This window comes from Periplaneta americana, chromosome 11, assembly GCF_040183065.1.
Source record: "Periplaneta americana isolate PAMFEO1 chromosome 11, P.americana_PAMFEO1_priV1, whole genome shotgun sequence".
NCBI lineage: Eukaryota > Metazoa > Arthropoda > Insecta > Blattodea > Blattidae > Periplaneta > Periplaneta americana.
In genome coordinates, this window is record NC_091127.1 from 156,995,466 (window position 1) to 157,047,560 (window position 52,095).

General features: G+C 35.9%; 3 protein-coding genes across 14 annotated transcripts; 1 reads left to right on the plus strand and 2 right to left on the minus strand.

Annotated features, from left to right (window-relative positions):
* Positions 1–325: 325 nt before the first annotated feature.
* LOC138709478 (mitochondrial import inner membrane translocase subunit Tim8-like) lies at positions 326–11,068 on the minus strand. The gene is made up of 2 exons (XM_069840271.1): positions 10,803–11,068; positions 326–558 (listed from the first exon to the last, which is right to left on the minus strand). Exons 1-2 carry the CDS (start codon positions 10,905–10,907, stop codon positions 391–393), a joined length of 273 nt encoding a protein of 90 aa, XP_069696372.1. The 5' UTR covers positions 10,908–11,068; the 3' UTR covers positions 326–390.
* Positions 11,069–12,092: 1,024 nt separating this feature from the next.
* On the plus strand, positions 12,093–17,599 carry LOC138709485 (protein AMN1 homolog). Its single transcript, XM_069840277.1, has 5 exons — positions 12,093–12,313; positions 13,453–13,730; positions 15,734–15,948; positions 16,423–16,588; positions 17,417–17,599. The coding sequence occupies exons 1-5, from the start codon at positions 12,273–12,275 to the stop codon at positions 17,488–17,490; spliced, it is 774 nt and encodes a 257-aa protein (XP_069696378.1). The 5' UTR covers positions 12,093–12,272; the 3' UTR covers positions 17,491–17,599.
* On the minus strand, positions 17,521–46,238 carry LOC138709486 (clathrin light chain-like). Of its 12 annotated transcripts, none has more exons than XM_069840280.1 (8): positions 46,088–46,238; positions 45,860–45,997; positions 42,691–42,840; positions 26,061–26,102; positions 25,922–25,957; positions 21,163–21,264; positions 19,229–19,340; positions 17,521–17,836 (listed from the first exon to the last, which is right to left on the minus strand). In XM_069840280.1, the coding sequence occupies exons 2-8, from the start codon at positions 45,993–45,995 to the stop codon at positions 17,656–17,658; spliced, it is 759 nt and encodes a 252-aa protein (XP_069696381.1). In that variant the 5' UTR covers positions 45,996–45,997; positions 46,088–46,238; the 3' UTR covers positions 17,521–17,655. The 12 variants fall into 12 exon arrangements, with proteins under 12 accessions (XP_069696381.1, XP_069696379.1, XP_069696384.1 ...); XM_069840278.1 differs by having other exon boundaries at positions 26,061–26,105; XM_069840283.1 differs by having other exon boundaries at positions 42,691–42,807; positions 46,088–46,237.
* Between the last annotated feature and the right edge of the window lie 5,857 nt (positions 46,239–52,095).

Consider the following 52,095-nt stretch of genomic DNA (forward strand, 5'->3'; position numbering starts at 1 on the left):
CGAACATGAAAACTTCAACATACCGCTCTTGTAACGCATATTACTATTCTGCAGCGAAGAAACAAAGAAAAGAGAGAGAGAAAGACAGTCGGATAACCCACTGATTGGTTAATAGGTTGACAGATAATCGGGGTTCTGCTGTACTGTATAAGTGAGCAAAATAAAATAAACAGGGTGTCGAGATTACCATTCCTCTGCTGCACTGATGATGTTTATAACAACCATGTGACTACTGTTACAAAGAAGACACATACTGAGAAGCACTTCAGCTGTAAATAGACTTTATATCATTTTCAAAAGTACAGGTTAAATTAAATTCGGTGTATGAGATACAAAACATATATTTTCTTTACGATTTTTCAGTAGGTATACAAAACAACAAACAAGTAATTACATGGCGCTCTTCTGAAGCAGCTGGGCGAATCTGTTCGTGATGAGCAGCGACACGTCAATGAAGCGATCAACGCAGTTGTTCAGGCACGTCTCGGTGCGGCTGTCCAGCTTGCTGCCAGGCTTGTCCATACATTTCTCCCAGCATATATCATTGAATTCGTGAATCTGAAACAATGGAACAAGAAAAGGCAGCTATTTTAATACTACATTTACAATCAGTGTAATTTTTTAGTGTTAGATGGTAGCCACATGTGTCCATCTCCCATTGATCACAAACTGGAATCGAGTGCAACATGCTACGATGGGTCTAACTCAATGCTTCTGTGCAATGCCTTCCAAAAGGTCCCACATTAAGCACTACATTTCATCATCTATATCGGACGTCTAAATAGGACCTTCTCGGAGCACTTCCTCCTCTCACTCTTTTTTAATGTAAGAGCGGAACAAGATGCGGGAACAGTTTGTGTATCTCCGGATGACGTCATTGACCGCGACGTTTGATTAGACATCTGCAACCGCTACAGTGTTGGCTCCATCTCTAAGGAAAGAATGTCGTTATTACCGCATATGTGTGAAGAAATAAAAGCTTTCATAGGGAAAGTAAAATTGTGGGAGTCGTAAGTTTCAGTGGGTAACTGTTACCACTTTATTAATTTAAATTTTTTTACCTAATTTGAATCCAGACCAGTGTAACAAATATAGTGAAGAACTGCTGGAGTTGAGAAAAGCATTTGAGACCAGATTTAAGATTTAAATAGTTATAATTTAAAATAATTGTTTGTGAATTCCTAACATGTTTTGGCTGTTTTTAGTTACTGAAAACATTACGAAACATATTATTTAACTATTATTATAATGAATATATTAATATTGAAGTATAATAAGAATACGTACCTTAATAACCAACAAGTTTAATTATAATTTTATTATTATTGTTAATTTTATTTTATTTTATTAAACTCCCAGGTGGTGACAGGATTTTTTCTGGTCACCAAACTTTCAGAACGGCCCCGAGGTTCACTCAGCCTCCTATAAAATTGAGTACCGGGTCTTTCCCGGGGGTAAAAGGCGGTCAGAGCGTGGTGCCGACCACACCACCTCATTCTAGTGCCGAGGTCATGGAAAGCATGGGGCTCTACCTCCATGCCCCCCCAAGTGCCTTCATAGCATGTTACGGGGATACCTTTTTACCTTTTAAATATAGTATAAACTTAAAAAAAAAAAAAAGATACCAGAAACCATTTACTAAAAATTAAGTATTGTTGTTTAGTCAACTGTCCGAAGACAGGTCTGAACCTCACAAGTGATACCAATAAGGCACCACTTATTAGGCAACTGGCCAGGAGATAATAGAGTAGGGTACCCAGTTCCTTGTGCTTAAATAATTACATAAATGTATGGTTCTTCATGCTTCAGATGTCTTCTTTTTACTCATTAATATATAATTAGAAAATAAATTTGTTATTATTATTATTATTATTATTATTATTATTATTATTATTATTACTGCAAACTACTTAAGAAATGTTATTCCTTTCGAAACAACCGTCTATTGTGACAGTACAACTCAAAAGTGCACCTTTGTGGCATTTCTCCCGCAACAGTTACAATTTAGTTCGCTCATGCTTGTGAAAGGAATCAGCGATCGGCTATCTTCGGGTATTGCGCTTATCTCTTCAGCTGACTACGCTATCTACACTTGCTCTCTATAACAACTTTTATGCGTTGGCCTTGAGACGCCTAATCTATATTATTAATTTCGCCTATTTATTTACATAAATCTTTAGAAACACCAAAACTGAAAACAGCTCTCTTTGCAGATGACCTTGCTGAACCGAAACAAAATGCAGTAGAGTCTCTATTATCCATGGCAATGAAGGAGTTGAACTGAATGGTTAATCGAAAAAATCAGATAATCCATACCATAAAAAAATCTTCGTAAATTTTGTGAATACTTTGGTAATTTTCTCCATGGTCTTGTATTTAACACGCTGGGTAGTGGATCACAAGTTCACTAATTTAAGTCTCGTTGTCAAAGACGGGTTTTTAAGGGGCAAGGAAATTCCTTGTAATGGCTGCCTGTGGGAAGATAGGAATAGTAGAGGTGTTGTGTTGTAGATTTACATACTTTATACACTCCAGTCTCATAGACTATTCTGTTGCATGATGAGCCACAGTTTCTCTTTCCCCAAACCACTCAATTATTTACACTTTTTTTCCCCGATACTTAGCACAATAAGATTTCTTTTTGAAGACTTTTATACAGAAGTTACACAGTACGACAATTCGAACATTAGACCATACTGTGTAAGGGAAAAGGCACACTCTCAAGAAAAAATAACGTGCTAATACAATGTACAGTACTTCATACATTTCTGCAAAAAAAAAAAAAAAAAAAAGCGAGAGAAAGACAGATGGATAATCCACCAATTGGTTAATAGGGTGGAGGATAATCGAGGTTCTACTGTATAGCAGACTCAAAGATCCTACGCAAAAAAAAAAAACACTAAACTGCACAACTGGAATATAGATAATATTTTGTTGTTAGTCAACTGTCCAAAGGCAGGTCTGAACCTCACAAGTGATACAACAAGGCATCACTTATGAAGCAACTAAGCCAGGAGATAATGAGGGTTCCTTCCCACCTCCATTGCATACATCGTCAGCTATTGTGCTCCAACCACGAGAAAGTCTCTGCCGGATGAGACGAAGCGGGGTGATGCTGTGAATGAATGTTGATGTCATAAGATGTCATAAGGTCACACACGTGGGTACTCGTAACTCTATTGGCTAGCTCTCACAGCACAAACAATAACATTGATGCACACATATTGATACTACCCTAGTTACAAAATTAGATCACTGTTAATCTCCTGGTCTTTTAATCTCTCCATACAGGAAATAACAAATGCAGGAGAGCGCATGGTTTTTAAACTGGCGTTATAACGATAATATTATCTATCTACTTTGCTCCAATAGATGACGCAATAGTAAGCACATTCCTTTCACAGTTTATCTCCTGGTTGGAGAACAGTAGCTACATATTACACTAATCTGACTACAGATGTACCTATACAGTCTTCTTCAACCAATTACCATTATAGCCTAGTAAAGATCCATGTCCCTTTTCTTATCTATTTAGCTAATGATTATGAAACAGAAGAAAAAAAAAGCTAACTTCCAACTCTTTGATGAAGGATGGAAAAGGGACATGAATCTTTACTATAATCCAGGGTGTAGTTGTGTCAGGGCAGGCAAGGTACTTTCTTCTGCAACCTGGAAGAGCTCTGCTTCTTTATTTTTACTTTTTTTAAATACTGTAACAACTGTCTTACATCGGGACTGAAATATTGTTACGAACGACCTTCCAACTTTCGTATCATAACTTGAAACGACTAGTTAACCACTCATTTAAGAATGAGTTTCTCTCAGATCTTCAAATAAAGAGTGATGCCAAGAAATGGGCTGGTCTGGTTGACAAGTCAGAGATGCTTCCTGATCACCCCTGTAAACAGACTGTAGCTGCCATAAGGATTGCCACAGGACACGACTGTCTGGCGGAGTATTTATATAAACTGGGTATTTTACCATCACCTCAGTGCGTCGTTTGTAATGAGGAAAATACTATTATGAATTGGGAAAATTTAAATGTTTGTAAAAAACTTTTAAATTTTAAATCTTGTATGGAGACTTTGTACTGGTCTACCAGAAACCAAATGATGTTGAATCAATCTGGTTGAACATTAAGTACACACATATGGTACAATTCTCTTACTTGTTTTTTACTCAACTTTGTATTTTATAAGTATAGATTAGTAGGCCTAGTAAACAGCAGTGTCATTACTAATAAATAACAACAACAAAACTTTTCGCACTATATTATTTACGACTACACTCCTGACTATAACAGTACTTGGTTGAAGAAGACAGACGATTCAAAATATTTAGATGTGATTTTCAAAAATAAACTGTCAATGTAATAAACATACAGGAATGGAGTGCACAAAAGTAACTAATCATATTAATATTCTCTTTACTGGAAGCAAGTAAAGAGATAGGTTTGGAATTAAATCCCGAAAAGACAAAGTATATGATTATGTCTCGTGACGAGAATATTGTACGAAATGGAAATATAAAAATTGGAAATTTATCTTTTGAAGAGGTGGACAAGTTCAAATATCTTGGAGCAACAGTAACAAATATAAATTATACTCGGGAGGAAATTAAACACAGAATAAATATGGGAAATGCCTGTTATTATTCGGTTGAGAAGCTTTTATCGTCCAGTCTGCTGTCAAAAAATCTGAAACTTAGAATTTATAAAACAGTTATATTACCGGTTGTTCTTTATGGTTGTGAAACTTGGACTCTCACTTTGAGAGAGGAACATAGGTTAAGGGTGTTTGAGAATAAGGTGCTTAGGAAAATATTTGGGGCTAAAAGGGATGAAGTTACAGGAGAATGGAGAAAGTTACACAACGCAGAGCTGCACACATTATATTCTTCACCTGACATAATTAGGAACATTAAATCCAGACGTTTGAGATGGGCAGGGCATGTAGCACGTATGGGCGAATCCAGAAATGCATATAGTGTTAGTTGGGAGGCCGGAGGGAAAAAAACCTTTAGGGAGGCTGAGACGTAGATGGGAAGACAATATTAAAATGGATTTGAGGGAGGTGGGATATGACGATAGAGAATGGATTAATCTTGCTCAGGATAGGGACCAATGGCGGGCTTATGTGAGGGCGGCAATGAACCTCTGGGTTCCTTAAAAAGCCAGTACGTAAGTAAGTATTAACATTCTCAAGAGGCTCTCTAAAACAAAATGGAGCTGTTCAATAAAAACTCTATCAACTGCAATATGTACGTGAAACCTTTAATGTAGTGCAGTGAAGAAGTTCTCATCATATCTCCTTACAACTGAGGAATATTAGGGAAGATACAAAATCAAGCACCGAGAACTGTTACAGAAGAAGTAATAACTACTTCACTTGAAACCACGCATAAAGTAAAATAAACTAATTCCATAGGCGTAAACCTGAAGTTGCGAGAATAAAGCATTTTACAATAATTGAAAGACTCCCTGAAACCAAGTGGACACATAGGAGTGTCATGTCTAGCAAGTTACACCCAAATAAGCTCCACTGAAGAAGTAGCTTAACTAATGAACAAGGAGCGGATTCCTATGTAATTAAATATTCTTTTTGCGTGTGATAAAACACAACTAACTAAGTTAAAAATTCCGAACATGAAGTTTAAAGTTTAAAACCCGAATTTTATTTCACATAAAAACACATATTTTCACCAAAAAAATATGTAAATACATATTTTCAGGAAATTTATTATAAACATATAAATCTTGGAGTTTTTTTACTTAAATAATTTTTTACAAGACCTTTTAAATATTTTAAAACTAAATCAATTATATCACTCAGACATAAGTTATCTTTTTTAAGAATTCTTGGTTTCTTCGTGTTTCTAAGCGCTGTGTGGTGTATCCGTGATCCATTTTCGTAATAGTATTGCCTCAAGTTCTGAGAACTGCTAGGCAGCATATCATTGTTATTATTAGAGAATAAATTAACATGGACAAGGAGGAGAGATCTTGCAACACATAATTAGCAATGTTTATTCTTGCTGAAGATGATTTCATTCCACGCTTTGTTTATGAAACACAACAGATAAGAGCTTGGGTATAAACGTTATTTAATTTAAATAAATCTCTCGCCTCTCTCTCATGTCTATCAAGTAAGGCAATACATCTTGTTGTGATTCCCTGTTATAGGGCTTCGTCAATCGATATCCTTCAAGATATACTGAAAGATAGTTGTTTAAAAAATGATTTGGCTTTCGTATTAGCAAAACTAAGGTTTTTGAGTGACACCATAAAAAAACTCGAAACATCCAAAAACCTGTTGTCTGAAACAAGGAGTTGCATGCCGTGAAAATTAAACTAGACTTGCTACCAGGTTCAGAAGTACAAGTACTAAGGGACAAATTCCAGAATGTGTTTGGGAAAAACAGTGGATATAAAAAATGTGTAAAGTTGCTCAAGTATTGGAGGGTGTGCCTGTAGATGAAATTGACGGGTATGTGTTTGTGACATTCCTCTCTTTAAATATGCACATCTGACGTCTTGTGATGTGGAAAGATCGTTTTCACAGTGTAAGTCGTTCAGAGATAATCGGCATGAATTTGTGATGGGAGAATTTGGAGATAACCTTTGTTGTTCACTGCAGTTCTCGGCCAATTACAAGCACTCAACTGTGGTTGGTGACTAGCTACCTAATAACACTTTTTTTTAAAGCTAAGTAAGGTATTTTTGTCATATTTAAAAAATATATTTTTTATTTTTAGCAAATATTTTCGTACTTTTTAGCACAAAAAATAAATATATTTAAATTTTTTAGCACACAAAAATCCGCTCCCTACTAATGAAACTATGAAACAATCATAACAGAGAAAACAGTAACTTCCCAAAGGGAAGCCATTGAACATGGCCAACATCAACTTAAATTTGGAACTGAATTAGAGCATCAATAAAAAGTCTGAAACTAATTCTATACCCTATTTCTTAATTCATGTACGTACTTTAGAAACATCACACAACAGAAAGCTTGCAAGATGTTGCGCATATGATATTAAGCATAGGCTTAGTTGTAAATCAATAGTTACAAGAACATAACATAATGAATAGCAGTACTTTAACATATGTTATTAAGATACAGTTACGTCACATGTAACGAGCATATTATAGTATGGTCGAGCAAAAAAGCAGATTTAAAGAACAGGAGATTCCTTCAATTGACCTGAAGGATGTGCTTGTTATTCCATTGGGAGAGTTCAGTTTGAAATCTAACAGTGTGTTGGTAGAAGAACAGCACTTATGTGTATGGGCAGCAATTTAATGTAATAATTCACAACATTTTTCTATGTTTGCCAAATTTTGAACAATTATACTGTGTGTAAATGACACAGCAGAACAATCGAAACCATTAGGAATTATTATTATTATTATTATTATTATTATTATTATTATTAATCACAAGATGATGATGCATCTGATGATGAAATGATGATGCACAAAGAAACCATGACTTCATGTCTGTAACTTGCCACTACAACAGCTAAGAACTTTGTAGCTCTTCTATAAGAGATTGAGTTGCGAGATAAGAAGTGTCAAGTTTATGCACTTGTTTCAACTTTTCTGCTTGTTGCAAACACTGTGAAGGCCTTGTTCTGCTAGAAAAAGTAGAAATAAAACAGTTGAGCAGGCATACTCAAGGTCTAAACTTAACATAAAAACCTACAGATGGAGGAAAGAAGACTTTTAATCACTTAAGAGAATAAAGACCTTTCTTCATAATACGAGCATTGGCTTAGTGTACTAGCGATGCTATCGATTTAGAAGAGTATGGCTTCCAACTCAGAAGATTCAACTTGAGTGAATGATAAATTCTGTAGCAGAAAGTAGCAATGTATGCATGCATTTCATTTTTCTACAATGAGTTAACATCATATTATAATAGCCAATTTTCTGTAGCTATACTTGTTTTCTTCCTTTTTACCCCTTGCGTTGGTTATTTAAAAAACAGTGCAGCTCTGAACTGATTTCTTGCATGAGCCGCCACTGATGAATCTCCTGCTTTAAGTAAGAAATCCAGTCTAATTGCATTCGGTGAAAAGATAAAGATGCTCCAATTAATTTAGTTTTAGATCTGGTCGAGTTGAATGAGTGTGTTTGATTCCATAATTGACTGCTTTGATTCTTATTTTTAACAAATTATAAGTTTAATGTGTAATGGTGCAGCATTGATGGTAAGGAGAAATGCTCGTCAATTATTATTTGGAAATGTGCTAATCACAGACTCGAACTTTCAGTTTCCAATGCAGTGAAGTCAATTTCATGAGCTAATATGTTTAAAGCTTTTATTGATAAGTTGTAATATGTTTCAAACCATGCTTTCCACAAAAACAGCAGGGAATTACAGATTTCTGCAAATTTTCTGGAGGAAGATCTATTGAAAGTTGAATGGATTGCATCTAGCTTCAGGTCTGTTCCAGCTGTATGGACGTTCTATGAAACATCAGTAATACATGTTAAGGCAGCAAAAGAAGATTCAAGAAAAGAAAACAATGAAAAATGCGTTTTAAGTGGCCTTCTGAATAAAATATCCAACACAAACTTCATTTTGAATCCCAGATTGATGTGCGATGCATTGTAGGAACTGAGTTGATCCAGACTTTGAAGAATCGAAATCTTGACCTAGGCTTTACCAACTACTGTACATTAATATTGCACAAAAAGCAATTCAGAAGCAAAATGTAAAAATTATGAGTAGTAGTTCGAACGATTCGCCATGTTGGAGGTCAAGGCATGCTTCTCGCTTCATTCACACGACTCCCAACGCAGCAGAGCAGGGGCGGCAACATTGCAAATAAAATATAGATTAGTATTATGGGAGAGGTTGGGTTCATATCACATCCCCGCATGCCATTCTCCACAGTGCACACTGGTGACACTGAAAATCCCATCATTCCCTTCCTCACATTACGTCACATTAAGGAAATATGGCGGTATTCTTCATTCACATACAATGAATTTCGTGTATAATTAGAGTAAGTATTTGGGACAGTTTGGGTGGACATACAGCTTTTCTAGTGACTACATCCAATTTCCACTACTCCGCACTATAAATCTTAGCGATTTTAAAGATATTTTAGGAATGTTTTCTAGTGGCGCATATATATTGAAGCTTTATCCTGGTCTGTAACAAAGTAGTGGGGTTTTCTATAGCACGCGACACTGGAGGTTTTTGGCAAAAAAAAAAAAACTGAAAAAATGGTCTAATTTTCTTAGGGAAGGTAGTTTGGAATGTGAAGAATTCGTATAGAACGTCAGTTGACTTGAAAACATATTTAAAAAAAAGGGTAAAAATTGGAAAGAATTGATCGGTGTATATAAGTTAACCTAAAAGTGTTTATTGAACACGTGAAATAAAGATGCAGCTATAATACTTCAAAATACAACGAGAAACGCATATTTCACTTCACTCAGTACATGCAAAGCATACAAAGAGCCTAAACTAACGTAACCTAACCTGTCACAGATTCGTATATGAACGGCATACCAAAAACCTAAACTAGTCTAAGCTAATCTAACCTAATCTGTCACAGATCCCCGCACCGGAGAACTTAGAAAAATTCAAGTTGGAAGTTTCAGTACCAGTATAGAAAAGCCAAGTGGTGTAATGACGGATTGTCACTTCCGAACTAACTGTGCGGTTGCTTCGCCAAATCTTTACCAGTGGTTCCCAAGTAGCTAGGCCTGCAAACTCGCTGTTTTTAAATAACCAAACCATTGAATGCAAGAAAGTGAAATCACGTGCTAAGTACTCTATATTATTCGTAGTACAAAACTTAAAACAAATGGTGAAACTACGATATTTCCCCACACTACACAGGGAGAGAAAACGTACCGGTACTTCAATCATTAAAAACTTTTCAGATTCATCGGCCTCATGTCACACATATCCCCTCAACTAACCCACTAACCTTGTCACATAACTCGGCATCGTATCACTTAGCTGTCTCATCATTTCACCTCAAACGAAACACAAATTAGATGTCAATCCCGTGTGTGGTGCGGGGAGACATCGAAGAAATTCTCTCTCCTTTGTTCTGGTTCTTCTGTGGCCCCTGTGATGGCTGAGCGGTTAGATCTCCGGTCTGTCACGCACACGTCCCTGGTTCGAGTCCCGGTCAGGGCTGGGATTTTCCAAAATCCATAGTGCACTTGTGGTGGATTTCATTTTTTCACTTTATTGGGTTATTTTACGACGCTGTATCAACATCTCAGGTTATTTAGCGTCTGAATGAAATGAAGGTGATAATGCCGGTGAAATGAGTCCAGGGTCCAGCACCGAAAGTTACCCAGCATTTGCTCGTATTGGGTTGAGGGAAAACCCTGGAAAAACCTCAACCAGGTAATTTGCCCCGAACAGGATTCGAACCCGGACCACCTGGTTTCGCGGCCACACGCGCTGATCACTACTCCACAGGTGTGGACACTTGTGGTGGACAAGATCGCGGATCCCAGTTGGGGTTTTTCTCCGGGTTCTCCCATTTTTCCCATATCTACATAATTTCGTCATTCCATAGCATTCCCCGATCGCCGGTTGGCAACTCACGAAAGGGGCTAGCCTAGGGACGAGGGGTTGCTTGCTCGAAACCTTGGTACGAAGTGAACCCTAGTGGAGTGTGGGTTTGGGAATGCGCCTAGATTGAGGATTAGCGCAAGAGATTATACAGGTCGCAGTCCTGGGCCATAGTGCCTCCCTTCCTAAATTCAATTCCATTATAGTTCTTCTATAGATTTACTTTTCTACCTATATCTTTGTACATACCTGTGCATTAAGTTGTGCTTTCTGTTTTTCGAGCATTAAAAAATCCTGCAATTCATGATCACCATCTTTAGCTCCCGAGGAACTGTCATCACTAGAATATGACATTTTTATCTTATTCCTAACACTTTAAATTTAAAATGGGGCAAAGCATACACACTATAGTCATACAACACAACTTATTTCCAAATTTAGTACAAATATAACTAGACCCACAAGCAATTACGGCAATTTTCGATTTTTCGAAGACTAGTAGACAGAGTAGCCAATATTATTCAATCCTTTTTGTAAAATAAGTATAGAGAATTTTTAATAATAATAGAAGTGAATTGTGCCCACTGCACAATGTGCATTGAATTATGTGTATTTTACAAATTCACTGATGGACATCAGCTGAATTTTTAAAACAAATCCTAATTTTGGGAAAAATTCTGGAGGTGATAGAGATAAATTTTTTTCTACCAATTGGCGACACTGTTGGAAACGCAAATGACTCAGTGTTGCCATTTGGTACGAACAGTACCATAGATGGCTCTGATAGTACAGTTGATTTCTTTTTTAAACACTTTGTCATAACTTGGTACACAATCTTTACCTTGTAAATAATAATAATCCGTCGCACTACAGCCCACGAGGGGCCAAGACCGACCAGCCGGCTGCTGGCCTCACGGTCACATGCCGAAGCAGAGGTGGACGATCATCCAACCAGAATGGAGGTATCGTGTGGTTAGCACGATGAGTCCCCCCCCCCCCAGCCGTTATAGCTGGTTTGCGTAACCGGATTTCGCTACCTATCGTAGCTCCTCAAGTGCATCACGATCCTGAGTGGGCATCGGTCCCATACACTGGCCGAAATTTCATAAGAAAATTTCTTCCCCCATTTGGACTCGAACCAGCGCGAATTCCGTAACGCGAGTCCCAGGCAGGAATATGTATACTCCTGCCATCCATTGAGATGTTTGAAAACACTAACTACTGATATACTTCTGCCATCCATTGAGATGTTTGAAAAAACATGCCCTAGAATCGGGTGTGTCAGTTGGTAGGTGCAACATTTCTTTAAGGGTGCTTTTAATAATTTTATTAGCGTTATCTAAAATAGTATTGGGTAAAATTTATGAAATTTGTATTGCTGATATAGGGATTTAGCAGGGTTTTTTTTTTTTTTTTTTTTTTTTAAACAGCAACAGCAGTAAAGTAAATCTAGTTTACATTGACAATATAGTAATTTAGCGGTTTCTGCACTATGTATCTTAGCGGATTTTTAAAAATCCGGTTGGCGACACTGCACCGTCTATAATGTCTAAAAAGAAAATAAATAAAAAAAACTTTATGTTCAGGTTACTGGTTCAGGCAAAGTTTTCCGACTCCAAATGTCTCGGCTTTTACAAATAATAAATACATATAGGGATTCTACGCTAGAGGTTGAACCAAATTTGAAGAAGAACGAGTGTGTCTTTTCACATTTTAAGAATGATGTCGAACTTGGGTAGAGTGCGAAGTTTGCTGTCCTTGTAAGTTTCAGAACATGATCTGTAGGCCTATTATGTTTTTCGTTCATTCAAAACTTTTACCAGTTATAATGTACTTTAATTTATTAAGGGAATAGCTGCATGGTTTGAGTGAGAGATACAGATATTACCCAGGCCCTAACCTTTGAACACGTTAAAATTACAGCTTGTTTAATGAATCAAGAATTAGGTACCATGTATACATATACTGTATGATCAACCTCACTGACAAATGCAAATGCCGGGTAATCTTTTGGCGAATCCTCGGACCTCACCTCATCTCACTACATCTTGCCAAAATATTGTAAAAAATTGCACAAAATTGTAAAATTGTAGAAAATTGTAATTATAAAATTTTGACTTGTTCCACATCTTAAAGCTTCATTGCTCATGTTTTCTATGGAAGAAAATAAATGAATGACAACAATTATCTTAAAATACTAAAAAGGGCAGTTTTGCCTACGTTCGTGGATTGCGCATCATCATGCTTACTAAAAGGCACTTTTCAGTGTCACTCATTTATTTTGTGTGCACAAGGTTGGAATTTTGGAGTAAGAGGAAAAGGAAGGAATTCGTGTTCTGAAATTTATCATTGTAATTTTGTTTCAACATTTAGTCGAAATTTCGTCGAATCTTTGGTCCTGCTGCGCACAGCACACGACAGAAAAAACTTAAATAATTGAAAATAACCTCAAAATTGTAGCATCTAAGAGACATAAGGTAAACACAACGAAAGGTGTAAATTCACCCAACCTGCCCCCAAATACCTTCGTTTCTTATATATCTGACGAATCATTTTCACAGGCAATAATCCAATGAAATTTCATTTACAATTTCAAATAATCTTCGACTTCTGATATATAATCATGACTGCAGATTAAAGCGCTTTAGGTTGTATTATTGGTCAAAGGAGGGGGGGGGGCCTTTAGCAGTTTGCTGATAGTCATAATTATTTAGGCCTCTCTGAAGTCGATATGGTAATTCTATACAATGCATCAACCAAGCAACAACAGATGCTAATGGTGCCCGGAACCTTTATTGTGAGAAGATGGCAGCCTGATTGATGCATCATGCAGAATTACCATCGAAGTTTTACTCAATATTCACTAATCCTTGTTACGACTGACTGCTTCATTTCATAGGTGTGTAGATGAAGCTGTGCAGTGCTTGGAGCATAATATTGACACACTAGAAATGCTTCCTCCAAACCTCAAAAGCAGACTTCTTGCGGTTGCCTGCAAGCGAGGCAGTGTGAGCAGCGATGTTCTGGAGTGTTTACTGCATAAGAACGTGAAGATACTGGATTTGAGCGAGTGCAATGTCAGTGACGACTCAATACGTTTAATACATAAGTGCAGATATTTAGAGAAGCTGGATCTGAACCCAGGACGAAACCAAACAAGAGACATTACTTCTGCAGGTAATACAATTCGTGCTGCGGAGTAGGTAGGCTAGTATCCCTTGAAGATGACTAAGCATAGTTGAATTTTAACGCAGGCGAGAAGTCGTAATTTTTCTTCTTCGAAAAAACCCAAACAGGAATGGAACCCAGGCCCGAGTGCAGTTCTGCTGACTGGCTACACTGGTGGCACTGCTGTTGCTCGTGCACAGCATGCTGGTCACATGAGTAACGTTCACCTCTTATACTGCTTAAATGTTTCTGTCTTGTGCATCATTCTCAGTACAAATGACAGCCTTCTAAAACATTGCCATAAATGAAATGCATGGCTGCTAGTTCGTCATTTGAGACACCGCCTCAACACTTAATAACATAAAGTCAGTGAACAACTGAAAAACTCCAATGTGCTTATTTGTGTGAGTTACTTACTTCTTACTACATGCATCAAGAGTAGAGCCATAGCACAGTGTCCGTTGCCATTCTTTTACACATAGTAGCCATCTTCTATTTATATCTGGTAGCTTAACCGAACAGTCAAAGAGAATGTGTTGTAGAGTTCATCCTGGCTGTAGGTGGAGTTAAATTGAGTTTAACATCATGACCTATACACTTTCAAGGAGAAGACACGCTCTGTATATCACCGAATAGAATAAGATTGTGTGACATGAAAGTACAAGACGTACTGTTTAAAGTCATACCTGGTATGGGTGGCCAATGACCCCTCGTTTTGGAAATATTGGCTATTGTTTGTGACATACTTCCGTTAGGTGTCTAATAGAAAAACATTAGAGTGTGTAAAGGTGTAGCTCATATGGTTGGATGCTGAGTTGTCATCCAGGCAACCTGAGTTCGAATCCTAATGCCTTCTCATTTTTTGAAGCTTGATAGGCCTATTATTATTATTTCTTTTTTTTTATTCACTTTCAGTTGTCAGCTCCTATATTCAAAGCCATGTTGAAATATGCGTGGTATGCATCAAAATTAATAAACGAATGAGAAGTGTTTGTGAATGTGAAGGATATCTGTTTCGCAGTAGAAATGCGGAAAAATGTGTGTGACTGTGGACAACCTTCTTTCATTTGCTGTGCATGGTGCAGGAAATATGTATGTTTTGTGTGTTTTTATAACATTTATCATAATGAATCGGGTACAAAATGAAGTGGAATAGCTGCTACAGAAACAGAACAGACACCAGTGACACATCTTACCTGCCTACATGAGCAATATTTCTTTGTTTATCATTTACAATACAATGTTAATTATAATTTGTTTGAAACATGATGAAGCATTCAATACATTGAGAAATATGATATATGTAAATAGATAACTGTGATCACAATATTTATCATTATTAAAAGAAAAAAATATATAGGACCAGTTAAGATTCGAACTTAGGTTGTCTGGATAACAACTCAGCAGCCAACCATATGGGCTACGCTTTTACATAGTCTAATGCTTCCCTATTAAGCACCTAACGGAAGTATGTAGTCACAAACAATAGCCAATATTTTCAAAACGAGGGGTCATTGGCCACCCATACCAAGTATGACTTTAAACAGTACGTCTTGTACTTTCATGTCACACAATCTTATTCCATTCCGTGATATACAGAGCGTGTCCTCTCCTTGTTAGTTATATATTTTAACACATTTGTGCATTAGTGTCAGATGTAATTACAACAAATAGCCTATTGATTAGCTCTTGAGATCTTGCTGGACAACCTGTCAATTAAAAAATTATGCATTTCCGTACTTGTATTTTGTACTTTTTCTTTCAACTTATTAGGAATCTGTTCCTGAAGTTTTTTCCTCAGTTTTTAAACACACTGTGTGTGCACATGCTGATACTGTTCAGAATTCCATTGCTGTGGAAGTATTGTTATCTTCGTGTGTAAATTTACTTGCAACTTTCTCAGGTAGTGATAGGTATAGAGAATCCGTGAGCAGAATTAAAATTAATGTTGACTAGGCTCTATGGCTTAAAAGAATATTGTTAAACCAGTGCTTGTTTCTGTTCATTTGCAGCCCTCCTGGATCTCTTCCCCGCAATTCCCTACCTATCAAACCTGTACCTGCGTCGCTGCACAGCTGTGACAGACCAAGTAACGGCTTCCATCGCCAGCAGCTGCCCTGCCCTCACAGAGCTCGATGTCGGTGGGTGTGTGGCACTTACTGACGAATCCCTCAAGATGCTAAGCAATCTCAAGAACCTTTGTTCGCTAAATATATCGCACTCTCAGGTAAACAGAAACCTCTTTGATGATAAATGGTTTAAATGTTGGTGAAACCAGAAATAGTCTAAAGATAAAACCCCAGCCATTGCTAAGACCACGGCATCGATTCAAAGAGAACAGTTCTATTCTTGATAGTTCTCTGAGATTTTGTGGTTGGTGTGCACATTGGGCTTTTTCAAACATTTCAGTACCTCTGCAATTCTCATTCCATCATGGCTACCAACTGCACATTAAGTAGAGAATGACATTTTATGTTCAGTACTGTACATTTGTCTTGGATGCTTTTGTCAACCAATTGCAGGCATTTGGCTTCATGAGGGATGTGATGAATAGGCCTCCCAATGCAATGTAGGCTGTCACTGCAGTTTACCATGTTATCAGAGTGGATAACACGTGACAGAAAAGAAATTTTACATACACAGCTGATTAAGATGGATGTGTTGGGAATGGTAATTCCACTTTCTTTTCAAACATCAACAGGCAAGTGACGAGGGTATCCTGGCCCTAGTGCAGGGAGACTGTGGGAAGTCCTTGGAAGAGCTGCATCTCGAGAACTGCTTGCATGTGACAGACTTCGCGATAGAGGCCATTGTTCTCCACTGCAACAACTTGAAGATCCTCATCTTTGATGGATGTCCTGTCTCAGGTAACTGTTTCAAATACAAGAAACCTGGATTTTACGTCTACTTAAAATGAATGAATCACCAAGGAAATATAACATTACATAGGTTTTGATGTTACACACATTCAGTATATTAACACGATATAGAAATATAAACATTTTAACTTAGTAAAATACTGATTTACTAACTAAGTAAAAAGAGGAGGGAGGGATTATATTTACTCAAGCTTGGTAAATAATACTTACAATCTAATTTACTTCATCCACATGTCCATTAAGCTATGTTGTATTTTTGCTTCCTGATAAACCTGTACAGAGTTCCTATGCAGACCGGTCCCACTCGACCTAACAAAACCTATTGGCATACAGACACGCACTCCTCACTACCGCCATTAAGCCAACAGAACACTGCATAGGAACTCTCTGTATACCACATCAAATCTCGTGAGGTATATCGTTGCATTGTTGATGATTCACCATTCCTTCCTTCCTCCTCCCCTTCTTCAGATGCTGCCTTTTCTTCTAAGATTTGTTCTATGGGCTGAACTTCACATGTTACAATTACATCATCACATTACTGCAATATACCTCTGAGAGAACAGAGCAGTGCAAGAAATGCTAGAGCCATTAAAGTCCTGAACATTAGCTGCACTCTCTACTCTGACTAAGTTTGGCAAGGAGATTATTCTATTGTGATGAAGCTGAAGTGAGAGGATCTCTAAGATGGAATTCGCTGCCCTGACAGTAAAAGGTCAGGGGTTCAGTCTGCAGACAGTTGACAGTATTAGTGTTACATCATGATTCTTTTTTTTTTTTCCCCCCAGTTGTTTTATATCCAATGTATGTTCACAGATGCAAGCAGAATTGCATTGGAAACTCTATTGGCCAAGTCGAAAGTGAAACATCTGTCTTGGAGCATCTACTGAACAAATTGGAAAACAAAATTGTTGGTGGTGTACGATTCAATTATTTATCCACTTCTTTGTATTACATAATACTTTTGTAAATAAAGGCTCTACATACAGTAATATAACAATCTCACAAAGCATTTACTTAATATAAATCCACATTAACATACTAGGAATGCACATTCAAGCACGCTTGGCTGCAGGTGGCGTCTGCTTCAGCTGCAGGATGATGGACCGCATCCTGGACACGTCCTTGCTAGTCTTGCTGGACTTGGGGTTGAAGTCGCACAGCTTTGCAATCCGTTCCCATTCAGTTCCGGGTTCGATTTCATCAGCCTCTGCCACGAACTGTTTCTCAGCATTTCTGACATAAGAAAACATAATAAGGAAATTCATGAAAATATAAATGTCCCATACAAATGAGGTGATGTTAACAAGGACTGCATACCTACTCATAGTTACCAATGGGAATGGCCTATTTCGCTGTAGGTATTCCTATTGGACTACAGATCATATTAGTGTGCTGCATAGGTTCAGATATAACATGGGCTAGTTGCCTCACAAGTAGTGTCTTGTTGTTATCACTTGTGAGGTTCAGACCTGTCTTCGAACAGTTGACTAAACAAATCCATAATATTGCTTCAATATCTTTGTATTCCTGCACAAGACTGGCTTGCTTTGTAAGAGCATCTGAGTTGGTATTATATGATAAAGAAATTTCCCACCACAACTTCCATGAAGTTCAAATTATTGTGTAGTTGATGAAAAATAATTTACCCTAATGAAGCAAGATATGAACTATAAACCTTCATTAGCTTCTATGCATATAAACTCAGGAATATATAAAAAAAAAAAAGTCCAATAAAAATTTGCGTTTTTGCTCCCTCTTCAAGATAAAAATTGTTTTATATTAAACATTTCAGAGCGTGTTTTGGGAAAGCTATTCATTTACTTCTCAATATTCACAGTCAATTTAAGAGAACAGTGTATCATGAAAATAAATTATTGAAACAATTTTAGTTTTCTCCTTTAGGTGTGCAGAAATTTGATTCGAACAAATGTAACTTTGTAAAATTTCTTTGCAGAACGAAAAGTTACATTTGTTCAGCAACTTACTGGAACCTTTCCTAAAACCCATTTTAGAGGTTTCTTTACTTGCAATGATCTTTAGAATAGCTGTCACTCATCTTAATCCACCTATTGTGGCAAGCTACAATAGCCCGAGCTGAAGTTCCGAATTTTAACATAGGGAATTTATATACATGTGAATACGAAAATGCTAAAATAATGTAATTTTATGTAACATCACAAACAATATCTAAAACACCTACAAATATGTAAAATGGAAGTCGGTTGTAATAACCCTAATATAGTGTTTTGTGGACAGTTATATTTTCCTAGCATCTAAATGGCAAGGAACAGAATATGTAAATACATAGAAATTCCAAGTCTACTGATTAGTAAAGCAATATACTATACACAAGTTACAAATTATAACAGAATTTTAAAAAGGTACTATTTTTTCCATGCTTCTTGTTGAAATTTATTTATCCATAAACTTGGAGAGAAAAAAAATATCTATACCACCTTATTGTTCATTTACAATTAAAAAACCTAAAACCCATAATGCAATGCTGTCAATCATACTCACTTTGCAGCTTCTCTGCGGTCGCAAGAAAGAAGGAAACAAAATTCAATAGTTCATTTTCCAAATTTTACAACAAATTTTAAGGTGTGAAAATATAACAAGTCATACCTGTTCGCAGTTTTTGTTTTGGCAATCTGTTCTTCATGATGACGGTACCATTCGTCCAGCTCCTTCTTGGCTCCTTCACGCAGCTCATCTTTCCTTTTCTCCTCATTTGCATCTGAAACCGATGAAGACCAGACAGTTCATGACTCGATTGTTCCTCATTCAGCCATACGAAGCCAGTTGTATAGACCAACTTACTGATAACAGTCGTGCAACAGGAGGCTGGTCTACGCTACACCCGCGACGAGATAAGCTAAGCCACTAGACTACCATGGTAGCTAATTTTATGACATTAGAAGAGCAAAAAATTTGGAATAAAACATTATGTAATTCCATGGATGTTACAATTTCAGCATTAAACATCTCTGAAAACAAAGCAGATGGTGTAGGCAAGAGAATGAAAGGAACCTCACACCAGTCTCCTTCCATCAGGGAGGAAGAATTATCCTCCGAGTCCTATATTATAAAAAGTATGTGCAGAGACCCGAAGTATACTATAATAATAATACTAAACTGCCCCCCATTGAGGGTAGCCCTTACAGACTCAATATATCCTCAAAAAATTATTATACATATGTAAACATAGATATTAAATTTTAAAGAAGGGAAACAAAGAAAAGGGCGTGAAAAGTTACTATAAGAAGTATATGCAGACCCCCGAAGTATAATATAATATACCTGCATTTGTACCCTAACTAACTTGCAGCATTGTTCCTCATGTCAGTGACTTTTTTTTTTTTTGAAGTGCAGAATTATATTGAACTTTGAAAATAAAACAACAAATGTCTTAGCACTCAGGAGGTTATGAATAAGACACGTTTATAAAAAGAAACATGGAGACATACCAGTTCAATTGAGGACCGTTTTTGCAAAACTTGCTAACTGAAAAAACTAAATTTTATAGGAGAGACAAAACACTATATAAGCAAGTTTTGAAAAAACGATCACACTTTGATAGACTACAATGAAGAGAAATAACCCAATTTTACTAAGACGCTTTGAACATCATGTAGAGGCCTGCCTTATGTTAACGAATCCATCAAAATCTCAATTTTGCAAGTTTTGCAAAAATGGTCCTCAATTACAATTATTTATGAGGGTCACAGGTACCAACCTTTCAAGTGAGAAATAAACCACAAATAAATGTAAACATAAGTACTCTAATACAGAATACGAAGGAACTAGGAGATGAAGTGTGATGGTCAGTTAAGTATTATCTCCTTGCCTCCATGTTAATTTGGAATCATTAGACCCAGGTAACCAGCTCTGAAGCCGTCAGTCCTATGACCTTGTAGTTTATTGATAATATGAATGTATATTCCAGCAAACATGTGCAGAGCAATTCACAATTTTGATGTTAATATGAATTACTTACTATGATGTTTACAATATTACATTTTCATTTACATTGGAAGCACATGTAAGAGCACAGGGAGTTGGCCAGCCAGCAAACAAGATTGAGCGCGTCTGGCCGCGAAACCAGGTGGCCCGGGTTCGAATCCCAGTCGGGGCAAGTTACTTGGTTGAGGTTTTTTCCGAGGTTTTCCCTCAACCCAATACGAGCAAATGCTGGGTAACTTTCGGTGCTGGACTCCGGACTCATTTCACCGGCATTATCACCTTCATATCATTCAGATGCTAAATAACCTAGATGTTGATACAGCGTCGTAAAATAACCTAATAAAAAAAAAAACAAGATTGACTGGAGAGATAGGATGGCAAAGCCAGTGACCACAAAAATAAGAGATCACCGAAGAAAATTAATGACGATAATTTAGAGAAAGTTATTGAGTAATGTGAAGGAAAAATTTTGAAGAAAGGGATTCGATCATAAGTATCATAAACAAAGAGATGTGGCAAAAATATTTTGTATTTATATACGTACATAGTTAAGCTTAACATAAATGAATGGGGGTATGAATCTGTGTGTTCCTTACCTTTCTCTTCTAGTCGCTTCTTCTGTTCCTCTCGCCATTTCTTAATCTTTTCGGGTTCCTCTCTAGTGACAGGCCTTGTTGGAGCAGATGATGCAAACAACTCTACAACGAAGTACAACATACGTAACCAGACATGAAAGGAAGACTTAAATCTAATGTGCTGGATCTCAGAAAAGTTAGTTATCCCAGAAAGGCAAGTTCAAAGAAACTGTATTGATTTAATGAGATACATTTCTACAGCATTTGTATATAATATCCGATAAATTACAAATACAGTAAAATTTAGACTGCTTTAGATAATAACATATTTGGAGTCCGTTACTTTAATTCTACTGTATGAATCTTATTTTCTCGTACATAACGAACATTTTCAATCAAATTTGGTACAGTAAATTGTCCAATTTCTTTTATTTTAATAATAACTGTAACCAGGAGTGAATGAGTTTCACAACTGAGGGGCTCAGTGAAATATAACCCATCCAACTGGGTATGTTTGGACACAAATAGAGTTTATTAAATTTAATATTGCCTAAAATATATTTAGGATTGAATAATTTCGAGGAAAAATTGTTCCGGGGCGGGTATCGAACCCGGGACCTTTGGTTAAACATACCAACGCTCTACCAACTGAGCTACCCGGGAACTCTACTAGACACAGATCCAATTTTTCCCTCTATGTCCACAGACCTCAATGTGGGCTGACAACCATCTAGCAACCAACATTGAGTGCACACTAACTCTGTGTGACTTAAATTGTGGTTTTCTGTTAACGAACGGCCCCAGAACAATTTTTCCCTCGAAATTATTGAAATCAACTTTACAGGGAGTTATACCTGAAAGCTTGATTTGCATATTTAGGATTATTTTAATATATATCACAAACTTTATTCCTGCAAATGTATACTACTCTGCATATTATAATTACTGTGTTTCAATCAATTAAAGTTATTAAATAAATATAATTAAATGACGCTAGAATAAAATTAAATGACACTAAAATCAAAATGAAATTTCATACTATACTGTAATACATATTTTTGCAGTAATAACATAATAATATAATCTATATCTTCAACATTTACATCACTGTTTTCAGCAATAACATTTGATTTAAGATCATTATAAAACGCTTGGTACACAGGAAGTACAAACTTCGTAATGTCCTCATATTTTTCTTTCTTTATAATAATATCTATTTATTTATTCTGGCGAAGTTAAGGCCATCAGGCCTTCTCTTTATCTCCCTACCACAGGATATTTTGTAGGCAGTAGCATAGGACACTTTGCCTTTCCTTTTGCAAGCTTATCTCTTCCTCCCCAGCTACGTCATCATGGGATCAATTTTTCTATCCTTGTGTCGTAGAAGTCAGCCGCCTGGGATCAGAACCAGCATTTGACAGCCGTCTGCGCCTCTCTGTCGATCCCATGATATGACAAATGTCTCAGTTCCAGTGGGGAGTATGTTGACAAATAGCGCAACAATTCCTGCATCTGTTTCAATAAATCTTTCTATGTAACTGTATTTTTTTCTATAAACGGCCCCAGAGAAAATCACTTTCTGGACGGCCTCGTAATTGCGGTTGACTGGCCAAAATTTATATAAGCACTTCTTTTGACATTATTAACATGGTGCCCCCATCAGAATGTTTGCTTGTGAGCTTAAATTAATTCTGAAACTTAGGACGAAATCCAAAGTTCATGTAGAAATACCACCTGTACTTTGGATTGGTACTAAAGTTTCAGAATTAATTTAAGCGTAGTATTTTGCTTCCCTTGTAAAATTTCCTTTTTGGTAGTTAGCAGGTTTAAGCCAACGATATGATCCAGAAAAGACTCAATAAAACATATTTATGCTGATAAAGTGAAAGATAACAAATTGAAACACATAATATATGAACAAACATCAAGAAGAAGTGAATTAAAGTCACGGCTGATATGTACAATGCCTGAAAATAGCTACAGATCTTTTGAAAGTTGCAATTGTGACATCTCTTAGGGTCGAATTCATAGTCGTCACTTATAAAATGAGGAAACACTTAAGTAATGAGCATTTCCTTAGCACTTATGTCAGATCGTATTGCAGAGACGCTACTCATTCATATGCACTGAGCATTCCCTTGACATCGAAAGGAATATGGCAACATGGCCAAACATGAGCGCTTTCCTACATTCAATAAAATTGTTTTCCAGCACCTTCAAATTGTTAAATCAGCATTATTGTCATACACAAATACAGAAGTAAATATTATAGAGCTAAAAATTATACAAGATGTCCAGAAAGAATTTTACAGAAAAGAAAGAAGTGAGCTAAGAGAACTAGTTATGAAATAAGAAGATATCGTCGAAAATAAAAAAAAAAATGATAATTGTTCTCTCCAAAAGAAGAAATTGACATGGAACAAAATTACAGTTGAGTTTAATGCAAACTCCGGAAATATTCGTGTAAGTAAATCATTTTAATTTATTTTTCAGTTATTTTTATGCTAAACAAAGTGGAAATGATATAATTATGCAAATTTTAACAGCTTATTCCTTGGGTAGAATACAAACAAAAATGCAAATAACACTTTGTTGGGACGTGAATACTTTTCGGAAAAAAATGCCACTCAAATCTACCTGAAATGCTGCTGTAGCATAAAATCTCAAAGCAACCAGTACTTTCAGCAGTGGCGAAATCGGTAAGCCTCATGGCTGTATTGTGAATTGAAATGAGAGACACCAGAATATCCACAAGTGTTCTTGTAGAAACGGTATCTCCTCTTAAATTGTTGATCATTATACATCTCTAAAGGGCTTTCCATATCTCTGATATATCTTCTGTTTTTCCGAAACACATTTTCATTCTGATTACAGAACTCAATAAATTCAATAAAATCATAATCATCATCCACTGTATAGATTAGATTAGATTAGATTTATTTATTTAACCTGGTAGAGATAAGGCCGTCAGGCCTTCTCTGCCCCTCTACCAGGGGATTACAACTATAACATGAACAATAAGATTACAATTAATATTAAATTTACAATTACAATTACAATAAAAATTAAAGTACGACAAGAATACCTGATTAATGAAAGCTAGACATTTTATCATAGAAGTTAAGAACAAAGAATATTTTTGTATTTACTAAATTACAAATTAAACCTACAATAACAAAATTCTATAGTGATGAAATTACCGGATATTGAGATATTTTGTGGTAGATTAAAAGAACTATTTACAAGAAACCATGTCTGAACGAGTCTCAATTACTGACCAAGTGCCTAGTAAGTTTGCGTATACCGAATCAGCTGATTACAATGCATATGAGGAAACTCTTGAGTAAGCTGATAAGCTGCCTTATTTGAATAAGTGTTCACTTCAGTGAGATTTATGAATTGGAAATGATTATAAGCAACTGCTTAAGTGTTTCCTTACGATAAGTGTCGACTATGAATTCGGCCCTTAAAATATTTTTATACAGGCCAAAAGATTTACAGAAGTCAACTAAAAACTGTAATGACGATGGATTCTAGATCATATTTTGTCCTTATAAAACATAATTGTCTGTTCACATATAGTCCTTTTTCCTCGTGTACTTCTTCTGGTTAATGTTCACGTGATTCGAATCTCACCATAGAATCTATGATGTAATCTATCTTCAATTATGTAGATTCTTCCATTACTGCCCTCACTGGATATACCATTCTATGCAATTCTTCGTAAACAGAATAACCTTTGTTCCTTAAGGCAGTTGCTATTATAGATATTACTGTATGATGCTGTGAATTCACCATGTGGACAGGCCCTACAGCAACATCGACACAGGTTACCGAACAGCTGATATGTTCGCAGTCATCTGGATCACTTCCCTCCACTCATTACAAAAGACCCTTGTGATTCCAGATCCACTTATTTGCCAGGGTATATGGTATAAGAGAATGCCCTTCTCTTTATGTTGTTTCTGGCTCATAATTTAATATTAATTTTTTTGTTAGACTAGATGTAATTTCTTGAGATAATTGTCTTTTAGCATGTAGAAAGAAATTATTGGATTAAAGTAATATTTTACATGCATTTATATGTTATAAGTATATTTCCCATGCTGAACAAAATAAACCTAATCCCTTGATTGTTACGCAGTTGCTATATTTATCTCAGCACATACCTTATCATAATGTCTGCATCTGCTAGAAATGTCAGTCTGAAACTAGACTTAGACAGACTGAGGTTTTAGTGATGTTATATTTTTGTTTCACTTGTTTTCTAATGCCAGGCATTTGATAAAGTCATTTGACCTCTTGCACTCCAATATTTTTCAAAGATATTATCATGGTTTGTGGTTAAATGACAAGTTGTAGCCGATTTAAATGAACACCATTTTTTAACGTTTTGGTGGCTACTTCATTCACACACAACCCCCAGAGTGTCTGGAGGACCACTTCACTTGTAAATGTGGTGAAGAAATAAGCAGTTCTAAATTTGATCTTAGTTTAGTCAATATGTGAAAGTTTTCTTCTGACAGTTGACCCTTTTTCATAGATATGCCTTCACACTTTGTTGATATTAATATCTAGTCCGATTTCATGGAATTGTTGAATTGCGTGATTAAGGAGTGTTAAAGCGGAATTTTTGTCTTTACCAATCCTAACATCATCTGCAAAGCGTATTACAGTTAATTGATCTTCTGAAAATCCACTTAAAGTTTGTCAGTGGAGTTCGGAAACACACTGTACAAAATAACAATGAATTAAATACAAGCAACAGCACTTGACTTACTTGGCTGGGCTTCTGTTGTATCCTCCTCAGATACAGCTGCACAAACAATTTGATGTAATTTGAGTTTTATAGTAAAGTATGAAATGTTTCTGACAACACAAAACAATTACACATAACAACTGCAAGCATAAAGACTTACCACTTTCAGATTCTGTCACTCCCCTGTCTTCAGGGGTGCCTCCTTCTGGATAAAAATGCAACAATAAGCAAACAAATATGTAACATTGCATGCGAGACTTCAAAAACTTACATTTAACATAGGCTTCGTTTTTATTTAATTGCAAAAGAAGCTTGCTTACTGTTACCAACACCTGACAACATGCACATTTTAAGCAGAACTCATTAAAATATGCTTTGGTAACTTTCAACATACAAAAAAAGGAGTAAAGTTACAACAGCTGAACTTCATTATTATTAAGACAACTGGCAAATCTTAAGAACGATAATTCACATCAATCCATTACAAGCCACAATGATACACATCTTTAAGAGCAGAACATATCTGGATGCACAAGTCAAAGTTTTGTGTCTTCTGAAGAGTTCAGTGATCTCATTTTGGGTTTGTTTTTGAAAAGATCAATTTTAGAAGGTGTTCTTCCATATAGGTATATGTGTAATACCTTCCTAAAAATATGATTTTATCTCTGAGGTTCTGGCCGATATGTACATCTATTATCGCACCTGACAATTGTATTGTATTTATTAACATTCCATGGTATTCATACATGCTTACAGCTAGAATATGGAAAAAGTCAAAAAACTTAATACTATTATAAAATCTTAATTTATAGTCACAGTCTAGATGAAATATATACAGACGAGATTTACAATATAGTCTACTAGTTTTAGTATCAATTTCATGAAGTGTTATTGAATGTCATAAATTCACCTACAGAATAGAAGGCGTGAGAAATTAGATACATCTTTAATTTGGCCCTAAATAATTTTATGTTTTGAGTTTCATTTTTTATATCGATAGGGAGTCTATTAAATTTTTACTGCCATATAACGCACTCCTTTTTGATAGCACGATAGACTTGCCGATGGAGTATGAAAGCCATTTTTTGACGTGTATTTATGCTATGAACTGTTGAATTAGTTACAAAGTTTTCACGATTACATACGAGGAAGATTATTAATGAAAAGATATACTGACAAGCCATGGGCATTATTTGTAGTTTTTCGAAAATAGTCCTACACAATTCCCTAGATTTGGCACCTACTATTATTCTAATTACTCTTTTTTGTAATAGAAATATATTGTTACTATCTGTGGAATTTCCCCAGAATATTATTCCAAAACTCATTACCGAGTGGAAGTATGCAAAGTATATTGTTTTTAAGGTATTGATATTTACTATCTTTTGCATAGATCTAATAGCAAAACAAGCTGAATTTAGTTTGGGGGTGTGTGTCAGAGAAATAACTTATTGTTTGTATGCATCTGAAGTCTGACTAGTGTAACATATAGCTACTGCTAGGAGCTGACGAGAAGAAGAGCGGGGCACGAGGAGAGGGACACGGTTATCGCTGTTAATCCCCGCTGCACGTGGTATTAAGCATTGAACTGTACTAATCATTCACAAAACTTGCGCTCTAGCTCTTGCACAGTCGTGTTATGAATCCATGCGTTGCGGTTACTAATATTGTTTCATTTTCATTACAGTGTTTATAAACATCGTGTTTTATTCGTCAAAATAACTAAGTTAATGGTAATATTAGTAGACATATAGGTAATTTTGCATAGATATACAGTATTTTATGATGGAACCACAGAGGAAAAAAGGAAAAACAATACACAGTGAGGCCCGAGATATTTTTTGAAGGGTTATAGTTGGTTGTGATGAGGAAGCACGGCATGGGAAACTTAGCCACAGTGAAACAAGCAAATTTACGAATATCTCATTACACTGGTATTCCAGTCAGTTCAATAACAGGAATTCGTAGAGAAGCTGCTGATGCTGGTGAGACTTCCCTTTCTACTCCAGGGAAACACAGAAATCGCCAAGAGGAAAGAAATGTTCATTTGGACGATTTTGATAAGAGGGCAATTCCAGATATTAGTGAATTTTATTCAGTGAGAAAACAGGTGCCCACATGTCCAAAACTGTTCTCTGCATTGAAAGAAAAAATAAAGTTTCCATGGGGGGGGGGGGGGGACATTCTTTGAGAAGGGTTTTGAAAAATATGGGTTATAAATGGAAAAAATGTTACAATGCGAGGAAAATATTAGTTGAACGTCCACATATTATTGATTGGCGTTGTGTGCATCTGAGGACAATACGGCGATTCAGGGAGCAACATCGCCGAAAGTGATACTAGTGATTCGAGTGACTCACAATCAGATGAAGAAAGTGACGACACCGAGCTTGCCCGTCCACTGTCGGACAGCGAATATGGAGCTCAACTTTCATCTTATCACTTGAGTTAAATTAAATAATTATTTTTTTTTGTATACCAGAATTATAAGTACCCTAGCGTTTATTGTTGGTGAAAATCGTTACAATATAATATTAGTTTAATAACACTTTGCTCTTTTGTTTTCACAGATTACGTATTCATGGTTTGCATCTATTATAAAGTCGACATTAATTCATTAATATTTATTTTATTTCATTTTATTAATATTCTTTTATAATTCTGTTGTATAAACAATAAGGTATGAAACTCGTACAATATAAACTTATTGATTATATACTATTATTACATAAATGTACACAATTTTTTTAGATTAAATTATTCTTAAATTGTCGAATTCTTGAATAAAGTAACGTAAGAAAATTAAATGTAAGTACTTAAATGCTTTGAGAATAACTCATAACTTAATGTATTGTTAACGGTTAAAAAAAAATTCTTTCGCATTAAAATGTTAAATTAGAAACGTGACTAATATTTTCAGGATACGTAGTACTAAGATGCATGCGACAGAAATGTTATGACTCTAGTATTACGTCACACATTCCTTCCGCTCTTTTTCTCGTCAGCTCCTAGCAGTAGTCAGCGATGTATACAATGGAGGGGGAAAGGAACTGGCTTAGTTGTCTCATAGTAATGCCATATGAGGTTCCACCCTGTCTTCAGACAGCTGACTAAACAACAAATATGGTCTGTATGCATGTAACACTATTTAAAGACCTAATACTAGAAGTTTGATACCTTGAATCCAATATGTGGGCTAGTCTAAAAATTCTTAAATCTGAATATCTGACTGACAGTTCTGTGGACCATGGGCAGGGAGATTATTAACTTCCAAGGCATGAAAAGTAATAACGTACGTGAAAATCAGTTGCTTTCAATCCCATAAGTGTATTTTTGAATACAACATCTATACTGACGGCTCTCGGTTGCAAAAGGAGAATGACGTCACCTTGGTGGGCTGTGCTTTTGTTACCTACTACAACACTACTGAAGTCTACTCTGCCACGTTCCGCCTGGCGCCCATGTGCTCCGTGTTCCAAGCAGAACTCTTTGCCATCTTGCAAGCAGTGAAATGGAGCATTACCAACGGGACTGACTCATGTATTCACAGCGACTCTCAATCTGCCTTACAAACCATTGACGATAAATACAACTTGCATTCCATAGCCGTCGAAATTAGATCCCTAATACTTAAATTTGAAGGTCGTATTTGCTTAATGTGGGTGCGCAGCCACACAGGTACTGAAGGAAACGAAAGAGCGGATACATTAGCGAAGCAAGCGGCCTCAACCAGCGCAGAATATAAATATTCCACCTGTCCTATTTCGTACATTAAGCAGAAGATCAAGCACACAACTACACTCAAGTGGAATACATACTGGAACTCTAGTGTTAAAGGCTCTGTGACCAAGAAATTATTCTTTCCCAATGTACAAGACAGACTATGTTGCAGTCAGTTCTCAACCGACTTCTTTTACACCCAATTTCTGACCGGCCATGGAAAATTCGGTTCCTACTTTGAAAGATTTAGGATCAAAAGTGCAGAAGAATCTCTGTGCATATGCAAAGAGAATCAGACTGTTGAACATTTGATTTTTCACTGTCCAGTGTTCGAAAGGAAAAGACACTTTTTAAGATATCATATCTCGGACTGCAATTTAAATTACTCCACACCCCTTTACCATTTTCTTAGAAAAAAATGTTGTTACAAACAATTCACAGAGTTTATACACCACATCCACGCAAGACTGTAGCTGTTAATTGTATATAAATTAATGATGTTATAAAATCCTAATGCACTATGTAAAACAAGGTGTCTATCTTTGGGACATAATAATAGTAATGACAACAATAACTATGTTTGTATTATAGATTTTACTATTGTTGAGTATTTGATGACAGGTATATAGTTTGCAACCATAAGTAATTTTGTTTTTATTTTTTCTTTACTATCGCAAACCAACTATATAATAGGTATTTTATTTGTAACTACGCCAATTCTGTGCATTATCTCATTAATATTGCTTAAAATTATGTATAAGATCACAAATTAATGTAATAATCTTGCAATTTCTCTACACCTTCGATTATAATTTCTAATTTTATTTCATTTTGATTAACTGAAAGTAATTATTGCATAACGTATTTAGTATTGTTTACTGTCTCTTAATTAGTGTATTTATATTGTAACTATGATTCACACCTACTATTAATTCTTTAAAATTGTGTATTATCACTACATAATGTATTTCACATGTAACAAACTACAACCCTAATATACCAAAGGTAAAATAGGGTTTCAATATTTGGATAACAATAATAATAATTGTATTTTTGTAACATAAATACAGTGACACCATTTGTTACTGACATGTGAATTTCCACTTGCTACCAACTGTATCAAATTAAATATATGCATGTACACAAGGGTCACTGAACGTGTATTGAATTCCCATCTTCATGTGTACGTGGACCAACAAATACCAGCAAGTTTCATTAACATGTCAGACATTAATAAATATGTTAATATTTGGGTCCATATTAAAATCTACATATTACCACAGTCTAGTATATACAGTCACGAAGCTTGAGTTTTGAGGGTGCTAGGAACAATAGACTGTGCCGGTATTATTTTGCATTGCCTGTAATGAGGCGATATTTGCGATCCTAGTGGTGAGCAACTACCTAATGTATGCATATTTACTACGTATTGAGCTTCGTGACTGTATATACTAGACTGTGATATTACTCTGTGAAAAGATTTATTAAATTTACATACTTAGACTTCAACAAACAAAATGTGATAACACAATCTCAAGGGAAAAAATGGAACTCTCTGCATCATAATCCACAGTTAATTCCCGATTTACCACGAAAATCGTCTGTAGCTGCATTTAGATTGGCAACAGGCCATGATTGTTTGGCCAAACACCTGCATAGAATTGGAATATATCAGTCCCCTAACTGCCCATTGTGCAATCAAACCAAGAAATGGATTCAGAACGCCTCAAAATCTGTGCTTCAGTGGCTGATCATGATAATATCTTTGAAAAATATTGGAGTGCAAGAGGTCAAATGACTTTATTGTCAAACGCCTGGCATTAGAAAACAAACAACAACATATTTGGGTCCATATTAAAATCTAGGCAAACAAGGATGTCACTGTAGTATTCCTAGACACAAGGAAGGCCCTCGGTAGCCATTTGACGAGAACTCTTCAGTCAGGAAGAATGCCTTCTGAACTGTCAGAATTATAAATATACAATTTGGCAATGCCACTCAAACAAACACCTGAGGGTAAAACTGAAACAGTCCAAGAGACAATCTAGCAACAAGTCTTATATTAGATGATTTGACTGAAGAAACACTTCACAGATATTACGGAACACTCCATGGGACTCTGCACAGGCAAGGCTAAAGAAGCAGCTCTACAACTTACACATACAGCAATTCAGCAGTTTCAAGAAATACTCTGTCAGTGCATAAGATGCATCCAAAAATTGAAACATTTTTCCTTCGCGGGGGGGGGGGGGGGGGATACTTTTTTTACTAATGCCACTAGGTTGTCTTTAGACATTTCTGAGCTTCTCTCCTGGTAACGGCTTACATGTAACTCACTTCTAAGGTTGGAGCACCTGCAAGGTGAAATTACATTACTCTGATATGGTACAATGACTGAATAAGATTATGTGGCACCAGAAAAGGACGAAGACAGTAGCAATTCCCTTTGAGGAAAAATTCCTCTGCTCTAACCGAGAATCGAACCAAGAATTTCATGAACTGTAGTAGCTAGCTCTGACCACTAGACTATGAGGCTGGTAATGAAGAAATAATAATAATAATAATAATAATAATAATAATAATAATAATAATAATAATATAGTGATCTTTGAAAAGCCTGTAATTTCACTTCGGAAAGATCTTCAAAGGGGATAAAGGGAATTTGCATGGCTGTACCTTCGTTGTATAACATATACTCTAATTGTAAAGGGCTATTTTGATGGATACAACGACAAATACAGTAGGACTGGTAAGCTTGGAATTCAATCTGAGTAAATATGTGCGACTTTGTGTCAAGGAAGACAAATTCAGAAAAAAAACCCTTGATGAGGATTGCATGATTGAGACAATGAAGGGAGGGCATTCATTCAAATATCTTGGTATATCGCTTAAAAGTTTAAAACACGTTAAATTTTTATGTAGACAGCAAAATTCAGAACCTGTACAAAAAGTTAGATTTATTAGTATCTTCCTTTTACTTATTTTATATTTATTAGTTCTGAATTCTTCCATCAATGCATCATTACATACCATTCAAATAGCTGACCTATCCAAAATCCCCAATACATTTCTAATTCATAGTGACAAAACTATTAAAAATGTCTTAAAAGAAAATAACAGTTACCTATCGACACTCCAGACAATAGGAACCTGGACTTTTCAAAGCCAGATGGGAACCTATTTGCAACACAAATACCTGCAATCACTCAATCCTTACAGCTTGGGTTCTAGAAATCTAGCTAAATGGGTCAAAGCTCTACAATTAACAGATGCCAATGAGGAAATCAAAGATCCTAGAACTGGACTATACAATTCTTGATGAACAAGAATATTAAGAAAGAACGAAGTGGATGCTTGGGTTAACTGCTATGTAGGAAGGGCTTTGCAGTGATTTTAAATGAGGGGGTCAGAAGCAAAGGGGTACAAGTGACATTTCTAAGAATACGAGTTAAGTGTATCCAGGGCAAGCTAAACATTTAAAATTTTAGTGGCTGAGGGATACATCTTTTAACCACACCACACACTGAAATTGAAATAAACAATTTCACGGAATTTACGAAAGTTTAAGTACTTTCAAGCACATTTTCTCACAAATAACTTAAGTGCACTTATACCCCTTTGCTTCTGAACCCCTCAAATGAGAATACACTGGATGAGACATCGTGAATCAGAAGTTCTTAATCTCTACCAGCCAGGACCGAGGACAAGTCTCTGGCATCCTAGGTTCCTGTCCTTTCGGAGAAATACTGCACATCTCCTGCCATCACAGGATTTGCTCTTTGAATGCAGACAAACTTCGATGCAACTACTTCACTGTTTGTCAACTGATGACAACTTGTCATCCCAGCAAACAATGTGAAATATATAATCGAGCCTACTGTTAGATTCGAGAAATGTACACTCTTAGACAAAAAAAAATGACCGGGCTCCAGATTCTATGTCCGATTCGGAAGACTTCGGGTGCATTCGTCAGAGCATGATACACATGCGGGCGAATTTCTTCTGTCGTAACTGTTTCCAACATCCACTGCCACCACTGTATCATGATTATATAAAATGCTTCTTAAAGAGTCATCGTCTCTCTCGCATAGCGCAGTCGGTAGCATTGTGGTCTTGTATCCGAAAGGTTTCCAGTTCGAATCTCAGTCTATGCTTTGTTTTTTCATTCTCATTTTTTACTTCTTGTATACTGATAATAACCAGTATTGTGAAATATTTAACAGGAAGTTAATATTTACAAAGGACAAGTTAGATACATAATAGCAATCTTTTCCCTTGTATCTTGTATTTAAAGAGACTAAACGAAATCTTCTCGGATAGAAATAAACAAAAATAAACCTTAAGTAAAAGAAATCCTTCTCGGATAGGAATAAACAAACATCATCCTTTTCTTTGTATTAAACAAAATAAAGAAATACATCTCGGAGACTAATAAACAAAAATCAAAATAGACAAAAAATTCAATACCGGGTATGTAATCCCTTTGCATCTATAACCGCCTGCATTCTACGGGGTACATGATCTTGAATCGCCTACACAAGAAGCTAGACTGTTACCATGGAGCTGTTACAAAGCAGATATGTAACAGCACTATTTACGAGTGTAGCCAATATCTGGAACGCATTGGTTTTGTCTTTAACATTATTCATCTCGTTTTTGCAATACTATTAACATTATGATGATGATGATTATTATTATGTGTTTGTAATACTATGAATATTATTATTGTTATTATTCTGGTTGTTGCATTATTATTATTATTATTACAGCTACTACTACTACTACTACTACTACTAATACAAATTATAGTAACTGATTAATACTCCTTATGGAGAAGGGAGAAGATCCAAGAACTGAGCATCTATTTTAATTCAAGGGTAATTAGGAAGAAGTCTCTGATATTACTGAATGTTTTTGTTTAATTTTTTAACTAATCCAAACTCCTGTGCACGTTAATAAATGTATTATTTGTTTCTAGCTAGAGAAAAAATAAAACGAAACAAATACATATACTTATACGAAGGCATATACGAACCCGGGTTTTCTGCGTGTGAAGTCAGAGTTTTACCACGGAGCTATGACACACACAGTTCAAACCGTTGTTTGCTGATATAAGAGTATGTTCTTGGCTCTCGCTGGTTTCGGCCTTACTACTCTGATTTTAGTCTTGTGTATCAGGCGCACAGCCGAATGGAACTTAGAAAAATTTACGCTTCAGGAGTCCGGTCATTTTTTTTTTGTCTAAGAGTGTGCCATTATATGGCTACAACACCATACTAAAAAATAAGCAGTCCTCAAGACATCAAAATAATTGGTTTAATGATGGCAGCCCGTCATACTCTCTCTCTGCACTTCTTTAGATTTGGACTAAAGAGAAACAAGATTGCAGACAGTGTCATTTACTGCTCTACACTCTGTCACCATCTACATCATATGTTTAAGAATACACAAGAAGAAAATGATTTATTTAGCTTTCAATAATTAAATTTTTTTTTTCAGTTGTATGTTAAAATCAAGATAACTATTTGTACTGTTATCTCCATCCTCCATGACGCCTGGAGGTTGTAGTTTCAAACAGTGAATGGATAATACAGTTATTAAGGGCAGTCCTTAAAACAATAAGAATATATGAAATGTTCATCTTCGATAGTATTTGCACTTTCTTTCCCTGCTAATTATATGTACCTTAATGCACTTAAAATAAGTTTTCAGTTTAATGTGCATCTGTTCAAAACATTTAATTATGAAGACAATACGTTTTTGACTGAACATAATATTTTTTGATACAATATCTACAGTATATTATTATTGTATTCCTATAGTAGAACACACAAACAGAAGCAATTAATTGCAATCAGTTTCGACCTGATATTTAGATAAATATTATCCTTATTTTTTTAACTGAAACCAAAAAGAGGTATATTACTGTTAATAATAAAATTGAATTAAATATTCCAGTTAAGGAAATGTGTAGAACAAGTAAAAGCTGCTAACTTATTCAATGAGTACCCTGTCACTACAGGCTCCAATTTGACGCCGATTTTTCAAAACACGTTCTATATATAACTGACAGTGCAACAAGAACATGAGTAAATTAAGAAAAGTGAGGTTTGTTGCTAGGTGGTCACAGAGCAACTGCCTGTGGACTAAAAGATCTCTGGTTCAATCCCAGACGGTGGCTGGATTTTTCTCATTGCCAAACTTCCTAGGGTCCACTCAGCTTCCTGTCAAGTTGAGCACCGGGTCTTTCCCAGAGAGAAAACTGCATACTACATCATCCTAATGCTGAGGTCACGAAAGTATGGACTTCTACCTCCAAACCTCCTATGCACCTTCATGACATCTAAAGAATATCTTAATGTATGTTATTAAATTTGTATTTATTTATTTATTTATTCATTTGTTGTTGAACATAACAGGCAAAGCCCAATTACAATGTTCACGACTAACAAATTAATTTATAAAACATAAACAAGGAAAAGGGAACATATATTTATTAAAAACTGAAACAAAATAGAAATAAGAGAAAGAAAAAAAGAGAAATTTAAATAAGGTGTGAAAGTAGCTTCAAATTAACTAACAACAATATTCTGTAAAATATGATAACAAATAATTCTGTATCTAGAGAAATTCATATTGAAAATATCAACATTCGGATGAGGATGTAATTTATTGTATAACTGTAACATTTGGAAAACTGGGGAATTTTTGTGGGATTCAGTATTTGTCCTTGGTATGTAAAACAAATTTCGAAATTTCGTTTTAAGCTTAGGTGCGTATAATGTTATATGAGAAAATAAACCAACACAGTCCAAATTGTTAATAATTTTATAAAGGAAGTTTAAATATTGACAATTTCGTCTAATTTGCAAACTAGTAAAATGGAAATGTTGAAGCATTGTAGCATAACTCTCATAGGTAGGATAATCATTATAAAGTCTGTAATATAACCATTTTAAAAATTTATTTTGAGTTTTTTCTAGTAACAGAATATGTTTGTTAGTAACTGGGTTTCAGATAACAGCAGCATACTCTAATTTAGATCGAACAATGGAATTATACAAAATTATTATAGTTTTGACTTTAAATTTACAAGAATTTCTCATAACAAAACCTAAACTTTTATAGGACAAATTTATAATATTATTAATATGACTATGAAATGTAACATTACTCCTAAATAATATACCTAAATCTTTATGTTCATTTTTTGCTGGTAAAACTTTTGCCTCTATTTTATATGAAAATTTAATTGTATTTTTCAATCTAGAAAAGGTCATTTGTTCTACTATATAGGCCTATTCAGAAAGAAAAATGGAGGAGGGTGAAATATCCGTAATTATCTGGAGATGGACACAGCAAAGATTCGAACTGCACACGAGGCAAGACTTATCGAATGTTTAATTGAAAGCAAGCAATGTATAGCATTCAGCTTGGCTACCAGCCAGACTGTCCTTATCAGCAACCTCCCACCTACAACTTTGATTAGTAACAGCATGCACACAATCATATCTGTAATACACAGTTCTTCCGTCTGCATCCACACATTCATATTTTGATGAAATTGAATGGTGAATTTACAAAACGACAAAGTCCACATTTTGGGAGTTGTGAGTTGAGAGCATGATTATGTTACTGAGTGCAAGATGCATCGTTTAGTAGCAGAATAACTTTAATCCACGACTTTTGTATAGTTTTTATTAGCAGCAGAATATTTGGTTAAGGGGTAAAATGACTTCAGTCCTGGACTTAAGTTGTTTTTCCTGTCAAGTTCTGAAGAAACTTATGTAATATGTAATTTTAATCACACACTCAGCTGACAACTGTTTTTTGTCTGTTGTCATTGGTAATTCTTTCCAAACTTATCTCACGTTTACCATTCCTTCCAGTGCATCCTTCAGTAGGCAGTTCTATTCAGCCAGTGACACAACCAATTCCCTTTCTACTTCTTGATCATTTTCAGCGTCATTCTTTCTCCACACTTTCCAACACAGTGGTTTATCCCCAATCAATGAAACCAAAAATTCAAGATATTCGTAAAATGCTTAAGTACATTCGTGATGAAGAAGACGTGCATACATTTTACGAAAACATTATAGCATGGGAGACAACAAAGAATTGAAAGATGAAACTAAGCTGTGGTCTCGTTATAACACTCCTAAGAGTTGTCTGTGCTCTTGTGATTAACAAATTGTTCAAAATAATGTTCAACAATTGCAATAAGGTTATTTTATGATTTTGGTATAAATACATTTAGTTAAACATGTTTATGTGTCAGTAACCTAATAATTATGTTGCAGGATTGAAGTTAATTTGCAGAATAACCTAAGTCCTGAAGATAATTAAACTTTTTACGACCTGAAGAAGAATACAAAAATATGAATTTTTATAATAAAACTATTTCTCTTACATATAAAAAATTATATTGTAACAATATATGATTCACCGAGGCTAAAAGCAGTTTTCTTTAATTTTCTCGAAACTACTTCTAGGGACTTACGTCGTTTTGCAAATTCACCATTCAATTGTTATTCAATGCAAAAGTTCTATTTCCGTAATGCTTACAATTTCTCTTCTTATATTCTCTCTAGTGTGGGGGTTATTCCTCTATAACATATTTTTTTGGGGGGATTTTTAGGGTGTGAATAAAAATTTAATAAAAAAATGTCCGAAGTCTATCAATGCAGACAGACATCACTCTGAACAACTCCTAATAACAATAACCAGGTTAGCACCCATTCCAAAATAAAAGTATAATTGTGTGCTTGCTATTCTACTAAGCAAAGTTACATCAGTAAAACAATGTGCATGTCTGATGCACGTGTTCCTGCTGAACGAACTGTACAATACTTTCCTGGAGAAACAGTCTGAGAAAATATAATAGAGAAATTTAGAAATCTTCTCAGTATTCGTGAGCTGCTACAAGGGACAAAGAGTACTTAATCATATAAATGTTTACAAGTTCAGTGAACCATTAATTTTGTATGACAAGGAAACTCCTATAAGTACACAGCTGCAAATACATTTTGTGATTGGTGGAAATATACCTAGTTTAGAGAGGCAAGTGTTACAAAAAAGTAAAGAATGCTAATGAACTTGGTTTCATTTCGAATATAGGTGATGCTTCAGGAGAGCAATTGATCCTTTCAATGCAGCTAAGGTTACAATCGGAATAACAGATGTAGGTATTCCAAGCCTCGTAAACACATCTTTCATGAAGAGAGTAGCGGTACCTCTTGCTCCAACCAGAAGTCCGATTACTTCAAGCTCTTTTAGCTGGTATTTTTTGAGGTAATATGGAATGGTATGATTGTAGATATTCTTTTTTTCCTTATCCACTTCTGCTGGCTGTTCCTCATTCGTTTCGAAACGCACAGTGGGATCAATTATGAATCCAGATCTTGTAGATTCCTTGGAAGCTATTATATCTATGTACTGTGTACTGCCAGTGATGGAGAGACCATGTACTTCTTCAAAGGTGTTGTAATCAGCATCTTTAAGGGCAGTGGCTATAATTGATCGTACTTGGTGGTGTCTAGCACAATATCAATAAATTCATGCCTTAAAAACTAGTGACAAGAAGTGAAAACCAAGAATTTTTGTATGTAGCCTGTGCAATGTTTCACAAAGAGACAGTGAGTTCTGATACTTCAATGGATTGAATTGAGAGGAGAAGTTCTCACTACTACTGCAGCTGTTGTAATTTATATTTACATTACAAGGCACTAATTGGGTTGAAATTCCTAATTTAGACGTGTTACTGAGATAAGAGTCCACATCCTTTACACCAGTGGTCGTCAGCACTCGCTGAAATGGGTAAAGGGTATCTGGAGCAACATCAAATGCACCACTGTGCAGCAGGCAGAAAGGGATAGAGCCAGCAGCTACGGTGCACCATAGTGCAGTCTCTTATCCGCAGGTAAGAGAAGCTGGCCCGAACGTGCTCTGTGCTGACAACTGCTGCTTTACATTATCCATCTTCAATGGGGATAAATGAAATGGGTGCATTTCTTCTTCTTCTTCCCTTCAAGTATTATGCCAAATGGCCTGTTATGATCTCACAGTTGAATTTTAAATCCAGCGCTTCTTTGGACGACCGAGAGATCTCTTCCCGTTTGGACGATAGTGGAGCATGACTTTTGGGATTCTATCTCTATGCATGCGATGCAGATGATTTATCCAGTTGTTCTGATAATGTTTTACGTGATTAATTACAGGTTCTAGTTGCAATTCTTCCATTACATCTTCATTGCATTTGTGATCCCATTTCGTATATCCCGCTGTATATCTCATAAATTTCATTTCATTGGCCGTTATTCTGCTTTCGTCTTTCTTCCCCAATGTCCATGCCTCGCCAAGGTCTAGTAAAGGCGAATTCGAGTATGCCTTTGTACTAGGGAAGGTTTCATAATGTTGTTAATTATTCCAATTGTTTTGGTGTATTTAGAAATTTTCTGTGAAATGTCTACTTCATCAAAAAAAGATAATGTGTATCCAAGATATGTAAAAGAATTTATCCTTTCTAATATTTTTGAATCTGAACATATTTTGCTAGGCACAGGGTATTTTCCGCAGAAGGCCATAATTTTAGTTTTTTTCTTTATTAATTTTCATATCATATTTAATTCCAATTTTGTTAAAATTAAAAATTGAACATTGTAATTCATCTTCTGAGGATGCCACCAGAACTAAATGTCTGCAAAAAGTAATGAATCTAGTTGTAAATGTCTCTTGAGTTGTATATATCCATGAGGCAATTGTTTCCAGTCTCTAATTATTTGATTCATATATATATAATAAATAGCAACGATGAAAGGCCGCAGCCTTGCCTTACTCCTGTATGAATTTCTGTCCAATGTGATAATTTGTCACACCTTACTGCAATTACAGTAGATTTGTTTTATAGATATTATATATGTTTGCTATAAGTTGTTGTGGAACATGGTTTGTGGCTAATACATTTAATAATTTATTTCTGTTACGGGTGCATTTCATTTGGTGAATTGTTTCAGGTTAATATATTTTAAACAAAAACTGGTGAACATATTGGTCACATACTAAGTCATCATCAAGAACATTTACTGAAAAATAAAAAGATTTATCTAAACTGCTGGTTAGATACAGGAAACAATTTATTTCATTACTTAAGCTGTTTATTATCTACCAAATTTTATACAAGAGTCAACCATCTAGCAGTGACTAATGGAATGGCTCGAATGGGAAGAAACAACCACACTTCTGCAATATTATTCTCTTACTTGCCTATGGGGAAAAAGTGCAGCAATTCAGGTTAGTGATATTCAGGTTTAGAACTTCCTAATCGTCATTATTCTCAGCTTGGTCTTTACTATTAGTGTGTGTGGTAAAACATCATTCTCCAGCTCCCTACATCTTTGTATTTTTAAATAAATTCTATGAGTACAACTGATTGCTTTCTCAATTCGGTAGTTTCCTAGTACCCGGTACTCGTTACATAGGTCCTTTTTATGTTTACACAGTGGCTCCTTTCTGAAAAGAATTTTAATAGTTTGTTACTAGATGTGATTCTAGTCAGTTTGTAATATATTTTTGAATGTGTTCTTAGCTTAGGTTAGGTTAGGTTAGTTTAGTTTAGATTGTAGTTCATTTCCGACAAAAGAAAATATTTTTATCGTTATCTACAATAATGTGTTCTTAGGTTAGGTTAGGTTAGTTTAGGTTGTAGTTCATTTCCGACAAAAGAAAATATTTTTATCGTCATCTATAATAATGTGTTCTCAGGTAAGGTTAGGTTAGTTTAGGTTGTAGTTCATTTCCGACAAAAGAAAATATTTTTATCGTCATCTATAACAATGTGTTCTCAGGTAAGGTTAGGTTAGTTTAGGTTGTAGTTCATTTCCGACAAAAGAAAATATTTTTATCGTCATCTATAATAATGTGTTCTTAGGTTAGGTTAGGTTAGGTTGTAGTTCATTTCCGACAAAAGAAAATATTTTTATCGTCATCTATAATAATGTGTTCTTAGGTTAGGTTAGTTTAGGTTGTAGTTCATTTCCGACAAAAGAAAATATTTTTATCGTCATCTATAATAATGTGTTCTCAGGTAAGGTTAGGTTAGTTTAGGTTGTAGTTCATTTCCGACAAAAGAAAATATTTTTATCGTCATCTATAACAATGTGTTCTCAGGTAAGGTTAGGTTAGTTTAGGTTGTAGTTCATTTCCGACAAAAGAAAATATTTTTATCGTCATCTATAATAATGTGTTCTTAGGTTAGGTTAGGTTAGGTTGTAGTTCATTTCCGACAAAAGAAAATATTTTTATCGTCATCTATAATAATGTGTTCTTAGGTTAGGTTAGTTTAGGTTGTAGTTCATTTCCGACAAAAGAAAATATTTTTATCGTCATCTATAATAATGTGTTCTTAAGTAAGGTTAGGTTAGTTTAGGTTGTAGTTCATTTCCGACAAAACAAAATATTTTTATCGTCATCTATAATAATGTGTTCTTAAGTTAGGTTAGTTTAGGTTGTAGTTCACTTCCGACAAAAGAATATATTTTTATAGTTTTTCTTTTCAGAAAGGAACCACTGTGTAAACAAAAAAACGACCTATGTAATGAGTACCGGGTACTAGGCAATTACCCTCAATTCTCCCAGAATATCGAAACTTAGTTTATAATCCCAAGAATGAAAAACTTCCAATCCTTTCACATTTCTCATTCTCTGTTGTCATTCCTTACCCAAATTTCATTTTGGTATTTTTTTAGAGGAAGGGACATTGAATCCCAAAATAAATATTTTACATTTTCACTGACATATCTTACCACTTTCCACAGCCAATATTGGAAATAATATTAAAAATTAGATCTGTTGGGATAAACATCAAGATATCTCATGTTACATCGCTTCGTGTTGGTTGATGACACAAAAAACATGAAGAGAGCAAGAGTGAAAACTTAATACTTTGTGCACACAGACTGTTTACTCCCTTAAAACACAGTATCAATAACAATAAAATTACTTTCAATACAAGTGCTATTAATTCACATTTCCAGAAAAGTAGAACAAAGAAAGAAGACGGTAGTTGCACTTACCAGAACCTATTCCCACAGATTCGAACCCATCTTGCTGGCCAAAGTTATCAATCATCTCAAAGCTGCCAGTATGATCTACTTGCGGAAGGGCCGATCCTTGTGGAATGAATGAGCCATCTACAGGCAGAGCAGAAATCACTGCTTTGCCATCTTGCATCACACACAACGAGCAAGTAAGTACAACATGCCATCACATACAACTAGACAACAACCATTCTCACTCCGACATAAAAAAGTGAAAGCTACAATGAAGACAGTGACAAGACCATCTGATGGACAGCAATTATTTAAAATATTAATCAGTAGAAAACACGCAATACATAATCAGATCAAAACAACTGAATATAGGTATACACAGTGCTTTTTTTTTCTGGTCCAGCACTTTTTTTGCTGTATTTTTCATCATGGAACTAAGAAGCATGTTAATATTTTTAACAAAATTTTTCTTTTAATTCCGCTTAGGCCTTGAAAAGTCTTAAAATTGAATGAAAAGGAGTTAAAAACAACAAAATTCCCATGTCTGAACAGTAATCATCTACCCTCTGCTATAATATAGGCTATTCTACATAGAGTTTTACCACCTTTTCCTCCAGAAAAAAGCACTGGGTACATACACACATAATGTACGAAATATCAGCAGCATACACCAACATTCCCTTCCGCACACATGTATGATTTTACGTTTTTTACTGATATAACAGAGTTCTTGTTTTTTTGTTTCTTTAGTCCATGTAACAGTCCTGCTTCAACTACAGTAAAACCTCGATAAGACGCGCCCGCTTATTACGTTATCCCCGTGTAATACGCTTTTTTTTGTCCGGTCCCTGCACATTTTTCATACATAATGCCTTTATAAAAAATACCCGTTTGTTGCAGTCCAGTCCCGCATAATACGCTATTTTTGTGGAATATTTTCGATGTAATTTTCAGCAATGTACTGTAACAGCAATGAAACATTTTGGCCATTGAACTCACTGGTGCCATTAACCTGAAAAGTATTCGACCCTTTACTGCACATTTGATCCTTCATGCTGTACAATACCCCACTCTCTTGTTACGCTCTCTTATTCAACTCTTTACCTGCACGTTTAAAGTTTACATACAATTGCAATACCCCACCCTTTTCCTAACCCTCTCTCTCAAACAGCGTTCCTCAGTCGGCCGTAATAAAATTCTGGAAGTTTTTGCCGGTCAGTTTGTTGTCCTTAGTGTATTGAAGTGTCTGTGAGTGTCATTACAATGAGTGTTAAACAAAACATGCTTTGGAAATCTTGCGAAAGTACTATGAAAACAGTACTCTTAATCAGAAACAACTGTCTGATTCATTAGGAATCCCATCATCGACATTAATGACGATAATAAAAAAATCGCGACTCAATCACTGCAGCTGCGACGTCAGAAGGATTAAGTGCAGGAGAGTGAAGTGTGGTGAACATGAGGACTGGCAGAACACGCACATGGCAAAAAACTATAAATTACTTTTTTCAAAAGAATTACCGGTAAGTACAGTACATATTGTAAATGTCTTTGACATAATAGTACAGTAATTACATAAGTAATGGAGTAATACTGTATTACCTTTCATGAATCATGTATCTCAATGAAGAAAAATGCTTATAGATACTGTATGTAAGTCAAAATTAGTATACCCGCCTAATACGAGATACAAGTTATTACTTGGTTTACACGCGGTCCCTTGAACAGCAGCTTATTGGGGTTTTACTGTATCTATTTTAGTCATTTTGAAAACAAGAAGGATAATTATTAACAAAAACAGATTAGGGTAACTAGTGAATTCCTGAAAATAATAAGCACATTAAAGTTCAACATGATGAAATACCTGAGTTTACAATTATGTATGTAAATTTAATTTCTGCAATATTACAGGTTCCAACCTCATAGTAAATGTCACACAGGACTTGAAAGATTCAATAGACCCAAAAGAGTAGGCGAACCTTTTTGGTTTCTAGCAACAGGACCTGGGAATAAAACCGTAAGTACAGCGATTCCAGAATATTCAAAAAAATGTATTTTTATATACACTGCCACCATGAAAATCTTAAATCTTATCCAACAAAGTATTCCCAAAGTAAAATTTTGAATACATACAACGAAAATTTGGGAGAATAAATTCTGGTTTTCTCAACATTACTGCATTCTTGGTTGCCCGGGGGCTCCAAGCTAATTTATGCACAGTCCAGAATTTAACGCTAATTTTCCAATCACCCACCTCAACATTCAAATCTCCTGCTAATTGGGTAGAAGGAGAAAAATTACGATTTGTAGCAGAGTTGGCATGTCCGACATCCTGAAGAACAATGACTTCAAACCAATTATAAAGACATTCTTTGTAAAGAAAGTTCTCAAATCTACCGTAGGCCTGTGTTGAACAATTGACAAACTGCAAATAATTCACGGTAGGCTAATTTTATAATGTGCGCCAGTGTTATTATCAGTCAGTACGATTTATCAACGAAGTACCATTTTTAAGTTAACATTTTTGTTTTCAAGTTCAAGGCTCATGTTGTACCCACACCTTTCTGTTGATTAATCTTGGTAATTAGCAATGGACTGCCGGTCTTTTACAAAGTATGTGACAAGGTCAGTGGGTTAATTGAGGGGATGTCTAATGACGTGAGGACGAGGAACATGTGAAAAGATGACTAATGGTTTAAGATCCTCTGCCTCATGTCACTTTGACCAGTGGCGTATACTGGTTAAAGGGTTTGGGCTACCGCTGACCCTATTATTACACAAAATATATCTAACAATTACTTTAATTTTAATTACTGTGGTAAAACTAATAATACAAAATTATTACATTATGTTATATTATAAACATTTTCTTTTGTAATTTCCTTGGGCTACCGTCGGTAGCCCCGGTAGTCCGCAAAATACGCCCCTGACTTTGACATTCCCTCAAATAACCCATTAACCTTGCCACATATCTTGTAAAAGTCCGACGGGCCCTTGCTAATCACCTTAATCATTGGTGTACATGAACCTCAAATTAGGATTAATTTCAGCATATTTTTGCGAATAGAGATAATGCCATACGTATCTCAATGTTACGAAAATATGATATACCGGAAATATTCTTTCGTAACATGTAGCCTATAATAATTATCCAAACTAAACTAGGAATTTGCCGTATTATAATTAAAACTACCTTCAGTTGGTGGAGGTGCAGTAGCAACCGGGTTCAATTCATCCTCCAAGCCAGCAAGTTGATCCTGCTCACGAGCTAAAAATTCTGCTGCTGGGTCAACTTCTGGCTGCTCAAAATTATCACCAAACCCATCCATTCCTGAAAGACGATAATATCTATGTCTGTAATACTTCAAATAACACAATGATCATAATTGTGTCAAACTACTTCACATATTTGACAACTTACTTTCTTAGACGATCCAAGTGCCTCGATTGACAAACTGACGGAAGTTGAATACCGCTTAGCGCTCACCGTGCTTATGTAGTGATGGGCCGCTCATGAGCGAGTCGTTTCGAATGAACGACTCCCGCTCTGGAGCGGCTCTCCGCTCCCTCCTTACAAAAGAGCGAGTCGTTCATTGCATTTCGCTCCCTACTCTTGGGAGAGCAAGGCAACTTCACCTCGCTCTCTTGCTTATGGCTCACTCCCAACGCTCCGCTCCCTCCACAACAGCACAGCGCTCCACAGCTCCTTTACAGCTGTATACAATCCCTGTCAGTGTGGTCATGCGCTTCAATGCAGACACGTTTAAACGTTGCCTATTGTCATGTTTCTGTTCTCCTTATTGCTAAATAGGTCATGTTTGCACATTAGCCGTTTTTATGTACCATTGTACACTTTCATAATTGCTATTTATACTACTTTACCAACAGTAACGTCGCCAGGATCAGAGCAAGGGAGGTGCGGATGGGGTGCGAGATTTAAAAATGGGGTGCGAGCTGTAAAAATGTGGTACATAAAAAATTCAAAATGTTCTTTCATGCACTTGCGCGCATACTATACATCTGTTTATTATTATTATTATTATTATTCAATCCATTACGATACACTATGGGACGCAGTTTTTTCACATGCAAGAAATTGTTTGTTTTTGTTTTTCAAAATAATTTATGCCTAGTATTTTGTTAATAAGTTGCCCTTTGGAGTGTGGAAAGGGGTGCTCCGATTTTTATGGGGTGCTTGCGCACCCTTTCGCACCCCCCTAGCGACGTCCCTGTTTACCAACACTTTCAGAACTGTTTTTAATTGATCTGTTTATACTACATACCGATACTTCACGATTGTTACTGGTTCGTAAAATAGCGTAAGTAATGTAAATGGGCTCTCTCCCTCTGGGATAACATGGAAACTTACCTTACTGTACGTGTACAAGAAGCTTTTCTCCGCATTCACAGACCGATGCAAACCGATTCGAATGTCTATTGCAATGGCATCTATTGAGAAGCATGTGTATTATGTCATACAGATAACAACCCGCTCTGCAGTTATCGTAGAAGAGTCGGAGCGGTGCGGTGGTGAAGCGTGGGGTGAGTGATCACTAGGAGCGAGCTGGTTGAGAAAGAGGGAGGGCACTGTACCGCTCCGCTCTTTTGAACGACTCTCAATGAACGACTCCTCAAAAGGAGCGGGAGTCAAAGAGCTAGCTCGCATCAATGAACGACTCCGACCCATCTCTATGCTTATGACACTGTAAAAGCAACGGAATCGGAAATAACATTGGTCATGCCAGGATTACAAATAACTATGGACAGACCAGGAACGGACCAACCAGTGATGAGGCGTGCTCAGAACGCGTCTTCCCTTGTGTATGACGTCACGAGAGGAGCATTGTGGTGTGCACCGATGTTCAAAGATATTTGACCTATGATTTTAGACGGATAAAATAATATTTGGAAAAATATTGATGTAGATTAAGTATAAATTATTCTCATAATTGACAGTATCAGCGGTTTCCCGCTAAATCTAGTGCTTTTTCCTAGTGGGGGAAGAAATTTTAAATTTTATAATGCGGGTATATTTATGTACTATTGGCGACACTGTTTGTTACCTTCGCCATCTATTTACTTTCGCCTTCCACTGAAGGCAATTGGCTTAGCATGACAACTCATCCTGTTCAAAGTTTTTATGTTGTTTTGTTTCCCTTGAGTAATAAGACAAATGTCGGGATGAGCCCTAAAAGAAATGGGCCACGGACCACTTTCCTTCCCCCACTCTTTTCTTTTCTACTATCATAAAGAAAATGCTAATATCTTAGATTTATTTTATTTTCTTGGGTTATTTTACGACCCTGTATCAACATCTAGGTTATTTAGCGTCTGAATGATATGAAGGTGATAAGGCCGATGAAATGAATCCGGGGTCCAGCATCGAAAGTTACTCAGCATTTGCTCGTATTGGGTTAAGGGAAAACCTTGGAAAAAACCTCAACCAGGTAACTTGCCCTGACCGGGATTCGAACCCGGACCACCTGGTTTCGCGGCCAGACGCGCTGACCGTTACTCCACAGATGTGGATGTGGACTAATTTCTTAGATAATACTATAATATGATAATAGGGGAAAATAAATATATTGTAAGTTCACAGGGCTAACGGCTTCGAAGCTGGGTATCTGGTTCTAATGAAGTGCATAGATAGCAATATAACATGGGGGCATGAGATAGTTACTCTGCCTGCCATAATAAAATTCACTTCAATTAAATTCCCCAATGAAAAAAAAAAGAAGCGACACTTACATGAACAAATTATCGAATACTATCGATTAGTGAAGTCAGGTCAGTGTACAGGAAGATCCGAAAGTCTTGTCACCTTCCCCCACCCCTTGTTTGTGTATTAATGTGCTTCAGTTTTGAACATGTCATAGCAGATGTGTGACAATGGTTGATACTTTACGTTCCAGCTTGTTTAGTCATCCAGAACATGAGTATGGGCACCTAGATCATACTGTATCCCTGTGGGGAATAATTAAGCAGTACCGGTATGTCTCGAAACATCGATACAAGACAATTTAATTGAAGATTTGAAGCAAACTGTTAGGGAGACATTCAGGTGCCCATACTGATGTTCTGGATCACTAAACAAGCTGGAACATGAAGTATAAACCATTGTCACACATCTGCTATGGCATATTCAAAATGGATGCACATCAACACACAAACAAGGGGGGAGAGTGACAAGACTTTCAGACCTTACTGTACAGTTTTAGAAAAACATTTTGTCCCATAGATATTTCTATGTCCCAGAAAAGAGGCAGTGCGCATGATCAGAGAACGAGCAACCTGGTTCACAAGAGAACGACTAGTTCAGGTAATAAAATTAGTTTTGTTTCGTTATATATCTGAAAATGCGCAATGCCTCCTTTCTGGGACTTACAAAGTATCTATGCGACAAAACTTTTTTCTAAGACTGTACGTACCCTAAAGCTATGGTTATGCTACGGCGATCATCGACATATCGGAACCATAGCTTAAGATGTAGAGAGAGGTATTGCAATCCACACTGGTCAAAGAAAGCAAGTCCTCACACTGACAAGTCCAAGTCATGGTGCTTGAATTTAATGAAAATGCATATTTAAGCTAATTTTCGTTCGTTAAGAAACGTGGTGATAGTCATTTGTTTTGGTTTTTCCTCGTTTATGAGATATGACTTGAAACTCGATGCTACTTAAACTGCTTCTTGCTCACACTTGAATCCTCGTAGTTCTGCGACACCATATCACAGCTCTCACATTTTTTAACTTTGTCTCATCTTAAATATGACAGTGTGGACAAAGACCATTGAACAGTACAAACATTTTATATAAGTCAGGCTGGTTTGTCACACACACTGTTTCCAACAAGCAACATTGTTGTAAGAACATTATCAAACATCCTCACATGTTTCTCCGTCACATAGCCACACCTCTGCCACGCGTATATCAGCATGTCTTTGAGGACAGGTGAATGAAACTGTTGATACACAACAGATGGAATGTCATTATGAAGCCCCACTTCGCAATGTGTTTGGAATGTTATCACAGATAATTTTGTGTCTGAAATTGGCTACACTCTTCTAGCCTTCGAATTACAATTTTATATTGCCTAAAAAATACACATCCAGGGGTTGCACAAATCTTGTAGTTCTTGGAGGAATAATTTGTTTTTTAATTGTCGTGCTATGTAAAGTATTGTTTACTTCATCAGTACATGTAGTGTCATCTATTGACCATTCCAGGAATCCAGAAATAATAGTGTGTCTTTCTTAACATTTGGGAGAAGAAAAAAAATCTCTTTTCTTCACCTGACATAAATAGGAACAGGCATTTGAGATGGGCAGGGCATGTGGCACGTATGGGCGAATCCAGAAATGCATATAGAGTGTTAGTTGGGAGACTGGAGGGAAAAAGACCTTTGGGGAGGCCGAGACGTAGATGGGAGGATAATATTAAAATGGATTTGAGGGAGGTGGGATATGATGATAGAGACTGGATTAATCTTGCTCAGGATAGGGACCAATGACGGGCTTATGGTTTAACATGTTACCATAGGAAGCACAGGAAGTGTCACTTGACATATTCAAAGTCAAAGTGAAAACGTGGCTTCTTAGAAACCCATTCTATTCTGTACAAGAATATTTTGAATCAGAAAATCAAGCTGTAGATATTTTTTAGGTTTCTTTCTCTGAATTGTATTATTATTTTGTAATATATTAGGAAATTCTCATAAATTGTTAAGTTAATTCTTGTTTTATTGTATATAAACGGAGCAAATCAAATAATATTTTCATCTAGATATTAGCCTATTTTTGATAATCTTGACTCTCAATTGTAAACTCTAAGGAGTATTTGTGATCATTTTGTTTTATGTTTAATGTTGTAATAGAATAATTTTCGTTTTTGCACGATAATTTCACACGTGTAATTTGACAATGTCATTAGCTTTTGCTATGACAGCTAGTAAATACTACACTACTATTGTGTGAGGGTGGCAATGAACCTCCAGGTTCCTTAAAAACCATTTGTAAGTAAGTAAGTAAGTACCGGAACTGATTACATGATATTAAATGGCTCATCTTTTTCTACATGTTATCTCTTAAGTCCAAATTCCCCTTTCGGTTATTGAAAGAATATGCACGATCATGTTCCTAGACTTCCAGCTGCATAGCTATGGATTTGGATGATGTACGGATGAGTGAAAGAAGCCATGGATTGCACTGTTATTTTATTAATGTGAGTTAAGAGAAAAAAAAATTGACTCGAGTATTACTGCGAGAGCTGTGATGTGGTGTCACGGAACTATGAGGATCCGAGTGTGTGCAAGAAGTGGCATAAGTAGCAACGATTTTCAAGTCAATATATTTCGTAAACGAGGAAAAAAGCGAAACGAATGACTATCACCACGTTTATTAACGAACGAAAAGTAGCTTAAATATGCATTTTCATTAAATTCAAGCACCATGACTTAGGATAGTTCCCTTGTCAGTGAGTGAAGGTCGATTTAACTCATCCTGAAGTCCCTGAAGAAAAGCAAAAGCCAAGCACCAATTTGTGCAGTGACGTCGCCAGGATCAGAGCAAGGGGGGTGCGGATGGGGTGCGAGCTGTAAAAATGTGGTACATAAAAAAATCCAAAATGTTATTTCATGCACTTGCGCACATACTATACATCTGTTTATTAATATTAATATTATTATTGCTCATCACATCCATTACGATACACTGTGGGACGTAGTTGTTTTCTCACATCCAAGAAATTGTTTGTTTGTTTTTCTTTTTCAAAATAATTTATGCCTAGTATTTTGTTAATAAATTGCCCTTTGGGGTGCGGAAAGGGGTGCTCCGATTTTTTATGGGGTGCTTGCGCACCCTTTCGCACCCCCCTAGCGAATTGAATTTGTGAATGCATAAATTTGGAAAATATTAAAATATATGATGGGGGAATCATGTAGGACTGTGACCTGTATCTTTTAGGACTTATTTCAACATTTGTCCCAGCACCTTAGGAAAATCACAGAACACCATTGGTAGGATGAGTTATCTTAATTTAAGAGACTAGACAGTTGGCTATATGATGGCTATAAAATAAGCTCCCTCGACCTTTAGAGTATAGTGGTGAAAGGGTGGATATTCTAACTATGGTAGTGTGATGATGAGTGGTTGATGGTAGAGCATATTTGCTATCTTAAAGGACCGGCAATAGGATCTAGACCCCCTCCATTTGCAATTCAATTTGAAATCTTTATAAGCAGAGGGAAGTAATTTAGATTTATAACTTTAATTAATTTTTAGCTAGAGTGTTACTTTAACCTACATAAAGTTGTTTTCTTATAGCCTAATATGATCTGGGTATAAAAGTTATTGTTTTAATTATTTTTTTGACCCTTCCCTTGAAAATGTTCTGGATCTGCAGCATCAGTCACTAGCTGGCCCTACTTAAATAC

Bases quoted from the DNA above. Each gene is read 5' to 3' on its own strand.
- LOC138709485 (XM_069840277.1), top strand. From the start codon at position 12,273: ATGATGTCGAACTTGGGTAGAGTGCGAAGTTTGCTGTCCTT. The intron at 13,731-15,733 runs GTAATACAATTC...GTTCATTTGCAG, and splicing joins AAGAGACATTACTTCTGCAG to CCCTCCTGGATCTCTTCCCC. The intron at 15,949-16,422 runs GTAAACAGAAAC...AAACATCAACAG, and splicing joins TAAATATATCGCACTCTCAG to GCAAGTGACGAGGGTATCCT.
- LOC138709478 (XM_069840271.1), bottom strand. From the start codon at position 10,907: ATGTCATATTCTAGTGATGACAGTTCCTCGGGAGCTAAAGATGGTGAT. The intron at 559-10,802 runs GTATGTACAAAG...CCATTGTTTCAG, and splicing joins AAGCACAACTTAATGCACAG to ATTCACGAATTCAATGATAT.
- LOC138709486 (XM_069840278.1), bottom strand. From the start codon at position 45,995: ATGGATGGGTTTGGTGATAATTTTGAGCAGCCAGAAGTTGACCCAGCA. The intron at 42,841-45,859 runs GTAGTTTTAATT...GTGTGATGCAAG, and splicing joins TGCACCTCCACCAACTGAAG to ATGGCAAAGCAGTGATTTCT. The intron at 17,837-19,228 runs GTATGACTTGTT...TTCTTATGTCAG, and splicing joins AAAACAAAAACTGCGAACAG to AAATGCTGAGAAACAGTTCG.